General features: G+C 46.1%; 5 protein-coding genes and 2 long non-coding RNA genes across 7 annotated transcripts in view; 4 read left to right on the plus strand and 3 right to left on the minus strand.

The window, feature by feature from the left end:
- Positions 1–2,259, minus strand: part of NCAPH (non-SMC condensin I complex subunit H) — a 22,864-nt gene extending 20,605 nt beyond the window's left edge. The window contains exon 1 of the mRNA XM_033159020.1: positions 2,188–2,259. The gene's annotated coding sequence lies outside the window, so the exon portion shown is untranslated. The remainder of the gene's footprint in view (positions 1–2,187) is intronic.
- A 4,329-nt stretch (positions 2,260–6,588) lies between these two features.
- On the minus strand, positions 6,589–10,855 carry ITPRIPL1 (ITPRIP like 1). The gene is made up of 2 exons (XM_033159021.1): positions 10,674–10,855; positions 6,589–8,524 (listed from the first exon to the last, which is right to left on the minus strand). Exon 2 carries the CDS (start codon positions 8,505–8,507, stop codon positions 6,939–6,941), a length of 1,569 nt encoding a protein of 522 aa, XP_033014912.1. The 5' UTR covers positions 8,508–8,524; positions 10,674–10,855; the 3' UTR covers positions 6,589–6,938.
- Positions 10,856–29,738: 18,883 nt separating this feature from the next.
- On the plus strand, positions 29,739–45,234 carry LOC117052236 (pituitary homeobox 2-like). The gene is made up of 3 exons (XM_033159023.1): positions 29,739–30,229; positions 39,793–40,007; positions 44,250–45,234. Exons 1-3 carry the CDS (start codon positions 30,142–30,144, stop codon positions 44,751–44,753), a joined length of 807 nt encoding a protein of 268 aa, XP_033014914.1. The 5' UTR covers positions 29,739–30,141; the 3' UTR covers positions 44,754–45,234.
- On the plus strand, positions 36,679–37,394 carry LOC117052242 (vacuolar ATPase assembly integral membrane protein VMA21-like). Its single transcript, XM_033159034.1, has 2 exons — positions 36,679–36,684; positions 37,029–37,394. Exon 2 carries the CDS (start codon positions 37,049–37,051, stop codon positions 37,352–37,354), a length of 306 nt encoding a protein of 101 aa, XP_033014925.1. The 5' UTR covers positions 36,679–36,684; positions 37,029–37,048; the 3' UTR covers positions 37,355–37,394.
- A 447-nt stretch (positions 45,235–45,681) lies between the features above and the next one.
- Positions 45,682–45,991, minus strand: LOC117052244 (mitochondrial import inner membrane translocase subunit Tim9-like). Its single transcript, XM_033159035.1, has one exon. The coding sequence runs from the start codon at positions 45,964–45,966 to the stop codon at positions 45,697–45,699; it is 270 nt and encodes an 89-aa protein (XP_033014926.1). The 5' UTR covers positions 45,967–45,991; the 3' UTR covers positions 45,682–45,696.
- Positions 45,992–55,419: 9,428 nt separating this feature from the next.
- LOC117052173 lies at positions 55,420–55,873 on the plus strand. The gene is made up of 3 exons (XR_004427221.1): positions 55,420–55,482; positions 55,608–55,681; positions 55,788–55,873. It is a non-coding gene; the product is annotated as an uncharacterized LOC117052173 (long non-coding RNA).
- Positions 55,874–55,997: 124 nt separating this feature from the next.
- On the plus strand, positions 55,998–56,706 carry LOC117051260. Its single transcript, XR_004427166.1, has 4 exons — positions 55,998–56,073; positions 56,188–56,264; positions 56,431–56,486; positions 56,675–56,706. It is a non-coding gene; the product is annotated as an uncharacterized LOC117051260 (long non-coding RNA).
- The last annotated feature ends 6,117 nt before the right edge of the window (positions 56,707–62,823 follow it).

Raw genomic sequence — 62,823 nt, forward strand, 5'->3', positions numbered from 1 at the left:
TTCCCAGTAGTGATGTATGGAAGTGAGAGCTGGACCATAAAGAAGGCTGATCGCCAAAGAATTGATGCTTTTGAATTATGGTGCTGGAAGAGACTCATGAGAGTCCCATGGACTGCAAGAAGATCAAACCTATCCATTCTGAAGGAAATCAGCCCTGAGTGCTCACTGGAAGGACTGATCCTGAAGCAATACTTTGGCCACCTCATGAGAAGAGAAGACTCCCTGGAAAAGACCCTGATGCTGGGTAAGATTGACAGCACAAGGAGAAGGGGATGACAGAAGACGAGATGGTTGGACGGTGTTCTCGAGGCTACCAACGTGAGTCTGACCAAACTGCGGGAGGCAGTGAAAGACAGGTGTGCTCTGGTCCATGGGGTCACGAAGAGTCGGACATGAATGAACGACTGAACAACATTTCCCCCCATTTTCTTAAATTGGAGTCCCTAAAAATAGGGGGCTGGTAGGAATTCAGGGGTGGGGGGTGCTTCCCTGGCTGCACCCAGGCTTAGAATTCCTCGCCTGGCACAGCCAATTTAGCCTCTCCCCCTTGACTTTCCACCAGGTGGCTTAAAAAAAGGGACAATCTTCTGTTTTTGCCTGCCAGGCAGTTGCAATGGTTTTAATGTATCTATGTGGGAATTATTGTACAGTCGTACAATAACGCTGCATGTTGCGCTCGTCATGGGTTACGGACGCGCCGAACCCGGAAGTACAGGAATGGGTTACTTCTGGGTTCGGCGGTTGGCGCGGCGGCGCAAAATGATGTCACACGCATGCGCAGAAGCACTGAATCGCATTGCGCACATGCGCAGACCTGGCACTTCAGGATGCGGACCTTTCTGGTTACAAACGGGGCTCCAGAACGGATCCTGTTCGTAACCAGAGGTACCACTGTATCTTTGTTTGGTTACTTTGGGTTTCTCTAGGCATGATAAAGTGAATGACAAATTTAATAAATATGTAAATAATGGATTTTGCTTTTTTCACTGCTGCTACACAATGGCCAATGTCTTGGGGTCATGGTGGATAGCTCAATGGAAGGTCTCAGTTCTGGTATATCACCTCCATTTCAGACCGCATGAGCATGTACATGAAATTAATTTTATTGCTTCAACATGCAGCCGCTTGCATAATGAACTGCATTTTCCATTTTACTGCCCTCAGCTTAGAGGTCCTTTCAGGAACTCTTTACAATCTCTTTTTGATTTAACCTCTCTGAACAATTTAGTGTCATCAAGAAACTTGGCTTCCTCACTGATCACTCCAAACTCTACATCATTTATCAAGTAAAAAAGCACAGGTCCCAGCACCAGTCCTTGGGGGCCTCCACTTTCGACATCCCTCTATTTGGAGAGCAGCCCATATATTCCGACTATCTGCTTCCTGCTACTTAACCATTTCCTGATCCACAATAGGACCTCTCTTATTCTGTGACTGCTAAGATTTCTCAGCAGCCTTTGGTAAGGTACTTTGCCAAAAGCTTTTTCAAAAGCCCAAGAACACTCTTTCCACCGCTCACCTCTATCTATAAGCTCCACCCATCAGCAGCAGGAGTAACTGGGAGCTCCCAGTCGCTCCCCCAATTTTCCGTAGACAAACTTGGGTCCAGAGCTGTTGGTGGACTACAACTCCCACCATCCCCAGCTACCAGGTCAGGGGTGATGGGAGTTGTAGCCCAGCAACATTTGGGGACCCAAGTTTGAGAGAGGCTGCTTGAAAGCTGCAGAAGCCATAATATTAAATCATGAGGATGTGCAGCAGGCAGCTTCCCTCCGAGGCTACTTCTTGCGGCACAATGTGCATAGTTTCTGCCTGCCACAACCCAAGCTCCCCCTTCAGAGAGCCCAGCAGCCACGATTCCGCCGGCGCGAGGGCTCTGCGCGTCCCCCGCCAAGCGAAGGAGAAGCTCCGCGCCTTCATGAATCTCTTTACCCGCCTCCGGCTCTCGCGCCAGTGCCCGCCAATCAACGTCGCTCCTTTCAAAAGTTCTCCACTTCACCGCTCCTATTGGCCAAGCCTTTCCAATGTCGGCCAATCAGCGATCAGCTTCTTGCAGAGTCGCTCTTTCCCGCCCGCCGCCCCACCCCCACCCCGTGAAGGCGCCTCTGAATGTGGATAAAGGCTTGAGGCAGCCGCGGCGTGCTTTGCCTTACGCAGACCCTTAATTACTCGCTTAGCTGCCCTTACCTTCCCCCCGCCGAGTGGAGTTAGCCACCGACTCACGCTTCCCAGCCGGCAACCATTTTCCCCGTCGCAAGCACCGCTTCTCCGCTTTTAATTTACCCGCGCCGACACAGCGCGCAGGCGCAGCGCAGGCGTGACGTCAGCGCGCAGTTAACGGGTGCCGCGAGGCTAGGCGTGTACCACGTGGGAGGAGCTAGAGAGAACAGAGTTATGAAAAGTGTAGAGAGTCTATTCCGGGAATTTCCGAGTTTAATACTTCTCTCAATTGTGATTTTAAAAATGGGACTGTTCTTAAATGCAGATTGCATTAGGTATTCCTTTTTTATAAATGAAATACATTGTAGATAATTAAATATTGCAAAAGTGTAACAAACAGGTAGGCTGCATACGCATCAAATATTTAAACATTTGACTTTCCCCAAACAATCATGGGAATTGTAGTTTACCCCTCACAGAGCACCAAAAAGCTACAATTTCCAGGATTCTTAGGAGAATTCACCAGCTAAAAGTTAATATTAAAATGCATCGCACCAGAAATATGATAAAAGTTGTAAAATATGTTGGGGTGGGGAAGAGAGAGTGTGTACCAGCTGGCATATCCTAACAAATATTTGTTAATGCATAGTTTTAAAGAGATAACTGAATAAGCAACCTATATTTGTTGTATATACATGTTTTCATGAACGTAATATATAAGAGCTGATTTCCCCCCCCCAAAAAAATCATACTTTTAATTTCTGAACTTGTTTTTTGAATGGTTCTTTTTAATTCTGATGTGATATTTATATATTGTTTATGAGTAAATGCTTTATACAATGTTATAAGAAAAAACTGCTCCCTTTCCCTTGTGGGGTATCCAAGAGCCCGTTTAGAGTCCTTAGGTGGGTTCCCTATCGGTTGGAGAAAATAACAGAGGCCAGCCAGAGAATATTGAGAAGCAAAGCGGCTAGTAAGCCTGATCTTTATTAAACTGTTGCAGCAGGGTGCTCACGCAGGAGGGAGGAGAACCATGAACAATGGTGCAAAAGCCCTTATATAGACTTTTTGTAATTGCCCACCCAAGACCACCCGCCTAAAACATCTTACATACTTCCCAGGAGGAGGCGGTCTAGAGCAGAAATCTTGCCTGCCAGGATACCAGACAATGGTCACTGATTGCATTACCTGGGCAGTTCCTGAATCCAGGTCACAGGCTCACCTTATTCATACACAAATACGCTCTTAAGGCAGGTAAGCAAAAGACAATAGGGAGCCTTTCCCACTTCCTTCCTCCTTGCAGAGAAATATTAGAGGTCAATTTGGGAGAGTCAAAATGGTTTCAGGATTGCTCTCCTGTACTATTTCAGACACGTGGTTTATATACTTATGTATGTGTTTGCCTTGTACATTTAAGAACATTAAATTTATATTTGAGACCTTAGAATTCTTATAACAACAATATATTCCATTTTGTAATTATAAATGTTTTTATATTGTAGATTTCCCTGATAAAGGCCAGGAGTAGTCCAAAAAACAATGGATCAAAAATTATTTCCTTTTTCTTACCCTGTGCTTTTTGCTCCTTGCACTTCTAGGGCTGGTTCCTCAATTAAATATGAGTCATAGCCAATTAAGAATTTAATGAATCAGTTAAGACAGAGTGGCACAAATGATTAAAATTTTGGCCTAGGTCCTGGGGGACCCAGGTTCAAATTCCTGCTCTGCCATGGAACTTACTGGTAATTGTGAGCCAGTCACATCTCAGCCTAACCTCCCTCACAGGTTTGTTGGGAGAACTGGGTGCATCACCAGCTCCTTGGAGGAAAAATGGGACAGAAATGCATAAATACCTAATTTAGCATATGTGAAGCTCTGAAGTAGAAAGGTGATGGATGTGTAGCATAGCAGCAGGCTCTATTTTAAAAAAGGCATTCCTTCTTGTGTGCATTCGTAACAAGGAAAGAATTAACAGTAGTTTGTTTTGGGTTGGGTTGTTTTTAATCTGTTGCAATTCTAATTTGAAATGGAGTTGCTGCTTTTAACATATTTTTATCTATTTCATAAAATGTCTTGGTTGCAAATAATATTACTGTAGTAGTAGTAGTAGTAGTAGTAGTAATAAATCTCAAAGCAGTTTACAAAAATACAGGGCTCCACAAATTTAACAGGGCTCTACAATTCTTGGCTGGATTTGGTAGCCCACCCTCAAACTGCTTGCTAGGCCTCTGCACTTACTGAGATTGTTATAACTTGGGAGGAGGGGAGTAGGATGTGTGCAAATAAAAGCATACATTTTGATGCTTTACTATGCTATTCTATACTGAAATGTTTAAATGTTTCTTTGATTGTCCTTGAATCTTCCCACCACACTTGGCATCCTCTCCTGCCACACCTTTTGAAACACTATCCTAGGTCATGGGCCATTAAAGGAACAAAGGAAGTGGATCGGACAGAAAATGGGTTTGGCCTCCCTCAAACTCGCTGGTACTTAGAAGGAGAAAGGCAAGAGTGGAGTGTTGTGAGGTAGAAGCTGGAAGGGGAAGAGGCAGGCTGGGAAGCCAGAGAGACAGAGTGATGCTTGATTTCTGTTTGAAGATTGCAACTATGGGAGAAGCAAGGTCTCTTGGAGTGTTAATGCTGTGAACTCCTCCATTGTAGGCTTAGGTGGTATATATGTGTACAGGGGCGTTTCTAGCCCCTTGGCTGCCCGGGCGGGAAGCCAAGAGGCACCCCTGGGGGCGGGGCATCGCGGCGTGTGTGTGTGTCATGACCTCCGCAGGGGGGGGGGGAAAGGGAAGCATAGCGGGCGTTTGAGCGCCACCGCTTTGCTTCCCCCCTTTTCCCTTTCGGCGCTTCTTTCGCCAGCCAGCGCCGAAAGAAGTGGCCGAAAGAGGAGAAAAAAGGAAGCAAAGCGGGCGCGTTCTCCCCTTTCGGCCACTTCTTTCAGCGTGAGGGGCGGGCCAGCGAGAAGGGGGCGTCACGCTTGTCACTGGCATGACGCCCCCTCCTCGCTGGCCCGCCCCTTGCACCGAAAAAAGCCGCTGGGAGGGGGGAAAGAGAAGCAGAGCAGGTGCGTACAAGCGCCTGCTTTGCCTCCCCCTTCCAGCGGCTTTTTTAATACGAGAGGGGTGGGCCAGCGAGGAGGGGGTGTCATGCCAGCAACAAGCGTGACGTCCCCTCGTCGCTGGCCTGCCCCTCGCGCCAAAAAAAAGCCGCTGGAAGGGGGAAAAGGCGGCATGCCCCCATTCGGGGCCCGTCTGGTGGGACGGGGTAGAATAGGCGGCCAAAGTGTCACCCCCCTCCCCTGGAAAACGGGGTGGACCATCCCACCGCCCCTTGCTCCGCCCCTGTATAAACCATAAATCCTAAAGACACCTCAGCCTTCGCTGTGCCCAGTGCTTTTTTTCTAAGAATTTTTTTGGGGGGTACTCTCATTTTCCTACTCATATTGAAATACTGCCCCTCAATGAGGCCAAACTTAGATTCACAAAATGTTCAGATTCACACACCCCTGCGTGTGTGTGCCCCCCCAAAAGGACGGTCTGTGCCTGATTCTGAAGGAAACACGAACCCTGGACAAGTGCCAGGATGCTCCTGCACAGCAGTTCATTTAGGACTCCCTGCTCTCCATACACGCAAGCTCTTCACTGCATCTACACATCCAAATGCCACCTCGTATCCACCCCACCCCCCCAATTTAATCCATATCTACCATTTCCACAGCTCTTCGTTTTTTTTTTACTTGCTAGATTTTCCACAGAAACTAAAAGGGGAAAAAATATAGGATGGCATTCTGAAGAGGGCATTGTGTGGCCGCTGCTCATAAATTGCATGCCTAACCAGCCTTGAATCCATGGTAGACTGCTGTACTTAGAAACCTCTGCAGGGATACATTGTCCAGTTCTTATTCTTATAAGAGAATGAAAAATGTTCTGGTGGTTCCCATTCATTTGAATGAGGCATGTGCAGGGCAGCTTTCTAACTTAGTGATAGGAAGCCTGTGGCCTCCCAGGTGTTGCTGGACTACAATTCCCATCAGCCCCTGGCCATGCTGGTTGGGGCTGATGGGAGCCCAACAGTATATGGATGGTCAGAAGCTACCCACCCCTGTTCAAACGGCTTGCTGTGCACCATGTTAATTAATTTATTTGGATTTTCTGCCACAGGCACCACGTGTGTTAAGTACGGCCCCTGCACACAGTGTGACAGTGCTGCCATAGTTAGGGATTGACACACTTGTTTTGTTTTCAGACCAAGACAGATTAGTGACCCCTCCTTCCATCTCATGTTCCATTGAAAAAACAGCTGGGGAAGTTGCAAATGCAGCCCTGTGGCCATTAGATGCCTGTGGTTAGTTTGTGGGTTTTCTAAAGGTAGACCTAGAGAAGCAGTGAAACAGTGGCTTCATTGGAGGCCTGGCAGGCATTTAAGAACACAGTTTGCTGGAACCTTTATTTCAAGTCTAATATAGCAAATTCGTTTGGAACTGGAGCATATAAAAATACAGAAGAGTAGTTGGCACTAAGAATGTAAACCAGCATGGTTCGATGGGCCCTTTTGCAGCCTCACCTGCCTTTTACCAGATCAATCTGGAGCATGGGGACCTTGTGAAGATACCCAAATGGCACCATCCCAGGATCAGTGATGTTCCTACACATCTAAGCCAGCTTTGTTTCATTGCTGGCCACAGCCCTATGCCTTTCCAACCCCGTTAGGGTATGTGGGTCTATGAAGAGCCAAAAAAAGGCTGGTCTTTCTAAGAGAGCTGACTTTTGCTACTGTCGGTACCCTGTCAGCAGAGCCCTCACTGCTTGTACAACCTCTGCAAACTCCTTCATTGCCTTGGCATGAAGGTTTGGGTCCTCTGCCAAGTGCCTGAAAAGATTTACGGGTGTCGCACTCCGGAGGGCCTTAGGCATAGGGATCTGGATAGGCAAGGAGATGTTACCAATAAGGAAATGCTGAAGATATATCTCTTGCAGGGCGGTGTGCATGTACAAGAGGATGTCCTGAAGTCTTCGTGCAAAGCTCTCAGGGCCCCAGTCCAACGGGGGCTGAAAGAGCAAGAGGTGCATCAGGCAAGTCTTGTAGTGATAGTTGGTGAGCACCATGTTCTTCCCCTCTGATGGGCTGGACTCTTTGAAATAGATTATGATCTGGAGACATTTCAGGTGGCAGCTCTCCTCTGGGACTCGCTGGCTCACCCACTTAAAAAAGAGCAACTCCTGGACAGCAAAGGACTTCTGCCAGACAGTGCCAGTCAAACGATCCATCTCAGTAGATTGGGTGGCCAGGAAGACCAAGGAGTCTCCTTGCTGCACCCCGAGTATGACGTCAACAGAGATCGACCTGCCCGACCGGAATGCCAATTTCAGTCGACACGTTGAATTAGAAGGCTGAGGCACAAGGTCAAGGTTGTACTTGGACTGGATACTGGGCCAGGCCTTGCCCACCAGGCCTTGGAACCAGTGGATGGTTTTCTCCACATCCAAGTGGGAGCTGGTGCACAAAACATGGACAAGGAAGGCTCCTTGCTTGTCACTGCTCAGTTCTTGCTCTGGATGGTGAAGGAAACACACCACGTCCCCCAGGAGCCTCTCTCTCTTGCACACACATTCTGTCTCCACCAAGATGTGTCCATGTGTGCTTGGGGCACCCTCAGATTCACTAGTTTCAATGTGGAAAGAATGCCCCTTGGGTGGCAGTACGGGCACGAGAACGCGGAAAGCTTTGGAAGGCTTCTGTGTGTGCCACCCTTCAAAGGCACTGTCTACCCCGATGCAATTCTCCAGCACAGGGAGGGTGTTCTGGTAGGGAAGGGCTCCCCGACAAGCCTCCAGCAAGTCATTCACAAAGTTCTCCACAAAATCACACATGCTGGTCAGATCACTGGTTTCCAGGTCAACGTGCTGGTCATAGAAGGCCTCCAGCATTTTTTGCTTGGGTTCATCATATTCGGGTTCCATGTCAGTGTCGTCATAGTCTTCTTCATTGGTGGTGGTGCTGGAGCTGTCTGTGCTGGAGTCATAACTGGGTTCCTTCTCTATGGTGTGTCTGCAGCACCCAAACAGGATGAGAATGACCAGCCCTACATAGTGCCACCCATCCCAGGTTCCATCCTCTGCTGCCACGTCGGTTGTCTCCCAATCCTCCCTGGTCTGTCTTGGGTCCCAGCTCCAGCCCTTCTGGTCAAATTCTGTCTGCAGGCGTCCCATTTCTGTTTTCATCAGCTTCTCATGCTCCTGGAGCCGGTCCAGCGTGGCCGAGTCTGTGTGGTCACTGACCATCAGGGGGTGATGAACTAGAGCTAGCACAGCCAGGAAGATGAGGGGGCCCAAGGCCATCTCTAAAGCAGATGTCCCTGGAGAAAAACATGAGAGAGAAAAGGATCCAAACTGATGACAAGGAAGATTTCTCAGCAAGGCTGCATGAATTCTGCCCTGGAGAAAAGACTGAATCCTGCAATCAGTGTAAGTCATATCAATTAAATTGTAAACATAGCCTATTTGCTAAGTGATTACCATTTTGTACATTCCCCCCCCCCCCCGGTATTGGTAACCGTGGGGAGTGGGAAGGAACTGGGGTTGGCGGGGTGGAGCTGGATAGGAAATATCTGGGATGTTTCTGCTCCTCCCACCCTTCAGGTACTTGTTACCTGACACCTGCTTGCACAGAGGTGTGCCCCAAGGGGGGCTCAGCCAACAGACCACCACTGAGCCAAGTAGTCCCCCCCCCCAACAAACAATACTAGAACACATGTCAACCAGCTCAGAATGTGGCAATAGGTAGCTTTAACATTATCCGTTTTGCCCGTGACAGCCAGTGCTTTTTTTCCTTAATTTTTTTTTAGGGATACTCTCATTTTCCTACTCATATTGAAATACTGCCCCTCAATGAGGCCAAACTTAGATTCACAAAATGTTTAGGGGTATGCATGCCCCGGCTTTTCCCCAGAAAAAAAAGCACTAAAAAGAGCAGGTTAAGGACACGAGAAGAGCCTGATCCAGCAGGCCCATTCAGCCCAGCATTCCGCTCTCATAGCGGCCAGCCAGTTGCCTGTGAGAAACCTTTACAGCCGGACCTGCGCACAAGAGCACTTTCCCTTCCTGTTCCCAGCAACTGGCAGTCAGAAGCATCGCTGCTTCTAACCATGGAGGAAGAGCGGAGGCATCCTGGCTAGTGGCCATTGCGGCCTTCTCCTCCGTGAATTTGTCCAGTCCTGTTTTAAAGCCACCCAACTCACTGGTGCATCCAAGTTCTCACGGTAACTGCTATCTAATAAGGTGCTAGCCTGGCCAAATGGTATGCAGATCATTCCCAGGGCCGTCTTACAGGGATCGGCCGCTGCGGCGCGGCAATCCCTCGGCGCCCCCGGCGTGCCGCCTCTCCGCCCGCCTCCCTCCCGCGCTGGCCGCCCCTCGGGAGGGGGGGTGGGTGAGCGGGGGATGAGGGGCATGGCGCTGGAGCGGCGTGGGGCTTTGCACGCCCTTCCAGCGCTCCAGCTGGGGCTCTGGGAGGCGAGGGCAGTCAGCTTGCAACCCGCCCGCCGGTGCACGAGCGCCCGCCCGCCCATGGGGGCGGGTTGGGGAAGGGGCGCCCGGTATGCCAGCAGGCTTGCGGGGGCGCCCCTGGGGGGTCCGGCGCCCTGGCGCGCCGCGCCACCAGCCCCTATGGACGAGACAGCCCTGATCATTCCAATCCCTGCTAAGATTTGCCCTTTTCAGTTTATTGTTCTTCCGCCATTATTGTTCTGTGAGGGTCAAGACTCAAGGGTGTTGGTGGCTGGGCCTCAAACCCCCCCCCCCCCAGGGTGAGGGTCTCTTGGTGGGGAAGGGTTTAATCTCCCTTGGTAACAGATGGGCAGAGGGTGTTTGTGTTATCCCAAGTGAGAGATGTTCGTTTTTTGTCTTTTCACCTGCTGCATTTGGACATGATGATGGACTGTTGAATGTTTTGAGTGTTTTGGCAAAGTGAGAATTGAGTGGATGGTACTATGGGATGGAAGCTAGGGGAGTGTAATTGTCGGAGGAGTGAAGGTGGCACTTAATTCCTGATTTGTAATATTACATGTGGGGGTGCTTTTTTGTAATAGTCACGTGGTCCCCGTATATGTACAGTATGTGTTGCTGCTGTATTCCAATATATTTTCATTTTGCAAATGATTCACTTTTGTTTTTATTTTAGTTTTTAGAGATTTGCTGCTTAATTTTGTTACTACAAATGTGGGATTTTATCATTAACAGCTGTGTTGAATGTGGGGTTTGTATTTTTTTATATAATGTATCTTGATTCTTGTAGTCAACAGTCCAGGGGCTGCATGCCAGTTGGTAGGTTGGGCAGGAGAGACCAAAAGTGGAAGGAGCAATGGTTGTGGCTCTTTATCCCATTTGCACAGCAGACTGCCTTGCAGCTACACAAACACCAGAGGTTCCTACACATTCGCCCACCCTTGTAGCTTGCCTCCAGCTGACCTTCAAGATAGGCCAATCCCACCCCTCTTCCATTCCTACCTCTGGAGGCACACAGTTCTTAAAGGGGCAGAGCATCTTAAGCCAGGGCTGCTCCATGCCTCTTCTCCTCTCTGCTGGCACAGCACAACATACTCAAGTCACTCTTGTTCTTTAAAGCCTGGGCCTTCCCCTGCTCTCCCGCTGCCTTTGTGCAGCCCTGTTGGCTGCTACCTGCTGCACTGGGAGCTCATCCCCATTATTACTTGGCTGACTGTGAAGTCACATCTGCCCCAGCAGTCACAGCTGCCCTTAAAAGGAGAGGGAAGCAGGTCCAGCTCCCCTTGCACTGCTCTGCATGGGTCGCTTGGACACCAGGGCTGCCCCTGCTCACCTCAGGAAAGAAGACAAGGCACCAGCAAGAGTTTAGGCCAGCCTGGTGTCCTTCACCTGTTTTGGACTACAACTGCTATCTGCCCCAGCTGGTATGCAGTGGTGTTGCAATGGGGGAGGGGCAGGGGGTCGGTGCACCCTGGGCGCCATGTCTGGGGGGTGACAAGAAGGCACCCCGTGGGGGCTCGCAGCGGCGCGAGCAGCCATCATGCCGCCACAGCCGCATGTGGAGGATCCTCTGTCCGTGGCTGCAGCTGTGAGCAGAGGATCTTGGCACCGGCGGCAAACCACTATGTACCACGCATGTGCAGCGTCGCACGCATGCGCTGTATGTAACGACGCTACATGTGGGCTGTACATAGCGGTTTGCCGCCAGCGCCGCTCGAGCGCCATACGGACGGCAGTGGGATCCCTCCGCCGCTACTACAGCTGCGAACAGAGGATCCTCCGTTCACAGCTGCAGCCACGAGCAGAGGATCCCGGCACCGTCCGTACGGCACTGGAGCACCGCCACAAACCGCTATGTACAGCGCATGTGCAGCGTCGCTACAGCAGCATATATACTGTGTTGCTACGACGCCTTCGTTCGCCCCTGCTGGTATGGCCATCTCTGTGCCATCTCTGTCTCTGGTGGATAGGCCCAAAGGCATGTACCATTACCAAGCTGCAGCGGAGGGACAATAGCTGAAGGGTTGAGAGCTCAGCAGCAGAGCCCAGGCAAGCCTTCCAGGGTCAATCTCTGGCATCTCTTGCTTAAAAAGGGATCAGGAAAGAGATGGCACAAAGGCCATCAGCAGAAGGCCCTGGACTGCTGCTGCCAGTTAGAATAGGGCTGCCATACGTCTGGATCTTCCCAGACATTACTGGGATTTCAAGGGTGGAATTGACTTCTGGGGGGGTGGGATTTCCGAAAAGCGGAGCTTTGTCCTGGATCTTAGGCAAATCAACAAAAACAACATTGGGTTCAACAATTTTGGTGGTTTCCTTAAAAAAAGCTCAATAATTTTGGGATTTGCTTACCTGTTTGTGTCCATGACCAGAGATGAGCATGTGAACTGCAGCAATTTCTGTCGGATTTTTTGTTTTAGTCAGAATTTTCCGACATCCCTCGTTGTAAGCCAAAACACTTGGAGTGCAATAAGTTGGGGAAGGCCAGAATAGATAATATGGACCTATTATCACCTGGTATATGATTTTTCAGTACTTTTTAGGGGGAAGCTGGGGTGAAACATCCTCACTTCCGTGCCCCCCCCCCCCAGAATAGTTTAATTTTGGGGCAGGGGAAACTGCACTTTCAGGTGAGGATGGTCTTTTATTTAAAGATGAAGTGGTCACCCACTTCTGGAGAAACGAAGGACAAATTCCAGGCAACATGGTTCAGTTTCATTACATACATAGCACGAAAGGAACATAAGTGGCAATGTTCATCTACCCATGGACTTCTATAGAAAGACTCCAGTGAATATAATGTAAAGAAAGGGAAATTGCTAATAGTGAAATACAGCACAGAAAAACATGGATCACTTAATAATGTAACATGAGTGATGCTCTTAATTTTAATGTATTATAAAGAAAGTTATGTATTTTGAAAAACAGAATGATTTTTTTTAAAAGAAAACTCTTCTGCTTTTACATCATGACATAGCCTTGTAGAATGCCCCAGGAGACACCATGTCATGTTGGAGTGTCAAAAGAATGAGTCGTTCTGCCCCAAATTTCCAGTTACAGGTAGGTAGCTGTGTTGGCCTGCCATAGTCAAAACAAAATAAAAAAATAAAATTAATCCTTCCAATAGCACCTTAGAGACCAACTAAGTTTGTTCTTGGTATGAGCTTTCGTGAAGTGTGCATGCACACAAAAGCTCATACCAAGAACAAACTTAGTTGGTCTCTAAGGTGCTACTGGAAGGATTTTTTTATTTTTTGTTTTGCCCCAAATTTGAAATGGAATTCAGCCAAGCTGTTGAGGGCAGATAAAAAGCTGCCTGAAGTAGTAGCAAAACTCTCCAGAGAAAAAAATCTCAGTCATCTCATCTTTAAAGGTAAACTCATCCCCATCCAAAAGCCTTTTCAAGTAATCAATACCCCGCCCCCCCCAACCTGTCACATGGAATGAATTGTCCCATGAGAGTGGGGAGAAATATTTAGCCCACTTTGAGTAGAAGGCATTTTCCTATATTAAATTCTAGAAAATGATGACAATGGATAAGGTCAATTTTACTACCTCTTCCCATTTTTTCTCTAGTCCCCAGGCTGAAAAAATGACCCCCACCCCATTTTCTGGCTTAATACTGCTCTTATCTGTGGCAGAAGGATCTGTGCAGCTCCCTGTGGATATTACACCCCACCTTTTCTGGTAGGTTCCACCAGTGCTTTATCAGGTAGAATTATTCTAAGAGATATCCAGAAGACTCGGTTCTGTTGCAGCAAGTGCCATCTTCTAATTCAGTTTTCAGTATGATGGATATGCAAAGGTTAAGCTCAGGCAGCTACTGGTGTAAAAGCCCTATATAGCATGGGACCAGGATACCTAAAAGACAGTCTCTTCCCTTATACACCTAACCTAGCGCTGCTCTCTGCAGGAGACCGGATCCTGCAGACACTGTTTTATAGGGAGGTCTGCTCTGCTCAGTGTTGGAATATGGCAGCAACTACACTTTGGAAGCCCCTTCTGTTACATATCAAAGAGACACCACCTCTAGTGTCTTCTCAGCATCTGTTGACGACTATTTGAAAAACATTATAGCCAAATGAAATCATATGGATTCAACATATGAGCAGTGGAAGAGAAATGATAAAATAATTGTATTAAAAGGGTTTTTTGGTAATAGATAAGAGTTTGCCATATAACACAGTAGAAAAGGGTTTGAAGAAAAACACTGTGGACATGTGGGTAGGAATGTATGAAACAAAGTTGTTATGTAATTATCTAATTTGAGAAATTTTGGAAACTTAATAAAAAATTGTATTTGAAATGAACCAGCCTGGCTTCTCCCACCCTGTCAGTATTTCTGGACAATGTGTGAAGCTTGAGCTGTGACTCCTAGGCACCCTGTTTGGGCAGCAGGCAATAGAAATCCCTGGGGTCCTAAAGAGCTGCTGTTTTCCTTTCCCCTTCGCTGCCCTTTTTCTGCATTCTGCCTTATTTTCTTGTCCTTGGATCCACCTGTTGTTCTATGTCTGCCAGCCATATGGAGGTAGCTGAGGACTTAGGCGCGCTCACTGTTTGCCCCACACTTTCCAGGCAAAGGTCTGCGCTTTCCCATTCCATGTCCAAGTGCTTTCTCTCCCTTTTTTGCCCCACTGCTTTCCCCAGAAAAACTCAATCTTTACCACTAATGACAAATGGGGTTTTCCACGGATTGCCATTTGCTCTGATTTAGCAGTAAAGGGCAGGTTTTCACGGGGAAAGCAACGGGGCAAAATAAAAATGCTTAGACATGACATGGGAAGCCTGGAGCTGTGCCTAGAAATGTAGAGCAAAGGGAACTGTGGATGAGCCTTGAGAGAAGTTTTGAAGTGTACGTGATACAGTGGGACAAGAAGTGTGAGAGTTGCCCATTACTCGTTTTGCTGCCAGCTACCCACATGGCACAGGGGACATGGGTGGTGCTGTGGGTTAAACCACAGAGCCTAGGGCTTACTGATTGGAAGGTCGGCGGTTCGCATCCCCGTGACGGGGACGGGGTGAGCTCCCGTTGCTCGGTCCCAGCTGCTGCCAACCTAGCAGTTTGAAAGCACGTCAGAGTGCAAGTAGATAAATAGGTACCGCTCCGGCGGGAAGGTAAACGGCATTTCCGTGCGCTGCTCTGGTTCGCCAGAAGTGACTTAGTCATGCTGGCCACATGACCTGGAAGCTGCATGCCGGCTCCCTCAGCCAGTAAAGCGAGATGAGCGCTGCAACCCCAGAGTCATCTGCGACTGGTCAGGGGTACCTTCACCTTTACCCACATGGCACAGTCAGCAGCCTATTGCTTGAGAAACGTTTTGAAAATGTGGGTGTGGAATCCTCCAATTAATGCTATGTTTGCTTTGCTGCCTGTTGGCAGATGGAGCCAGCAGCTGCTTGAGAGGGGCCTCAGAGGAGTATTGGGGTGGGTGGGAGATGGCAAGCCGTTCTTGTTTCTGCTGTATGCCTAACAGCAAGGTTTATTCCTAGTTGTTTGAGTTGTGGGGAGCCCAGTGCAGAGGCATCAAAATGAGGATGGCAATCATAATGATCACTCATTTCCTGGGTGTTCCAAAGTTGTTGTTGGGGACATTGCAGAGGCATTTTCATTGTCATTATGACCTTTCCCAATTGTTGCAAATGTGTTGGTGTGTGCTGATTTCAACCTTTCCTCCCAGCTGTGGAGCGTGAGTTCTCGGCACCCAGGGCAGGCATGAGCACAGGGAGTGTGTACATGTCAGGGGAAGGTGGGCGCACCCGGGGGCAGGGTGCGGAGAGTGAAACAGCCCACCACAGCATCCCTGCCCTTGCCGCCCACATCGCTGGAGTGACCCCCTGCACTTCCTGGTTTGCATCATGCAGTGACACGGCAAGGGGCCCCTTTGATAACAACCACGATGTGATAGTATCTGGAAAAGAACACTTTTTAGAGCATTTTTGTTACAAAATAACTCTAATCATTGAATAGCTTTTTCCTCATGGGAAGCATGTTACATTCCTTCTCTTTCCTATTTCTACTCTTTTGGGGATTGCAGCCATTTTGTCACCTTCTCAAAGTTCCATAAGCGCCCCTGGACCCAAAAAGAACATAGCCACAGGCTTAAAGTGCCTGGTGTATATTTCCTCATATTACTAGAGTGAAACTTGTTGAAAATCACTGAAGAAAAAGAGTTGCTGATCTAGAAAGAGAGATCTCCTTGATGGCATCACAATTGTTGCATAGAATGATTGTGACATCAAGATTCTCTGAGCCACTGAAAACTTAGCTTAGCAAGAACAGTGTGAGCTGACTTCAAATGTTGCAGCTTTTCCCCAGCAGGATGCTAAGAAAGACCCGCAAGGAGTTCTGTCAGGTGGCAGGATTTAAGTTGAACAAAGATAAAACAACATTGCTGGTAAAGAATATGAGAGACCAAGAAAAACAAGAATTACAAAAAAATATCTGGTCTGACAATAACTAAAAAAGCTAAAGACCTGGGAATTTGGATTACAGCAAAAAACATCAATTTATTTAATGATGATATAGTAGGACCTAGAAAGAGATCAAAAAAGATTTGGAAATATGGAATAGGCTGAACCTCTCGTTTTGGAGGAGAATTTCAACAATTAAAATGAATATCCTTCCAAAGATGATGTTTCTGTTCCAGATGATTCCAATTGTAGGTGGGACTGGATGCTTCAGGGATTGGCAGAGGGAGTTAGCGAAATTCATTTGGCAAGGGAAAGTAACCCCGAATTAAACACAAAGTACTAACTGATATTAAAGATAGAGGGGGTTTTGCATTACCATACCTGAGGCTCTAATGAAGCATCGTGCTTCTGCTGGCTAAAAGAGTGGATGATCTTGCAGAACACTGATTTATTGGATGTGGAAGGATGGGACAACAGATTTGGGTGGCACACCTATTTGGGTTATGGAAAAGTAAAAGTACACAGGGGTTTTCTAAATCATATACAGTGGTCCCGGGTTGCGTACATAATTGGTTCCGGATTACAGTTCATAACCTGAAAAGTACACAACCCGAACAAGCACGTGAAAAACCCGGAAGTAGCAGTTTGCGCATGTGAGAATGCGTCTGCGCATGCGCAACCTGCGCAGAACGCTTCTGCATATCTGCGCGCCGCGCGCGTGCACTCCAAGTTGTGCTTCTGTGTTACCGGAGTTCGTAACCTGAAAAGTACGTAACCCGAGGTACGACTGTAATGCAAAAATCATTATACACGGTGTGGGATAGGTACAAAAATTTACTGGAACCAAAAACACTCTGGTGTTTATCCCCCTAGAGGCCATCTCAGTAAAGTGGAAAAACATGGGGGGGAATTGGGCAGCCTACAAAGAAATTTTAGAAGAAGACCAAAACCAACTCAAATTGAGAAAATTTGAAGAAATAAAAAATCATCTTACGGATTGGCTACAATATCATCAACTAAACAATGTTTTCAAATTAGATCGAAAAAATGGATTTGCAACAGAGATATTGAGGTTGGAAAAACACATATTACAGAACAAAAAGAAAACACTATCTAAATTGTACAGATTACTACTGGATTGGGAGGTTAAGAAGGAAGAAGTGAAGGTTGTAATGATTAAACGGGCAAAGGATTTTGGATACTCCATTCAGATGGACGATTGGGAAAAATTATGGAAAAGAGATTTAAAATTTATGGCTTGCTACACACTAAAGGAAAAGTTTATGAAAATGACCCCCAGCAAATTGGAGAAAATATATAGAACAAACTCAAATGTATGCTGGATGTGTAAGCAAATGGAAGGAACAATGTACACATGTGATGGGGTTGTTAAAAAAATAATTTTGGGGGGGATATTGTCTATGACGAATTTAAAAAATGTTTAAAAAAACACGTGAAAAAGCCAGAAGCCTTTCTTCTAGGCATTCTGACATCTGATGTACCAAATGATAAGAGGAGGGTTTTCTTATATGCTGCAACAGCAGTGAGAAAGGAGAGAAAGCCCCCACAAAGGAAGAATGGCAAATTAAATTATGTGAATACCTAGAACTAGCAAAAATGACAGACAATAAGGAACCAACCAAACCAAAAATTCAAAAATGAGTGGGATTGTTACAGAGTGTATTTGGAAAAACATTGTTCCCAGACAAAACCCTTTACTGTATGCCTTGACTAATTTTCACAAAGTAAACAATAGATAGATATTGTATATTATGAAAGACCAACGAATTAAAAGGAAAAAAGGACACAGTAAAAAAGATGAGGAAGAAGGAGCCACAATGAGGTGGAGTGAAGTTGTCACTAAACAATTTAAGACTTAATGTAGCAGTATTATCTGATGTTTAATTATTTTGGTTTCATGGTGTGTAGCTTATTATGTATTGAAAAATGTATGGGTTAACTGTATAAATAATGAAACTCAATAAAGAATATATTATTAAAGAAAGACCTGCAAGCTCTGTCCACATGAGCCTTCTTACATTAACGTCTCGCTCATCTGTGGGCCCCAAGACGTGACAGCCGACACATTGCATTTCTAGAATTTATCCCTTTTTGCTCCATTCCACCACCTTCACCCCGTCTGCAATGTGTACAAGTGACACTCTTGTTACACTTGAACATGGGAGTGGTTTTCACCCCCCAGAACTGGCTTGGCAACCTTTTCACCTTGACTTTGGTGAAGAGGAATGGATGTATAAACAGGCAGTAGGCAACGCTTGGCATTTACCTAGCCAATGAAAGTTGTGGTTTGAGTGCTAAGAAAAGGCTCATTTCCGAAGATGGATGTGTTGAGAACCTAAGAAGTGCCCTGCTAGTGGCCATCTAGCCCAGCATCTTTTCCTCACAGTCGCCAATCACTTGCCTATTAACTTATTAACTATTAACCCAGTTTGACCCCTGTGCCTGTTATGGCTGTTCTTCAAGGGCTGACAGATGCCTGCTTTTCACATTCACAAGGATAGCACGTCTGTCAATTTGACACCAGACACATTCAGGAAAACAATATGCTGGTCACATCCATAAAGAAACAAGTTACATATTAAAATTATGCCTCACCTCATAACAGGGCTGCCTAACTGGCCGGGGATAAGTCATATGTGCATGTTTGAAATACAAAAAGACAATGCCACATTTCCTCCTCTGTTTTGCTCTGGCCTGGACTGAATTGGAGCTCCAACTTCATCTCCCTCCCCCCCCCCCAAAACCCCACTGCAAGCAACGCTTTGCTTCCCCAGGCTACCATTCCTCACCCCCCCCCACCCTGAGAAGGCTGCTGCCTGCGTTGGAGGCCAAGTGGAGTCTGACCCAGGTACCCCTTCATCCCAGCTGGCCGCCTTCTTTGGGAGGACATCCCAGTCGGGAGCGTGTGGGGGGACGCGGTGCCCACGGTATGCAAGGAAGCTGTAACACAACAGCAGCTGATATATTTACTGCCTGCAGCGGGGCAATATCAAGAGGCGCTTGAATAACCTTTTACAGGTTTATTTATGCTGAGGCCAAGGCTCTGGCCCCCCGCCGGGCCAAGCAGCACAGAGGATTCAGCAATTCCAGCTCCCCTCATAAATCAAGCCGGCGGCTGGCTTGAGTTACGAGGGTCTCCCAGCAATGACAGCCAGCTAATCCCAGCCTCCTTAGCTAGGATTACTGTCCATCATAGTTCATTACCTTTGGGCCCAATCAGTGCCCCACATCCTCTGGGGCGGGACGAAGAGCACATGTCCACTGGTCAAGAGACACTTGCTGCCCTGAAGACCTGTCATCACAGCTATAAATAAAGTGACTTGTTTGCAGAAGAGCAAATTTAGCCTGTCCAGAAGGTCAGGGTGGCAGGGAGCCCAGTCTGGCTCCAAATAGCCCTCCATTAAAATGGTTGTCATGCTTGAGTTTCAGGACCAAAGGAGGAGAGAGGCGAGGGCCTTGAAAGGTGGGAAGAGGGCAGAGGGGCAGGAAGGCGCAAAAGCCCCACGGGGCTCTTTGCCTTCCCTCACCCCTTGAGCGCACTCAGCGCAAAGTTCTCCCTGAGGGGGACCCTAAAGAGACTTCTGGGCTGTTCCGTTTCAATTCACTCCCAAGCCAAGTTTTAAAGTGCTGGTTTTGACCTTAAGAAGCCCCAAACAGCTTGAGACAAGGTTATCTCCAAGATATAAGAAAAAGCCCTGCTGGATCTAATCCAGTAACCTGTTCCGACAGTGGCCTGTGAGAAGCTCACAAGCATGACCTGAGCACCAGAGCAATTGCCTCTCCGTTGGTTTCTAGCTCCTGGCATTCAGAAGCATTATTGCCTCCAACCCCAGCCATCGTGGCTCGTAACCTTTCCCCCTTTAGTCTGATTTTCTGTGGTGGCTCCCATTTTGGAGAATGAGTTCCCTTCAGAGATCAGGTGAGCACCACCGATGGCCAGAATGGAGTGGGACTTTCACAGACAGAAACTGAGCACATCAGTCCCTCCCTGACATACTAACTTCTGACGCAGGTGGATATTTTATTTTGTTTTGTTTTGTTTATATTGAGGAGCATTCCCTCGTGTGAGCTCTCTCCCTGCAGTCTGAATCAGTGGAGCCCAGAAACAAGTTGGCCTAATAGGAAGGATGGCTCTGTCATCAACAAGCCTTTACCATTTCTTTTGCCAGGGAACTTGGTCAGTTAAAGTGGTGTTATATGAAGAAGGACCTTCTTTTTATTATTAGCCGTTTTGTATTGTTGACCCAAATCTCCTGACACTCAGAGGCTGCTGCTGCTGCTCCAGTAGAAGGGAAAGAAATGCAAACCTACCTCAACTGCACTTTCTAGAAAAATATGTGATCCAGAAAATTCACAATTCTCAGAATTTTGTCATGCAATTCTCCAGCCAAATAATGTGAACAAGAATGTATATATTAGGAGAATGTGGCTAAAATGCATATACAGGGAGCTCCTCATTTACACGTGTTCATTATGTGCACAACCACACGTACGCACATCAGCCCAAACCCAGAAGTGGAAAAAAGGACGAAAATGGCCCTAAAATTGCATAGACACACTCCCATGACCTTGGCCTTCTCCAGAATAATGTGCATAGGTGGTGTATTGGATCGAGCACGTAGTGGACTTTGACCAGGGAGAGACAAGTTCAAATTCCTGATCTGCCATGAAAGGAGTTGAGTGATCTTGGACCCTGTCACTTTCAGCCTAACCAACCTCACAGGGCTGTTGTGAGAATAAAGTAAGGGGAAGCAGATAAATCACTCCTGAATACCTCTGAATACCACTTGCTGGAGAGAGCGTGCTCATGTCCTGCTTGTGAGCTTCTCATAGGCATCTAGACAGTGTTCGAAATTCCCCAGGTGCTAGGTGTGTTTTGCTACTGGTGCAGGTCCAGTTGCGACTACATGGATATTTCCAGGTGCCAGATTGGCAACTGATAGCCATGTTCAAATATATAAAAGGATGTCATATAGAGGAGGGTGAAAGGTTGTTTTCTGCTGCTCCAGAGAAGCGGACACGGGGCAATGGATTCAAACTACAAGAAAGAAGATTCCACCTAAACATTAGGAAGAACTTCCTGACAGTGAGAGCTGTTCGGCAGTGGAATTTGCTACCAAGGAGTGTGGTGGAGTCTCCTTCTTTGGAGGTCTTTAAGCAGAGGCTTGACAGCCATCTGTCAGGAATGCTTTGATGGTGTTTCCTGCTTGGCAGGGGGTTGGACTGGATGGCCCTTGGGGTCTCTTCCAACTCAATGATTCTATGACTTGGGCGCAGTCCATCATCACATCAAGGAAAGTAAGTGCAGGGCTGAATCTATTTGACTGTGCTGCAGCCTCTCCACAGGCCACCCAAAGGGAACTCACAAACCAGAGTTTAAAAACTTCTGCCTTAGTCCATAGTTAATACCATTTCCAGTTCTCCTTCTTGCATACTGTTTCTCCTTCTTGCATACTGGGACAAGTGAATTGTTGTAACAACAGGCTATAGTCAAGCAATGTAGTCATAGAATCGTATAATCGTAGTGATGGAAGGAATCTCGAGGGTCATCTAGTCCAAACCCCTAGATTTAAGGTGCCATTTGGTTATATATCCGAGTTTCCAACACTGCATCTAGATGGCCACCGAGAGGAAAGGTTGCTGGACTAGATGGGCCATTGGACTGATCCAGTTGGCTCTTCCTGTGTTCTTAGATACCACCCCGAGATTCTTGAAGTCAGTATGGGGCACTGATAGATGGGTCACCAGTCTTGCATGCAGAGGATTCCTTGTTCATCTTGTCTTCATACAGAACATGGGTGGAAAGAACCCCTCCCTTAAACTTCAGAGCTGGAGCCATTTTTGCCAAGGGGTGAAACGTTTCCTAGCAGGCTGGCCTTTCAGCTGTCTCAGCTGCCGATGGATTCCAGTCTGTCAAATTCTGCCTTGGCACAGCTGTTGGGAGGGAAAAGAAGGAAGGATGCGTGATGAGAAGCTGCTGAGGCTGTTCAGAGCCAGTGGGGCAGCATGTTTTTAATGCACTGGGAATTTGGAGAAAATGGAAGGACACAGTGACAGATGCTGCAGTGTACAGTTCTGCAGTTTACTGCATGGGGCATCTGCACAGAAACTTCAAGATTCCCAGGCTGAGCTTTGTCTTTATAAAGAAACCAGGTTAAATTGCTGGCATCTCCAGCCAAAAGGATCTCAGGTGGCATCCGTGGCTAGAGAAAGCCTATGCCTGGACTCTTTGATCACTGCCAATCAAGAATACTCAGCTGTAGACCAATAGTTTACTACTGCATGAGAATATGTGTGCTGGCCCCAAGGGTTTGTCCGTGAAGCAAGGTCCAAGTCCAGTCCTGGGTCTAGGGGTCCAAAGGAGGTCAGTCCGGCGGGGAGCGAGGCAGGGAGCAGGTCGAGGTCCAAGGCAGGTTCAGGCACAAGGTTGCAGGTTGAGCATACGCTTACAACTAAGTTGCTCACGCAACTTGGGCTGGGGCTGGCTGGCTTTCATCTGGCCCTATGCTTAGGGCGGCCCCGATCCTCCGGAGACTCACCTCTCCTCCGGGCCTGGAGGCGAGCACTCCTCCTGTAGGCACTTAGTTTTCTTCGCCTCTCTGTCCTGAGCCTCTGCAGCTCAGGAGAGGCTGGTGGGTTACTGGACCCAGGGGCTGCCTCAGCTTCCTCTGAAGAGGCTGGGAGTGGAGCACCTGCAGGCAATGGGTCCTCCCTCCCATTAGGAGCCAGAGCAGACTCTGCTGATGCCTGCACCTGGGGATCCAGCATAGGTGGGGATCCTTCAGCCTCAAGCCCTAGCCCTGGCTCAGCTGGTTCTGGAGGCGGGGAATCCTGTGCAGGCTGGGATCCCTCAGGTTCAGCATCAGAGTCTGACTCCCAGGCCATCACAATATGGCAGGATCATATGTAGTATGGTCAAAGCATCCTTTCCCACGTCGTTGTACCCATTTCTTCTTTCTCTCCCTATCATCTCTGGTCAAACAAGCTTTTGCTGAGTTTTAAAGCTCTACAAAACCCTACAAAGTCTGTTAACAGATAAATGGTGGTAGGAGCATATGACCCCTCTTCTCTTGTGCCACCTTCAACACTCTCCAAAAACTGCTTCCCCGATAAGATAGTGCCAATTATCTCCTGCAGACCCTTGCTAGAGCCCCAGGAAGTCTGGAAAGGAGATGCTTAGAAAGGACGAAGATACACCGCAACTCTTTTATGGAAGGGTAATGATAAAGACTACAGAGATGGTGTCAATGCCATGGATTAAGAGGATTTCAGAAAACCTGAGCTGCCTAGAGGAAAGAGATTCCCAAGTGGCTTGCAGAGGCCAGTCTGTCTGAATATCTTGGGGGGGGGGGGAGGAGGAGAAGTGAAGAGCATACCGTTGCCTTCAATCTTTCAACTGAAAGGAAATGTGGAAACCCGACCTTATCCTTAGGATGGCAAAGAAGCAACTATCCCATCTTTCAAGGCCTAATTAGTTGCTGCTGTAGGGGCAGCATCTTATATGTATCCTGTGTCAGCCTTCCAGAGGATGCCCAGCCTGGACAAAAGAGACAGTCTTTCCAGGCTTCCTGCTTGCCCACCTCCATGTTAGCTGGTGGCCTGGGGAGATCTGCCTGATGGTTTGGAAGGGGACTGGATCTGCATCCAATAACCACTTGGCTTCTACTCTCGCCAGCATCTTTGGCCTGCATGGTGCCCATTCTTGGCTCCACTGCAGTGCACAATGCAGTGTAAGGTGTTGTTGTATCGCAGAACCCATCCTTGAGGCCACGGACAGAGAACCTGAAGCCCTCCCCATGTTGTTGGATTACAGCTCCCATCAGCCTCAGTCAACATAGCCAATGGTTGGGGATGCTGAGTGTTGCAGTCCTTGCAAACCAACATCAAACCTAAAATACATTCACAAACACACACAAAACGTAACCAGCTGCACGTAAATAATACTCTTTAATATATTTCTCACAGTATCAAAAGTTTCTCTCAGACATAATCAGCACGTAGAGAATGACAAAGTGTAAAGATCAACAAAGTAAATTTGTTGTTGTTCAGTCGTTCAGTCGTGTCCGACTCTTCGTGACCCCATGGACCAGAGCACGCCAGGCACGCCTATCCTTCACTGCCTCTCGCAGTTTGGCCAAACTCATGCCAGTTGCTTTGAGAACACTGTCCAACCATCTCATCCTCTGTCGTCCCCTTCTCCTTGTGCCCTCCATCTTTCCCAACATCAGGGTCTTTTCTAGGGATTCTTCTCTTCTCATGAGGTGGCCAAAGTACTGGAGCCTCAACTTCAGGATCTGTCCTTCTAGTGAGTACTCAGGGCTGATTTCTTTGAGAATGGATAGGTTTGATCTTCTTGCAGTCCACGGGACTCTCAAGAGTCTCCTCCAGCACCATAATTCAAAAGCATCAATTCTACGGCGACCAGCCTTCTTTATGGTCCAGCTCTCACTTCCGTACATTACTACTGGGAAAACCATAGCTTTAACTATACCAGGCATAGGCAACCTTCGGCTCTCCAGATGTTTTGGCCTACAACTCCCATGATCCCTAGCTAACAGGACCAGTGGTCAGGGATGATGGGAATTGTAGTCCAAAACATCTGGAGAGCCGAAGGTTGCCTATGCCTGAACTATACGGACCTTTGTCGGCAAGGTGATGTCTTTGCTTTTTAAGATGCTGTCTAGGTTTGTCATTGCTTTTCTCCCAAGAAGCAGGCGTCTTCTAATTTCGTGACTGCTGTCACCATCTGCAGGGATCATGGAACCCAAGAAAGTGAAATCTCTCACTGCCTCCATTTCTTCCCCTTCTATTTGCCAGGAGGTGATGGGACCAGTGGCCATGATCTTAGTTTTTTTGATGTTGAGCTTCAGACCATATTTTGCGCTCTCCTCTTTCACCCTCATTAAAAGGTTCTTTAATTCTTCCTCACTTTCTGCCATCAAGGTAGTATCATCAGCATATCTGAGGTTGTTGATATTTTTTCCGGCAATCTTAATTCCGGTTGGGGATTCATCCAGTCCAGCCTTTCGCATGATGAATTCTGCATATAAGTTAAATAAGCAGGGAGACAATATACAGCCTTGTCGTACTCCTTTCCCAATTTTGAACCAATCAGTTGTTCCATATCCAGTTCTAACTGTAGCTTCTTGTCCCACATAGAGATTTCTCAGGAGACAAATGAGGTGATCCGGCACTCCCATTTCTTTAAGAACTTGCCATAGTTTGCTGTGGTCGACACAGTCAAATGCTTTTGCATAATCAATGAAGCAGAAGTAGATGTTTTTCTGGAACTCTCTGGCTTTCTCCATAATCCAGCACATGTTTGCAATTTGGTCTCTGGTTCCTCTGCCCCTTCGAAATCCAGCTTGCACTTCTGGGAGTTCTCGGTCCACATACTGCTTAAGCCTGCCTTGTAGAATTTTAAGCATAACCTTGCTAGCGTGTGAAATGAGTGCAATTGTGCGGTAGTTGGAGCATTCTTTGGCACTGCCCTTCTTTGGGATTGGGATGTAGACTGATCTTCTCCAATCCTCTGGCCACTGCTGAGTTTTCCAAACTTGCTGGCATATTGAGTGCAGTACCTTAACAGCATCCTCTTTTAAAATTTTAAATAGTTCAGCTGGAATATCATCACTTCCACTGGCCTTGTTGTTAGCAAGGCTTTCTAAGGCCCATTTGACTTCACTCTCCAGGATGTCTGGCTCAAGGTCAGCAACCACATTACCTGGGGTGTATGAGACCTCCATATCTTTCTGGTATAATTCCTCTGTGTATTCTTGCCACCTCTTCTTGATGTCTTCTGCTTCTGTTAGGTCCTTTCCACTTTTGTCCTTAATTGTGGTAATCTTTGTACGAAATGTTCCTTTCATATCTCCAATTTTCTTGAATAAATCTCTGGTTTTTCCCATTCTGTTATTTTCCTCTATTTCTTTGCATTGCTCGTTTAGAAAGGCCCTCTTGTCTCTCCTTGCTATTCTTTGGAAATCTGCATTCAATTTCCTGTATCTTTCACGATCTCCTTCGCATTTTGCTTGTCTTCTCTTCCCCGCTATTTGTAAGGCCTCATTGGACAGCCACTTTGCTTTCTTGCATTTCTTTTTCATTGGGATGGTTTTCGTTGCTGTCTCCTGTATAATGTTACGAGCCTCCATCCACAGTTCTTCAGGTACTCTATCCACCAAATCTAAATCCTTGAACCTGTTCTTCACTTCAACTGTGTATTCATAAGGAATTTGATTTAGATTGAATCTTACTGGCCCAGTGGTTTTTCCTACTTTCTTCAGTTTAAGCTGGAATTTTGCTATAAGAAGCTGATGATCTGAGCCACAGTCAGCTCCAGGTCTTGTTTTTGCTGAGTGTATAGAGCTTCTCCATCTTTGGCTGCAGAGAATATAATCAATCTGATTTCGATGTTGCCCATCTGGTGATGTCCATGTGTAGAGTCGTCTCTTGTGTTGTTGGAAAAGAGTGTTTGTGATGACCAGCTTGTTCTCTTGACAGAACTCTATTAGCCTTTGCCCTGCTTCATTTTGATCTCCAAGGCCAAACTTGCCAGTTGTTCCTTTTATCTCTTGACTCCCTACTTTAGCATTCCAATCCCCTATAATGAGAAGAACATCCTTCTTTGGTGTCATTTCTATAAGGTGTTGTAAGTCTTCATAGAATTGGTCAATTTCGGTTTCTTCAGCACTGGTAGTTGGTGCATAAACTTGGATTACTGTGATGTTAAAAGGACTGCCTTGGATTCGTATCGAGATCATTCTATCATTTTTGAAATTGCATCCCAGTACAGCTTTCGCCACTCTTTTGTTGACTATGAGGGCCACTCCATTTCTTTTACGGGATTCCTGCCCACAGTAGTAGATATGATAGTCATCCGAACTGAATTCGCCCATTCCTGTCCATTTTAGTTCACTGATGCCTAGGATGTCAATGTTTATTCTTGCCATCTCATTTTTTACCACATCCAGCTTACCAAGGTTCATGGTTCTTACATTCCAGATTCCTATGCAATACTTTTCTTTACAGCATTGGACTTTCCTTTCGCTTCCAGGCATATCCGCAACTGAGCGTCCTTTCGGCTTTGGCCCAGCCGCTTCATCAGCTCTGGATCTACTTGTACTTGTCCTCCGCTCTTCCCCAGTAGCAAGTTGGACGCCTTCCGACCTGAGGGGCTCATCTTCCAGCGTCATATCTTTTATATGCCTGTTGTCTTTGTCCATGGAGTTTTCTTGGCAGGGGTACTGGAGCGGCTTGCCAGTTCCTTCTCCAGGTGGATCACGTTTGGTCCAAACTCTCCGCTATGACCTGTCCATCTTGACCTGTCCATAGCTTCCCTGAGTAATTCAAGCCCCTTCGCCACGACAAGGCAGTGATCCATGAAGGGGAACAAAGTAAATAGAAGTCCCAATAAACCAGTTCGTTCATAAAGTCCCAAATATGAGCTGATTTCTAATCCACATATGCCTCTTGTGTATTCATAAGGTCCAAGGAATCCAAACGGGAGCTTGCACAGTTCCACGACAAGGATTACTGGAATAGCCTTGTTTCGCCCTCCTGGGCTTCGTCGGTGGTACATGCTTTCATATGATGTATATCAAGATTATGGATCTCATGACATAGTGGTTGCCTTGCCTGCACTGTGCAAGCTCCCATTTGGATTCCTTGGACCTTATGAATACACAGAGGCATATGTGGATAAAAAAACTAGCTCATATTTGGGACTTTATGAACGAACTGGTTTATTTGGACTTCTATTTACTTTTTGATCTTTACACTTTGTCGTTCTCTACATGCTGATTATGTCTGAGAGCAACTTTTGATACTGTGAGAAATATATTGAAGAGTATTATTTATGTGCAGCCGGTTACATTTTGTGTGTGTTTGTGAGTGTTGCAGTCCAGCAATTGAATGGAATGGATGGAAAGAGCTGGGGGGGGGGGTTGGGGTAGGAGACACATAGCTATATTTAAAAGTAGAAAGAACAGTGTCATTGTCTGGCTAGGTAACTTCCCAATTCACAGAAGCTATTTTAAAGGGCCTTTTGCAACAGAAGTGGGAGCTACCTATAAGCATCAATGACTAAATCAAAGATTTTATGTAGCTTCAGTTGGGTACAAGTGGGCCCACTCACCCTCCAAATGCCCCCCCAAAAGAATAAAAAGAAATGCAAGAGGGGCAATTCCAAAATAGGCCAATGAAGACTGAGCATACTCAGTGAGCACTGAATGCTAACTAACTATTCAGGAGGTGGGAAGGAGGGAAATAGGGATGGGGAATGGAATGTAGTGAACAGAAACCTTCCACACTGCACCATTGTGTTGTGGCAATAGTTAAATGGAATTCCTGTGTCCAGAGACACTATATCTTTGTGTGTCAAAGTCTGAGGACAAATGAGAGGGACTGACCATCCTCCCCAGACCATGGAAATTCATTTCAAAATATTCTTTTTAGGTCCTCTTGAAAATTTGATAGCATGTTACTGCACATTTATCCAAATTCATACCTTTCTTGCAATGTTGCTTATTATACACATTTTTGCAATCTATTTCTCGTACTATAAAGGTAAAAAAGGTAAAGGTAAAGGACCCCTGGACGGTTAAGTCCAATCAAAGGTGACTATGGGGTGCAGTGCTCATCTTGCTTTTCAGGCCAAGGGAGCCGGTGTTTGTCCACAGACAGCTTTCTGGGTCATGTGGCCAGCATGACTAAACCACTTCTGGTGGAAGCCGTGATGGAAGCCAGAGTGCCCCGAAACACTGTTTACCTTCCCACCACAGTGGTACCTATTTATCTACTTGCACTGGTGTGCTTTCAAACTGCTAGGTTGGCAGAAGCTGGGACAGAGCAACAGGAGCGCACCCCGTTGCACAGATTTGAACCGCTGGCCTTCTGGTCGGCAAGCCCAAGAGGCTCAGTGGTTTAGACCACAGTGCCACCCACATATCATAATATAATGCAGTTTTATATGTTATTTTCACTGATACATGCTTTCTTATGCACACTTTCCCCTAATTTTTATACACATTTTTCCCTTGGAGAATTTCTTCATTGCAGAAATTAGACAAGTGAGAATTTTGAAGGATAACTGCATTTCAATTTGCATATCATTTTGAAAAAGTACCTTTCAACATGAACTGAATGGAATTTCTCTCCCATCCTTAAACTAGGTCAGTTTGCATTAAAAATGTGAACCAAACTGAATGTCTTTCCCCCATCCCTATATTCTGAGCCAGCTGACTGCTCACTGTTGGAAACACAATCCTGGGCTCGATGGACCTTTGATCTCCTCTCACAGGACAGTTCTTCTGTTCTCCCATTAAGTGGTGTCAGAGGCAAGCCACAAGGATGAATGAAACTCCAAATGGGAAATGTAAACAGAGAGAGACAACTGGTGCCGAAATGGTGCACATTCAGCGTCTCCTCCTCCAATGAGCACAAGCTGAACAAAACACTGGCCTCCCCAGCTGCCATCTTCTCATCCATCCCCACATCCAGCTTCCCCAGCCCGCTGTGGAGACCATGCCTGATTGGCACCTGGTTAGATTGCACTCAGCTGTCCCTGATATTTGACACACACACACACACACACCCTCTTCCTGCAGAGCTAAAGAACACGCCAGCCCTGGGAAAGAGAAATAAACATGTGAGAGAGGGGAGGTGGGTTGAAAAACAGCAGCGCCCTGGGAGCGAAATAGCCCCTAAGAAGTTGCAAACCTCTTTGGTGGAGGGAAGAATCAGACCTTAAGGTGGTCCTGGTGGAGGCAAGCTAAGCCTTTAGAATATGGCTAACAGGGCTCCATGAAGGAGATCCCTGGACAGAGGTTCACAACCAGTAAGGATTTTGATTTCAAAGAGCCAGTGGGAAGGGATTCCTTCGCCTGGACGGCCTGTTCCATGCTCATCTCCCATCAGCACAGCAAAACAGACGCACCAGGCTCTGCCGGCCAGAGAGATTTTGTGGAGTAGGAGGCATCGTGATTCTGCTTCCAAGCGGTGGGGCTTGAACACAGGGACCTGTCTTTGCACCTTTGGGAGTATGTCAACATTGCTGCAAGCTGCAGATGGGGCCACCGATGGGATACCACCGAGAGCTCTGGCAGGGACACCCAGCACAGAGAGTGGAGGTAAGGCATGGAGTCAAAGAGACCTGCTTTCTTGGGGGCTCCCAAACCATTGGTCCTGGGAGTGGTGGTGCCTCTGAAAGCAATCCTTTAGTTAGCACAGGTGAGCAACATCATAAATTTGCAGCAGGTTGGAGGCAAGTAAAGGGAACTGAAAAAAGAATGAGAAAGAGGTAGCCAGTGTGCGCACCTACTTATTTTGTTCCACTGTCACTTCTGGTTGCACAACCTATCCGGCAGGTTCTGGAACCCTGCAAAGCCTGGGTGCCAGTGGTGAAACCTGGGTGAGTGTGTACATGTATATAGCAATGGTGATCCCTCTTTCAGTTCTCTTGAGAAAAGTAGCATTTGTTTCTAGCCTCATCCAAACTCCTGCCCACATAATCAGAGCAGCAAAGGGAGAAATTCGTTTCCACTTTCTCAATGCGTGGTTAGAGTCTAGAACAGAGATTCCAGACTGTGTTAGCAACTGCAATTAAAGAACCAGGGAGCTGGAGCTTTTATGGATTAAGTAATCTGGGATTCAAAGAAACAGAGTTAAGTGAGGGAAGAACAGCAAATTGGGACAATATTTTGAAATGGGCAGCGGGAACACCACAGATCCTTAAGATCTGATCTATATTTGGTCCCAATTGCTGGTGTGACCATCTTCCTTCAGATCTGCATGGTTTCTGGAGTAGTGTTAATAGGTAACTGTTTTTCTGTTTATACTATCTTGATCTGAGATATTTTCTAATCCTTCCTTTGCTTCAACTTCAAGCCATGCAAGAGTAATTGGAAGTAGAAAGGGCAAGTATGCCCTGCAGAGATTTGACCTAATTCAGATAGTTTATACTCTTCTGTACTCTAGTACTGCATGTGGTGGGAGGCAAAGTAATATTAGCAAGAAAGTCAAGCCCTTGCCCCAAAGAGCTTACAATTTAAATGTTGGCAGCATCCAAAACACAGGTGCTCTTGGCTCACAGAGGCCATGCGCATGTCGCAACAAGGCACATGTCCCCCCCCCATTTGTGCCAATGGAAGAGGCTTTTAAAAATGATGCCTCCTGTGAAAAGGCAGAGTGGAATTAAATGTTTGTCCCTTTCTCCTTCCAGAACATGGGGTCACCCACTGATGTTGACAGGCAGGCAACAGATTCAGGATATACTTTTTCACAAGAAAGCTATTAAACATGATAGCTAAACGGAACAGAAGCAGTGTATCTCTGAGTACCAAGTGTTGAGACAAGTAACAGGGGATAGTTGTTGTCTGCATGCCCCCCCCCCCCTTGCAAGCTTCTCAGAAATTACCCAGATTGACATACAAGATAGGTCTTTGTTTTACTCAGTCAGAGCAGGTATTTTAGAGAGCTGTGTTAGTCAGGGATATAGAAAGGGATATACTGTCCTTTCAATTACAATAATTATTAAGGAATTTATAGAGGCTGACCAATAACATTATTATTTGGGTGGCTCACAAAGATAAAACTATAAATATTCAATATGAATGAAATTATAATAACAATTGCAGCACTTTTTTTATATACAATCAGTGTGATAGAAATTCAGATTTTAAAATCTTGGGAGAACAAAGAGGGCTTCAACTGGCACTGAAGGAGGTGCCAGGTGAGCCTCTCCAGTGTACCTGGAGTGTCACTGATGAGAAAGGCCTCTCCCTAATAAGGACTGGGAGCAATTCGATTCAGCGCCTAATTCACACTTTCTGAAACAATCCCTGAACTGAAACATAACCATTCCTTAAAATTCATGATTCTCTTAATTTTGAAATGCAATTCTCTAGCCGAGTAATATGTGCAAAAATGTATATACTCAGGCGAACTGTGCATAAAAATGCTTACATTAGTGAAAATTACTGAAAAGTGCAGTATAACTGGGAGAATTCCTTTGCAAAAATGTGTCTAATAGGCAAGATTGTGTACAAAAATCTGTGCAGTAGAAATTAAAAAAATGCTGATTAATTTTCATGAGTGTTTTTTAAAAGACAACCCAGAAAACCAATGTGGTAATGTGAAGAACTCAATTTGAGAGAAACTGAAATTGTCAGATTTGCTGATCTCTTCTCCCAAGTAGCCACTCACTTCACAGAGGCAGGAAGTGGACAGGAGCCAATGAAAAGCTTAGTATATTAGCCTGTCCTTTAGACTGAAACTGCCAGTTAACTCTAGCTGAGAACATCAGCGTCCCAGAGGTGGATGACAAACAAATTGTCTCAGGACAGCCTGTCCTGGGGTAATCGCTCCTGCTTTGCAGTGTAACACCTGACCCTGAAATTCAGTCTATGCAAGTACCCAGGATTAGCTTAGGTTAAAGGAGAAAGTTATTAAACTCCTGTTTATCATTATTTCCTCTTATGCTAATAAACACTTCCAGCGGCTTGGACAGAGTAAGCAAGTGTAGGTGCAGCTGGCACACAGGGGCAGATCTGAAATGTCCTGAAAGGGTAGGAAATGGTGTCAACCTTTTTTTAAAAAAAGTGCAATAATATTTGCACCAATGGGCAAGGTGGTGGAGGTGATGGGAATGGAGACACTTGGCTTTTCTGCCTCAGGACCAATCTCCCCAGCCACACTGAAGAGAGGGATCAAATTCGGACTGGAGCAGAGGCACGAGGAGAGACAAGGATTTTAATAGGGCTGGTCCAATACATTTTGCTGCCTGAGGTAGCACAGGCCTCTCCTGCTTCCATATAGAGAAGGTGATTGGACTGGCAACAGCTGAACCTTGTTTTAAGATCGTGTCCTTCACAAAACCTGAGGACATTTGGCGAGCTTAGGGGGCACAGGGCAGCCTGGGTGGCACACAAAAAATCTGCCACCCAGCACTTTGTTGCCACTCTTCCCACCCCTCACATCCGCCACATGAAGCGGCTGCCTCACTCTGCCTAATGTGAGGGTCAGCCCAGAGTTTTAACCACATCATTTCCCCAAATAATTCCTTCCTAAAGCTGTCGGTAGCCTGCAGCATACGTACAAATGGACAGATACCTGTATCATATCTGTATCCTCCCCACATCTGCTCCACTTTACAAGGCTGAAAGCTATTGAGAGAGTGATTAGTTTAGATGTGGAAGGGGGGGGGCATTAAACACCCTCTCTCCCCTGTACTGCTGCTGCTTCACTTATAAAAAAAACCAAGCAGCTGTATACGGTGCTTTAACGTAAAAAGAAAGCATCTTTGCTACATCTTTGGGCCGTCCCTGACAATGTATTTTATAAAGAGGTAAATATGGGACGTGGGTGGCACTGTGGGTTAAACCACTGTGCCACTTGGGCTTACTGATCAGAAAGTCAGCAGTTCGAATCCCAGCGACGGGGTGAACTCCCGTTGCTCGGTCCCAACTCCTGCCCACCTAGCAATTCAAAAGCCCGTGTGCTGTTCTAGTTCGCCAGAAGCGGCTTAGTCATGCTGGCCACATGACCCAGCCGGAAGCTGTCTGCGGACAAACGCCAGCGCCCTCGGGCTATAGAGCGAGATGAGCGCACAACCCCAGACTAGACCTAACGGTCAGGGGTACCTTTACCTTTTAAATATTGTTTGAGGAGGAGCTGGTGGCTACTGCTCCCCATCACAGCCCCCCCCCTGCAATTGTGTAAGAGCCTGTGTGAGGAGGGCACACCTAGCAGAGGCCCAGGGATAAGACCAATGCCTTGTACGGAAAACCCCTCCGTTTCAGTCTGCACCATTTTCTCCAGGCAGGGTCTCCTCAAAATCCAGTAGACCTATCAGCTATTATAGACGATGCTCTGCTAGATGGACTCAGTGGTTTGCCTTTGGGTAAGGCAGCTGCCTCTGTCATCACTGGGAAGGGCTGAAGCTCATAGGAAACAAAAAACCAGGACCACCAAGGAGGTGAAAGAGAACCCTGGAGGGTCACTCCCAGTCCCCACAGGCCAGGTGCAGGCAGACTTCAGGCCTACAGAATCTCCCTTGTGTCCACCAACAGGGCCAGCTCTTCTGTTAGGTCCCTGTTAGGCTGCGGAGCAGGGCATGGAGCAGGGCATTGGCAGACAGAGCGGCATGTGCCAGGCAGACTGGTCTGCTGTGGTGGAGAATGCTGTCCTGTCACCAGGGTTGAAGCAATATTCAGCTGCTAGGCCACTTGACTTTGATACATGGAGTAGGAGGTTCAGGCTGACACCTTCATTATACACCTTTAGGCACCAGGTGAAAACGTCCCTCTTCAACCTAGTCTTGGGCTAGGGGTTATTGTTTGTGCAAGGGGGGGGGTTATTGGTTTTGTTCTGTTCTTGCTTTTATTAGGCATTTTGTGTTTTTTATCTTGTATTTTTATGTTGTGAATTGCTCTGAGGTCTATGGATGAAGGGCAGTATACAAATTTAATAAACAAATAAAAACAAAATGGGGAGTACAAATCTAGATCTGAGTTTCTACAGATTTGAACACAAAACTGCACAAAGATTTGGTCTAAGGCAACCCATTAATATTCTTCTTTTACAGGAAATAAATGGCAGAGAAACTTTTTTTAAAACTTGCTATTTTACTTGTTATTGTTAAATTTGGGTTATCAAATTACCTAGATCTACCTTCTGCTCACTCCAGTTATAGGAGCTATATGAGCCAGCCAAGTGGTGAAAGATAGCTTCCTATGCAGGCAGGTAAAGTAAGATCTTGAAAAGAGCATGAGGTAGATCAGGCCAATGGCCCACCTAGTACAGCATCCTGTGTGCTCTAGGGGCACCTGCCACTCCCAGCAAGTGGCATTCAGAGAACATTGTGGCTGGTAGCCAATGATAGCCTCCTCCTCCTCCTCCATGTACTTGTCTATGCCTCTTTTAAAGCCATCCATGTTTGGTGGTCATCACTGCCTCCTGTGCTCCACGAAATGTGAAACCCTCCTGAAATAATAACTTTTAATTTTATTTAAGGGATTTTTTAAAAGAATGGCTCAATAGGCCTTGGAAATTCTTTAATGAAAGGAACATCTCCCCCCCCCCCAATATAGTGGTACCTCGGGTTACATACGCTTCAGGTTACACACTCCGCTAACCCAGAAATAACGCTTCAGGTTAAGAACTTTGCTTCAGGAAGAGAACAGAAATCGTGCTCTGGCGGTGCAGCGGCAGAGGGAGGTCCCATTAGCTAAAGTGGTGCTTTAGGTTAAGAACAGTTTCAGGTTAAGAACGGACCTCCGGAATGAATTAAGTACGTAACCAGAGGTACCACTGTATAAGCCTACTTACTAAATGGATACAGTACTTGATTCAAAATTTGTATCTTACTTTTTTTTTTTTTTTTGCTTTTGCAAGCCTTGACATTTTAAAACATGAATTTCATGGAAGAGGTATAAGGGAAGGACAACCTACTTACACTATTACACAAATGCACATTGATCAAATACTTTAATCAACTTCAAAGTTGTGGAAAAAGTTCATTCCATATATTTTCCACAAACATCCATAGAAGATGTGAACAATGAGGCATTTTAATTAGTAATCTAAAAATAAATCAAACCTAGTTAAGGATTTCAGATTGTTGTAAGCACTGTGTTCGTATCCCATTGTAAAAATCTGCACTTTCAGACAGTTTTGGACAAAACTGGAGCCTCTGGTCACCTATGGCCCACGAGTTACTGGGTATTCACCTCAGTGACACATTCTTGAAGCTGGCCATAAGAAGAAATGTGTCAATTGGCCCAAAGAGTGAGAATGAGATTATTAAGGTTGCTTCTGCTCTGGCCCTTTTCTCTGGAATGACAAGTGTATTTTATGGCTACATCAGGCAGGCTGTTGCTAGTTTTAAGGGTCTCTGAGCTTCTTGTTTGCAGGTTCAGCCCACTGCATAACTTCCCTTTCAGTGTGGCTGGTGGATTAGTGAATACTGTATTTGTTGTTCGGTTGTTCAGTCGTGTCCGACTCTTCGTGACCCCATGGACCAGAGCACGCCAGGCACTCCTCTCTTCCACTGCCTCCCGCAGTTTGGTCAGACTGATGTTGGTAGCTTCGAGGACACAGTCCAACCATCTTGTCCTCTGTTGTCCCCTTCTCCTTGTGCCCTCCATCTTTCCCAACATCAGGATCTTTTCCAGGGAGTCTTCTCTTCTCATGAGGTGGCCAAAGTATTGGAGCCTCAGCTTCAGGATCTGTCCTTCTAGTGAGCACTCAGGGCTGATTTCTTTAAGGATGGATATGTTTGATCTTCTTGCAGTCCATGGGACTCTCAAGAGTCTCCTCCAGCACCATAATTCAAAAGCATCAATTCTTCGGTGATCAGCCTTCTTTATATACCGTATTTACTCGAGTCTAATGCGCCATCGAATCTAATGTGCACCTCAAGTTTTCAGAACCTTGAAACCAAAAAAAGTATTTGGAGAATGTAAAAGTGCCATTGAATCTAATGCACACCTTAATTTTCACCATGTAATTTGGCCAAAAAAGGTGAGCATTAGATTCAAGTAAATATGGTAATTGTCCTTAATATTTGCTGCCCACTCAGGGGAAAGTTAAAACTCTCTCTTTCTCCTTTACTATATATGTGAAATAGCTTATTTCCCTACAAAATAAATAAAAAGGGGAAATCCATCAAGGTAATGACAAAACCCCTCCCAGGGAACAGTAACTGATTCACTAAAGGGCAATTCATTACTGATTTCCCCTATCCTCCGCAGCACTGGAGCTGGAAGCAACGAAACAGCGATAAACTCGGAAGCAACCTTTTCACGGAGAGATTGCTAAAAGGGATTTCCTTGGTCACGTGACCGGCGGCCGCGGTGGAGGGTGGGAAGGGAAGGCGTCAGCTGACCGGGACGCTCTCTGCGCGCGCAGCTTCTCCCGTTCCCTTCGGAGAGGCTGATCCCTCCCCTGCCATGGAGCGCGACGACAAGGCCGCCCTGAAGGCGCTCTCGCCTGCCGAGCCCAGAAACACGAGCTCGTTAGCCTCGACCCTCAGGACGCTCCTGTTCTTCACCACTTTAATGATTCTGCTGCCCATTGGGCTGTATTTCTCCTCGAAGGCCTACGTGTTCGAAGGGGCCTTGGGGATGTCGAGCAGAGACGGCTACTTCTATGGCGCCGTCGTGGCCGTGGTCGCCGTTCACGCCGTGCTGGCCCTCTTCGTCTACGTGGCCTGGAACGAAGGCTCTCGCCAATGGCGGGAAGGGAAGCAGGAATGAGAGGCGCCAGGAGGGGAGCGAAGCCCCCAAGGCCCAAGGGCAAAGTCTGTGCTTGAAATGGGACGAGCTCATTCCCCCCGTCCCAGTAGCGTTTTCAGTTTTTGAATTCCAGCTCCGACTTCATGAGCCTCAAGACCTGGCAGTGTTGGGAAGCCTAGAAGGGAGCCTCAAGAGGAGTACGTACCCCGGAATCAGTTCTCACCATCTGTCTGCAGAGAGCTCCTAGGAAACATTTGCTTGCTTAGTAACCTGCCTGGAACTGTTTTGAAATGAACATCTAGGTAATTCGTCAAGTTGAACATGAAGAATTTAAGAGCTTCGCCAGCAGAGTCTGGATCAAAAGTGGTTCAACTTCGTGTGAAATAGACTTTATTCCTGTGTCTTTTCGATGGGGAGGGTCAACTTCAGTAGCCTTGACCGACAGTATGCTGCCTACACTTCTTGGTTAAACAGTCAAGTGATAATTACAATTTTTCTGCCTTGCCACTAATGTCCATTTAACATTATTTGTTGTGGAATTATGGGGGAAATCGCCACTTTTATGGTGGCAGCACTACGGTACTCCAAAATAACTTATTTATTTCACTGGAACCTGCTACACAGGATTCATCACACAAACCCACCTGAAATGCACCAATTTGAAGCTAACTTAGGAATTGTACCTGTTTCAGTAGCTAATATGAAGTGCTGCTGAAGGACAAATTTTTCCTTAAGGTGAAATTAACTTCCCTGAATCTTGAATATTTATCATTAACTTTCCAAGGCTATATATACTCTGTTTTTAAATCCTAACCCAAAGGATAAATCCTGGGATTGAAAATGTTTACAAATGAGAACCTCCTACTTGTGTTACTATAAAGCACTAGGAATATAGGAATATTTTAAAATACAATGATGTAGAATAGTGACTGTCTCAAGGAGGTCTGAAAATAAGTTTTACGCTTTTTAAAGGAGGAGGAATCTAATGTTGGGCAACTTGCTGCTGGTTTATCTGAATTGCAAATTTATTTTGTACTGTATTGTGTTGAAATTTCTCTTTCCCTCCCTTATCTATGGAATTGATGTATTGTGAACCTTTTTAATAAAACGTAAGCATATAGCATAAAAATAGAAAAAATAAAGGGATTTCCTTCTCAATAAGCTTTATAGGAGGGTTTTGTCCAGTGCTATTTTTCTGGGGGTACTCAAGGATGCACAGCATGCACTGTCATCCCTCCCCCCCAAATGTTAAAAGTGTGGCATTGTAGCAACTTTATGGTGAGTACCAGCAACTTTTTTTCTTTAAAAAAGCACTGGTTTTGCCAGTGGGTGTGTTCAATGTACAATTCCGGGTTGGGGGTGGGGCAGTACAGCATTATAAAGTATTGTGTTGAACTATAATTTTTATAGTGCAGAAAGTCAATGCCACAACTGTGCTAAAAGGTTCCTGGGTGGAAAGTTACTCCACGTTATCCAGTTGAGCAATAAAAAAATTGTAATGTTTGAAATAAGCAAAATTAGCCTCATTGTAGGTACCTCTACAGATCTTTCCCCTAGAGAACATAGGTATTATTTATTTAGAAAAATACTTTAGATTGCCTCTTATACAAAATAGATGTATTCAACAGTGCTTAGTTTGTTTTTGGTTTTTATTGGGGGGAGTTTCTTGAATTTTTGTTGTTGAAGTTTTCATAATACAATAAAAGAAACAAATTAATCTACAGGAAATAAGGAGAAGAAAGAAACTGAAGAAAAAACAAGATCCTCCCTCATCACTATAACTTAGCTTTTATCCCCTACAGAGGAAAGTGTGCCTTCCCAACTCTCACCTGGGCTCATCCTTCTCTTCCCACAGCCTCCCACTCTGGGAGATCTCCCCTGACCTGCCTCTCACACAGGGTCCAAACTGTCCTTCCCCTTCATCTGTATGCAGTTCTTGCCAAAGTACGACGAGAGAGAGAGAAATATGGGAATAATAATAAACTACCAAGTGAGAGAAAAGTAAGGAGAGAAAAAAGAGAAAGAAATAGATAAAAGGACACCCAGCTGTCAATTGTGTATACATTATTTCTTAAAAATAGTCAAATGCTCAATCTAGGTTATTCCTCCCTTTACTGGTCATTGTTTTCCCAGCTGTCCATCCAGTGCTCTCCAGTTTGTTTACTTTTTTCAATGCAAAAAGTTGTGCTGTTTAACATTTTTTTTAGTTGCTTTGTTAAGAGTGTTTTAGAGATCATTGTTTTACTGGTGATTTGTCAATTCTTTTTGATTTGTGTTGTAATTATGCTGTTCTGTTCTGTTATTGTCATGTGACTCGCGAGTGAAAAGAGACAAAGAAATATAAAAAATTAAATTAGGGTGGTGTGCAATAAAATCTATGAATGCAAAAAGCATGAAATACCATAAAATCAATACAGAAGACAGGTGGTGACATCTCCCATGTTCCTGGTTCTTTACAGGAGAGAATGGTGAGGTTTCTCAGTGCAAATCTTCAGATTCCAGTGGCGAGGAGGAGGCCAACGTGGGGAAGAAGAAGCCACGTAGGCAGAGGACTCATTTCACCAGCCAGCAGCTCCAGGAGCTGGAGGCCACTTTTCAGCGGAATCGCTACCCAGACATGACCACCAGGGAGGAGATTGCAGGCTGGACCAATCTGACGGAGCCCAGGATTAGGGTGAGCGGGGAGCTGTGTTGAGACAGGCAGCAAGTGTACCTAGAGATGCAAAAGCTGGGGTGGGGGTCAGAAAAAAGCAACACCCCATTTCCCCCCAAGCCTTGCCTCCCATTTTTCCAATTGGAAAACTGAAATTTTTGGGGAACATGAGGTGGGGACATGAAATATTGTCTCTTGCAATAAGTGAAATGTTAATGCAGTATTATTGAATCAACGACATGCTGCGGAATACATCTGCAACAAACAAGCAAACAAACAAACCAAACACCAGACCAGAGGGGCCTCTAGAAACGGCTGCGGCAGGGCAGGAGTGAGGTCAGGGGAATGCAGTTGCACTAATGGGAGCACCAAGTTGGCAGCTGTGGCGCTTCTGCTGGTATAGTCAGCTTTTAGTCACTCAGAATGTAGTGTGAATATTGTCTCCCATAAAAAGCTACAGCATTAGAGAATAATAATTCATGCTATCCTGTAGGCATCATATTTAAATGGTGGTCCAACCTCAGGCATGCTTGGAGGAAACCGATTACTTGGATCCATTCCAGTGGCTTCAGCACTTGCCACGTCACTGAAACTGCCTTGGCTACTTTGGTTGATGGCATTTGTCGAGAAAGATACAAAGGCAGTGTGACCCTGCTCATTCTCCTTGGCCCACCAGCGGCTTTTGATACTGCCGACCGTGGTATCCTGGAGCACCTCTGGGAGGTGGGGATTGGAGGCACTGTGCTTCAGTGGTTCCACTTCTACCCCCAGGGCCATTTCCAGAAAATAGCTATGGGAAGCTGCTGTTCAGTGCCAAGGGAACCGACCTGTAGTGTCCCGTAGGGTTCCATATTTCCCTACCTGCTATTCAACATCTATATGGAGCTGCTGGGAAGTACCAACAGGAGATTTGGAGTGAGATGTCAAATAAATGGATGGCATCCAGCTCTATCTCTCTGTCCCATCTGAATCAGGAGAGGCAGTGATGGAATGAATGTGGGCCCATAAACTGAAGCTGAATTCTGAAAAGAGAAAGGTGTTGTGTGTCCCAAGTTCTCACACCTGGGAGATGGAGTTGTGCACTCTTGCAAGGAGGAGGTCTACACTGTGCTTCTGTATTCAACTCTGTCCCTGGAGGTTCAGATAGCTTCAGTGGCCAGGAGTGACTTATTCCAGCTCTGCCTGATCAACCGACTGATGCCTATTGGATAGAAATATCTCAGCCACAGTATTCCATGCTCTGGTAACTTCCAGAGCCAGTTCATTTTCAGGCCCAGTTTATGGTGTTCACATTAATGTTTAAATCCCTAAATGACTAAGCCCAAAATATGTGAAGGACCATCTCTTTCTATAGAAGCCACCTTGAGGGTTAAGATCTGCATTGGGAGCCCTCTTGGTAGTTCTGTCACCTACAGAAGCTCAGGGTTGGTGGTTTGGGTGTACGACTGGGCAATATATTGTCCAAAATTGGTTTGAAGTCCATATCATGATAATGGTTTCATGATTTTCTGACCTGGCAATATATTGCAAATCATTATATTTGTGTTTGTGTGCTATGCAAAAATCACAATGTGGGGAAAACCATGAAGGCCTCTACATAATCTTCATATGTCAGACACCGTGATATATCAGTATATCACAATGTTTAGCTGGAGATATATCACAATGTTGAAAACCAGATATCGCCTAGCCATACTGTTCACCTCCACATAGTTCCATCTTTATTTCAGACATTGTGATGTATTGGTATATCATGATGTTTAGCTGGTGATATATTGTGATATTCAAAACCAGATATCACCCAGCCCTAGTTGAGAGAGAGGTAATTTCCTCCCCACAAAAGTGCACTTGACACCTTCATTGTACAGTTTCCATCATATGCTAAAGATGCATCTCTTTACCCTGTGACACCTGAAATGTACGTTTTAGAACCCTACTCAATTTTTGTTTTAAATTGTTTATAGTGTTGTAGTTTAAATTGTTGTAATCCCCACTGCAGCTTTAGGGTCAAACAAGCAAAAAACAAGATGCAGTTCTGCACCTAGATGGTGCTGCCATCTGTATGTAAGGAGTAGACAGGGCCTTAGTTGCTTGTGAATCACTGTCTGCTGCTGTTTGGTGTCATTCTGATCTAGTGTGGAGACAGCAAGAGCAAGAGTCCTTTTGACCTGGCCCATCTCTTCCAGTCAACCTTTTTGTCTTTCCCCTCAAATTCTGCTACAAAGCTAATAGTGTAATCTTATGCATTGGGACTTATTCCCATTGGGACTTATTCCCAGGAAAGCATGTACAGGACTGCAGCTGAAAGCATTCTTCTTTTCACATTGCAAACCTGTGTGCACCTGCTTAGAAGCTGCTGTAAGCAGAGCGGGTGTTATTTCTGTGTAGGGAAGGATGGATTGATCTATATCTGGTTCATGTCATTTTCACATGTATTTATTCACAAGTATTTACAGTGGTGCCCTGCTAGACGAAAGGCATTCACTAGTGGGAGGCTGCCTCGCAAGACGAAAATGTCAATGGGCTTGCCTCGCAAGACTAATTTTTTTTCTTCTTTTTTCTTTTTTTCGTCAAAACCGCTATTCTCCGTTGGTGCTTCGCAAGACGAAAAATTCGCTATACGAAGACACTCGCAGAACAAATTATTTTTGTCTTGCGAGGCACCACTGTATTCACAAGTACATTCCATCCTGTTTCCACATTAATCTGCAATTTAAAAAAACATCCATACAAACATTCATAAATAGATAAAGGTAAAGGGACTGGACCATTAGGTCCAGTCGTGGACGACTCTGGGGTTGCGGCGCTCATCTCGCATTACTGACCAAGGGAGCCGGCGTACAGCTTCCGAGTCATGTGGCCAGCATGACTAAGCCACTTCTGGCGAAACCAGAGAAGCGCACGGAAACGCGGTTTACCATCCTGCCAGAGTGGTACCTATTTATCTACTTGCACTTTGACGTGCTTTCGAACTGCCAGGAGCAGGGACCGAGCAACGGGAGCTCACCCCATTGCTCGGTCCTTGAACTGCCGACCTTCTGATCGGCAAGCCCTAGGCTCTGTGGTTTAACCCACAGCGCCACTCATGTCTCTTACATATTTTATTACAAAATATGTATATATAATATACGCATACAATCAGCCTATGAGTTTAATTGTTGTTTCTGTGTGTGTGTGTGTGTATTTAAGGTTCTTGTATGTGATCCTTTCTCTCGCGGTTTTACTTGTAAAATGCCTAATAAAGGTTTGATAAGTAAGTAGTATTACAAAATACATTTTTAAAATTCTATTTATCCATAAATGTTTTTACCCGTAAGCTGCCTTGAGTCCTATCAGGAAAAAAGGTGGGGTAAAGATGAATAAATAAAAAAATATATAAATACTTGTACAGTGGTACCTTGGTTCTCAAACTTAATGCGTTCCGGAAGTCCATTCCAAAAAGTTCTAAAACCCAGGTGAGCTTCCCCATAGAAAGTAATGCAAAATGGATTAATCCATTCCAGACTTTTAAAAACAACCCCTAAAACAGCAATTTAACATGAATTTTACTATCTAACAAGGCCATTGATCCATAAAATGAAAGCAATAAACAATGTACTTCAGTCACACAATCAGTCAACCAGTCAGTAGCTGAACTGGGTTCCACACAGTTAAAAAAACAAAACAAAAAAGCCGCAAAAACAAAACCACAAAATAAATAGCAAAAACAGACAGACCTCAGCGTAACACTCAAAACGGAAGTGTGGCACTCAAATCGGAAGCGTAACACTCAAAATGGAGCATGTTTGGCTTCCAAAAAAAGTTCGCAAACCAGAACACTTACTTCCGGGTTTGCAGTGTTTGGGTTGCAAGTTGTTTGAGTACCAAGGTGTTTGAGAACCAAGGTACCACTGTATACTACAGTTTCATAAAACATATCAAAGTGGTTTTCAACAGTTCCATATGCACAATAAAAAACTATCTCAATGTAAACTTGTAAATGTATTTTATCCTAAAATGCACATCCATAAGGCATTTTTGTATGTTTTTGAGCCATGAATAATACCACAAAATCTAGAGAAATACTAAATCTGAACAATAATTCTGTATCAGACTGTTTATTCAAATAAACTGTGAGGAACAAATTAAGTCTGTTTGATTAGAAATGTGGACAAAAGGAAATTCTTAATCAGTTCACTCAGCCACTGAATTCTTACAGACCACTGCATTAGAAAGCACAGTTTTCCTTTCTGCTTCTTTCTTTCTTTCTTTGTCTCCCTCAAGGTTTGGTTTAAGAATCGCAGAGCCAAGTGGCGGAAAAAGGAGCGTCATCAGCAGACAGAGCTCTGTAAAGGGGCGTTCAGCTCCCAGCTCAACGTCTTGACAAGGAACCCGTATGAGGACCTTTACCCGACCTACGCCTACAGTACCTGGGCTCCCAAGGGGCTGCATGCCAACCCCATCCATAGCAAAGGGTTCCAGCTCTTCAACTCCGTGAACATCAATTCCTTTCCACCCCAAGGTGTGTTCCCAGCAGCTTCAGCAGCCTCCACATCTGGTGTCCCATCTCTGGAAACCTTCAACAGCCTGGCAAGCCCTCCTGGGCCTCCCAGTTCACCGTATGGACCGAGTGCCTCACAATACTTGTACAGAGACCCCTGCAACTCAAGCCTGGCTGGTTTGAAACTCAGAGCAAAGCAGCCACAGGCCCCCCTCAACTATGGATCTCCTCAAAATCCAGCCTTGGGCCCCAGCTCCAGCCACTACAATTTGGACAGGCCAGTGTGATGTTGGGGCCCAAAAGAAGGACTTGTGTTTCCTTAAAGCTCTTACTGGTAGTGGTTTCCGGGAAGGGTTTGCCTCCATAGTTTCTCTGCAAGGGGTGAATATAATTCACCAGCCCTAGAAAGATGAGCACGTCTGGCCTCTTCAATCTGGATATTGCCAGATAACCTTTTTTCATAAGACTTTTCACACCTTTCATGGAGACAGTGCCTTCTCTGAAACTCCTGATCCTGAAGGCTACAAACTGCCAATGTCATTCTGATTTAATCTGAACCAAGTTGTGTCAGATGCCCAATGTGTTTTTATTTCTTTAGTAGGGGGCCAGAGAAGGTGAATGGCAGGACTTTGGTCAGGCATATAGTACTGTTAAAGGGGGGGGGAGTTCATCTGTTTTGACCAAAAGTAGAACCCCAAATGAGGAATGGTGAGGGAACAGAGGAAAAGCAAATCTGAGAAAGCCAGTAGGATACTTGGGGTTGTGTTGGTTTACTGTTCTTTTTTTTAATTTCGATTTGTTTTATTTTACTTTAATTAAATAAAAAATAAACCTTGCTTTAGACACTTTGGGATCTAATTTTTGGATGACACGCTTGTGTTTTAAAAATTAAGTCATTGAATAAGAAACAACAAAAACTAAAATGTGGTTGTTCCCTCCCCATCTTTAACCTAGTGACGGTCAGAAGCAAATCTGTAAGCCTCCAGAAAAAAAGGTGGTATCAACATTATTTCAATGCACAATAGAAGACAATCTCGGAACAGGCTTCATCAGCTCTGCAGCCACTGCCAACCCCAACTGCAGCTCCTGGTGGTTTCCACAGTTCAATTGTTTCCTGAGCTCTTCTGTTCCGAGCTGGTTGATGTTGCCACAGCAGTGCTGCAGACCAATGCACCTTCGTGTGTAATGCAATCAACGTTGGCACTCCTTCACAAGGGCAGCCCCTGCCTTTTAGTGAGGCTGGCCAAGAAGTCCTGCTTTGGCAGCCAGCGTTTCATTCTGCTGAATGTGGTACTCCTGAAACCTCATAGATATCCTCTGGGTCATTTTTAAATACTTCAGTAAGCAGTGCTCTGAGCAAGTCATCTCTTCTGGCTTGACTTCTCGGCTGGTGAAATCTTTCACACAATCCAGGAAGCAGGTTTCTGTCAATTTATTATATGTCCCAAGAAATTCATTGAACTGCTTAATCTGATCAGATTCTGATATTTGTCCAGCCATATTTTAGCTCTCAGATAACTGCCACTCCTCGGTCCACCGACACCCTTAAGAAGAACCCTGCCCTGGGTTGCTTTGGAAATCCATGCAACCAGAGCTTTCCTGCGGGATTTCATCTCCCTCGTTGGTTTACTGTTCTGATCCAGTCATGCCAATTTCACCCAATCCATTAACTCACTGAAGCCTCAGATAGTCATTCCCAAACCGGACTGCCTCTCAGTCATTGGAGCAGGAAACATTTGATCTCCAGGTTGTGGGTTCAAGGCCAATGTTGGCCAAAAGATTCCTGAGTTGCTAGATGGCCCTGGTGGTCCCTTCCAACTACAATTCTAGGATTCTAAGGTTGAGGGGACTCTGGGCAAAATGATGGTGCTCCCTTTCACCACATATGCCTACCTTGGGGGCCCTTTTACAATTAGAAATATGTACTGGGGGCAGTTTTCCTGAAACATCTTGGTTCATCTCCTTCCAATCCCCTTGCAAGTTGAGTTGTTCCAGGGCTATAGAGGAGTAAAATGACCACAAAATATGGTAACGCTGCAGTGGTCTTTTGGGGGGGGGGGGAAGGAGATGCTTTCCTCACACTCAGCCTCTTCCATTGATCAGTTTGGTGGGTCCCTCAGCAGCTTCAGGACCTCAGCACTTGCTGAAACCTGTGCAACCTCTCCCCACTGAGATTATTTATATCCAACATGCACATAGTAAAGCATGCAGAAAAATGTATGCATTGGTGAAAATAACACAAAAAGCATCATGTTAGGGGATATTTTTTAAAATAGTGTATATTTTAACATAGAATTGCATGTGAATATTAGGATAAATTTGCACTAAAATGCTGGTGAATTTTCATGTGGGCTTATTTTTTAAGAATCTCAAACTGATGTGGAAATGTGGAGAAGTGAATTTAAGACTGGAAAAACGAGAAAATAAGGGAACCTGAAGGTGACAGTTTTGCCCTCACCTAATAGTGTCCCGCCTGCGCTCACTATATTAGTTTGCATGGGAGATTGAAAACTCATTCAGCATAAACCTTCCCAGGCTAGTTTTGCCCAAGCCTTTCCAGCCTCTCCCCTGTCCATTGTCATCAGGGGGGTGGACTCCTTCAGACTGCTCACACTTTCCTTATAGTTCGCTGACCCATTTTGACAGTGGCACTGCTGTAATGGATAAATAGATTTCCTTCTTCCTCCTCCTCCTCCTGTTCCTTTCCTTTGTGAATTTTTTAAAATTAAGTTTTCCAAAATTTCACACATACATTTCAATACATAACCCCCCCAACTCCCCCCACTTTCCATTGTGTTTCTGTTTCTCTCCCTGTGCTGTACCCTGTCATCTTCTCCTCCTGTTGTTTTTTTAGAACATGTGTTGATGGGGTCTAATGGTGACCAGGTGGCCTTCCACACTCCGGATGCAACTTTGAGAAATGGCCTGAATAAAGACTCCTGAAAAACTTTGTATCCATACAAATATGCATGAGATTTGCCCATTTTATCATACTGTGATGAAGAATGCCATGTGATTCCCTGTCAATAAACCTTTTTTATTTATTTCACAAACCTATCTATGGTAATTCTTACTTTTTGAACCACTGCCCTATTTAGACTGAGCTCTTGCAGAGCCGCTGCCAGTGAGTATAGGCCAACCTCCCCATATCTGCTGCCCCCCAGATATTGTGAACTAATCCCACCATCCCTGACTTTTGGTCATGCTAGCTGGGTCTGACAATAGATGTAGTCTGAAACATCAGAGGCAGGCACCAGGTTGCCAAAGGCTGATGTAGACAATATAGAGAATACAGGGAGAGATAGTGTGCCTTGGCCTAAGACAGCTTCCTTGGGTACCTAAGGGTCTCTGGCATATGACAAGTCAGGAGAGAACTCCCTAAAATTAAATTAAGCTTTCCCCCATTCAGATGCTTGCCAAAAAAGCTTGTAAATACCAAGCCATTTCTGAAGTCGCCCATGGCTAGTTTCAGCAAAAGGGACTTTCTCTAGTTCCCACAATCCTTCAGGAGAGCTTTAAAAAATACTCCGAACTGTTGGCAAATATCCCGCCCGGGGTCAGTTGTGAGACTGCCCCGAGACTGGAACAAAGCCTTGTGCACATTCCTGGCTACGTGAGACCGGTGGCACATTCAATATGTGATTGTTCCCCAGTGTGAAGAACAACACACACAAGCCATTGATAAGACTTAAACTATTTATTATAGGTAAATGCAGCATATGTGTCTGCTAGCCAGCTCAGATACTCAGAGCTGTGCATAATACGCGTCTAGCATCTCTCGAGCCAGAACTGAAAGTAAAGTACAGTAGCTTTTGGTACAGTAGCTTTTTATGGATCTTCTCAGTAGGTACACATATAAAGTTGTTGTTGTTATGATGTGCCCCTTCGGCTCAGTATCCTGTGCTGACTGAGTCTTCTTGTTCAAGTCTTGCAATTCTAAGAGCTGGAACTGTAGTCAAACTATGGTTTTTCCTGGCCACCATCTTGTGCCTCCCATTTTCAGAAGCTCTTTTATTTGTAATGGTGAATTAGCACCCTTCTGTCCAGAAAACATTGTGCATAGTACCTGCTAATTTCTTTACACTAGCCTTTGCCAGCCAGATGTTTTAGACTATAAAACATAGTACAGCGTGCCGATGGGTGTTAAAGTTCTAAACATCTGGAGGGCACCGGTTTGCAAAGTCAATTTTACAGCATTGTCATGCTCTACAGACCATTGGTATTATCTGCTGTGCCTGCTGGTGGCTTTTAATCCGCCCTGGTATGTCAGAAGCAATATGCTACCAAGCTCAGTTCAAGGTTTTGCTTTCTGCATTTGAACTTGGGAGCTTGGGACCAGTTCGGATACCTAATCTCAGGGATCACCTGGCCCCATATACCCCTGCCAGCCTACTGCCTTTCTTTGATGGGGCTCAGTTAAGAGTTTCTCCTAAATCTCCCCTACTGCATACAATAACCAGAAAAAAATGTATTTGCGAGGGTCGCATTTTCTTCCACCCTTATAGTGCAAGACATTGAAATACAGTCAAATTCGGAAAGAAGCCTACAGATTGAGCTGGTGAAGAGAAAATGAGAAAATCTTTTTTTTTTCATTTGCATAGTGCTGAGTGCCAGATTTGGGTTTTCAGAATGCTGAATTTTGATTATTTTGCATGTGGAAGACTTCTAGGCTAGAAGACTTGTAGGCCAACTCTTCTTAGCCCCGTGTGGGCTTTGGTGAAGAAAGAGGCATACGGATTTGACATCTCGGGCACCTTGGCCACTTTCAAATCCTCCTAACACTTCGGTTGATGCCTCTAAAAATAACCCGTCCACATACAAGTCCTCTGCTTTCTGCAACAAAATGCCAAGTGTTTATTTTTGTCCCACTACAGAGGAAAAGGAGGTTTAAAAACACACATACCTTAATCCCATTGCCTCATCAGCCCAACTGAATTGTGTCAATGTCGCATGTCCTCAAAGAACCGCCTGGTTTTCTTAGTTCATTATAGCTGCATTATTTTTTTTTTGCACTTACTTTTATGCAGTGGGGCTAACTTCTGAGGTCAAATCTAGGTGGCCAGTTTGTTGAAAATTCATTCTGATTTGTTTGATGGAGGTTAGATGATGATGGCTATTTGTTAAGCATTCATTATCATTTGTTTGTGGGAAGGCCTGCACACCAGGCCTGCATGGTGGAAAGACCCCCCCTTCAGTGCCAGGCACTCAGCTCCCAGGCAGGCATTGCACACTTCTTTTGGCTTTGGCGATCACTGGTAGCCGAGTAAGATTGTCTTCCATTAACACGGTTTTAACAATGAGTCCGTAAGTGACTGTGGAGGCCAATTGGTTTCCGAGTGGGAGTTGATCACGGTATGGATTTGCCAAGCGTGCCTTCTTCTTAGCACATTTCTCCCTTACATCCTGAATTCAAGTGTCTTCAAAGCCCATGACACCTTTGGTCAAGGCTGTTCTCTGGTCAGAGCGCTCACAGGCAAGGGTTTCCCAATTGTTGGTGTTTATACTACATTTTTTTTTTAGATTTGCCTTGAGGCAGTCTTTAAACCTCTTTTGTTGACCACCAGCATTTACTTTCCATTTTTAAGTTTGGAATAGAGTAGTTGCTTTGGAAGACGATAATCAGGCATCCGCACAACATGACCAGTCCAACGAAGTTGATGTTGAAGAATCATTGCTTCAACACTGGTGATCTTTGCTTCTTTCAGTACGCTGATATTAGTTCGCCTGTCTTCCCAAGTGATGTGTAAAAATTTTCGGAAACTCCATTGATGGAATCTTTTGAGGACTTGGAGATGGCCTTTATAAGTGGTCTATGTTTCACAAGCATACAGTAAGGTTGGTAGTACAATAGCTTTGTAAACAAGCCTTTTGGTTTACCTGCGAATGTCCTGCTCCTCACTCTGCACTTCAGTTGAGAGAAAACTGCACTCGCAGAGCTCAGGCAATGCTGGATTTCGGCATCAATGTCAGCCCTTGTGGAAAGATAACTGCCCAGGTAGGAGAAGTGATCAACATTTTCCAACGTTACACCAGTGTGTTGGATTTGTGGCGCTGCACAAGAAAGGCCATTGCAGTGCCTCCCTGCCTGTCTGCCTGCTTGCCTGCCTGGCCTCCCACTTGCCTGTCCATTCCCAACAGCAAGAGCTGGAGGACTGGCTGGCTGGGCTCCCTCGCCCACTTGCTTGCTTACTCCAAGGCCACCTCAGCTCCTGGCAACCAGCACCCCCTGGCCAGCCCCAGGAGCACCATTCGCCTGGGGAGCTGGTAGCCAGGGCTTCTGCAACCAACAGTCACACAAGCCTTTGGGAAGCAGAAACACGAGATGGCATCCAAGGAAGGAGGGAACGAAAGGGGGGCAGAGGCTGGTGTTGCCCACGGCACCCCTGACTATCATTGAAGGCACCCCAGGGTGCCACAGCACAATGGTTGAAAACCACTGGTCTACAGAAAGGCCGATAAGCCAAAAGCATTAAGAAGAATTGCCTTAACGAGGGTCAATAGCACAGAGGGAAATAAAAATCTTAATACACATTCTCCAACATTTCTCTGATGAAAATAGGGATGTCCTGAGGAAAAGCGGGACGTTCCGGGATTAAATGAAAAACTGACAGCTTCTGTAAATCCAGGACTGTCCCTGGAAAACAGGGACACTTGGAGGGTCTGTAAGGATATGTTTGAGGAGGATATATAATCCCTCCCAGCCCTGGACATTCTGAGCATCTGAATGGTGTTATTTGGTTGGCAAATTCATTGAGGCGAAATGGAATTGAGCAGCAGGTCACTTGCAGGAGTCAACTGGCGAGAGGGAGGTGCAGGGATGTTTAAAGCTGCCCTTTCCTAACCTGGTGCCTTCCAGATGTTTTGGACTCCAGCTCCTATCAGCCCCAGCCAGCAAAGCCCATGCATCACCACCAGTTCTTATAATTATTATTTACATTGCACATCTGTAGCAAGTAAAGTGCATGTGGACAGCCTTCTGCTACATCTAGTGGGCATTTGGAGAGTTTGCAGCTTGGTCTGTTCCGGGATTCCTGCTGATGGGTCTCCTAGTCCCTGCACAGAGTCCCTATTGCATGGACAGGCAGAGTCCCGCAAACCCCAGGCGACCCCTGAGCGGAATAATGACACCAGACAACGGGCTATGGGATTAAAATTGGCCATAACTTTATTAAGATTCAGATGTAGGGAGACCTTGGCTCAGGCATTGGGCATTTATCCTTCCTAGTCCTCAGCCAGGGATCTGGGAGACTTCAGGGTTATCCAGAATGTGTGGGGATTGGGCTGGCGCTGGAGAACATATGTTCAAGCAGAGAGCCCGCCCCCCGTTCGCCGCCGCTGGAGGGGGAGAGCAATGACAACCTCTCGGTGTATGGCCAATACCTCCCCCCAAGACCCCTTTAACGGGGAACCCTGGTATCGTCGCTGCAAAGGGGGCGTGGGTCACCGCCTCACGCCCCCCCCCCTTTAGGAAGATAAAGGATTTTGCCCAAGGCCTGAAACTGCCAAATTTGTGACGAATTTCTATGGGAAAGGCGAAACCTGCCAATGCAGGAAAATTCCTATCCGGCCCTTCAACAGTGGCCTTGACATAGCAGCACCCACGTACCTGTGGAGAAGAGGTTAACCTGCAAAATAAGACTTACAGGGAGTGGAAAGTGGGAGAAGCTCTGGAACCTGACTGCCACTTCCCCTGTAAGCCATACCTTCTATTGTGTGTGCAGCTAGGGGATTGGCCTTACCTGGCCAATCCCCTAGCAACGCCTCCCCAGGTGAGATTGGGCGATTGGCTGAGGTAGGTGGAGACCTCCAGGTATCCAACCTGGGGAGGATGAAGCCAGTCAGCTGCACTGGGATCCAGGGGGCTGCGTGTGACCACACAAAAGCCGCCCCCCCTTTTGATGTGGGGAGCAGTCATTACACATACCCCTCTGCAAGAAACTACATGTAGAAAGGTATTCAAGTTACAGTCAGAGCTGAATAACCCACTGCACATAACTGCAATGAAATGTACATACTGAAATAATAACCATCATGTTTTCCTTCAATGACCTTTTTGCTTCTGCCTCTCAGTCTCCAGGATTACAAAATAACAGAGGCAAAGTAATAGGATTATATAAGCATTTAACAGGATCAAACTGTAACTAAGAAAAATTGACAACAAATTGTGCAGGTGTGACTTTCCCCAAAATTTGAGGGGAAATTGTGACATGAAAAATGCAATATGGCCACCACTAAATAGTTGTTTTAATACATTTATTTGTTTTTAACAATTATATGCCATCTTTCAATAAAATATTACAGAATATCTTACAAATAAAACAGTAAAATGCAAAGTGAAATAGATAGGAAAATACCAAATGAAATCAAAAGAGGCCATTCAATATGATGAAGCCCTAAGCAACTGAAGGCAACGGGGCCCTTTATATGTCCAGCTGTCCTTTGTCAACAACAAATTGTCGCTGTTTTTGTGTTGCTGTATGGTAATTGACGGACCTAATAGGTATCTCAAGCCATTTGCTCATAGCAAACAGGAGCCTACACAACACAAAACACTCTTGCTTCATGTAGGTTTTATTTTGTTTTTCATCTGATATTTTGGAAATGTACATCCAGGGGAGGGACCCAACTTTTGGAGCAATGTTTTGTCCACCCTGCTCTGTGAAGCCACCCTGTTAGCAGCACTTGAGCTTCCCGTTCCTGGTTCCTAGGAAATTGGGGCAAGAGAGTTGCAGGTTCTCCTCCCTGTTCTAAAAAGCAGGTGTCTTCGCCCTATAGGATCCTGGGAATTGTAGTTTGTTGGGGGTTCTGGGATCTGTGAGACCCCCTGGCCTGACCCATGGTGGCCTCATCCCAGCACACTTTGACCCCCCCCTGATTTTATTTTTCTTGATTCAGCTGCCTGACAACCCAGCAGCCTGGCCCCTGTTTGCCAGCTGATGTCACAAAGTGCTGCTTTTCAGGCAAGCCTTATAATGCCCTGCAAGGGGGGTGCCTGTCAGATGACAGAGAGAAAGGAGAGAAAGAGACGAGGGGGAGAGAGAGAGAGATACAAGAGAGAGAGAGAGAATCAAAAATGGATCCTGCAGGTAAGAGGCCTAGAGGAGATGAGTGGCATCATCATCATCATAATTATTTTTATTATTTTTATTTTTATTAATTATGATGATGATGATGCATGTGGCTTGGCTCCCTGGCTTGACTTGTTGAAAGCTGTAGATAGCTTGCCAGGTCCCTGCCTCTCAGCAATGCAGCTCTGCAGACTTAGCCCCTTTTCATGCTGCAGGAGCCCCCAAGGGGTGGTGTGTACACAGCCTTTGGTTTTAAGGGAAAGGCTTCTAGCTCAGGGCTCAGCAAACTTTTCCAGCAGGGGGCTGCTCCACTGGCCCTCAAACCTTGTAGGGGACTGGAGTATATTTTGGAAAAAAATATGAACGAATTCCTATGCCCCACAAATAACCCAGAGATGCATTTTAAATAAAAGGACACTTTCTACTCATGCAAAAACACGCTGATTCCCGGGCCGTCCGTGGGCCGCATTGAGAAGGCGATTGGGCCGCATCCGGCCCCCGGCCCCTAGTTTTGGGACCCCTGTTCTAGCGGGCTTCAGCTTGCACGGGGCAGGAGCCTAGTGAGATTTCTTTTGTGCTATTTCTTTGCACCATCGCTGCACGTGATCCTTGATCAAAAGGTTCCTGCCCCGAGGAGCTTACAATCTTTAGTATGACACTGGGAGGGAAAAGAGAAAGGTTGAGGTCCAGGGTGGATCCCGAATCCTCCCACTTCTAACCTCTTCCTCTGTTTTCCCACTTCTAACCTCTTCCTCTGTTTTTTTTTCTCCTTTCTGTCTCCTAGAGCACAAGAGATTATTCCAACGGCCCCAGGAGGCGCCCCTCACTGTGGTGGTAGGTGAATTCCATGGGGAATCCGTCCCCCACATGTGCAGGGAGGTCATGGTGCTGACCTGAGTGGTTGGGGGGGGTTGTAGGTCCATCTCGCCCCAGCCCCTCGCCCCCCTCCTTCCAAGGCAGGGGTCAGGCCAGGCAGGAGCAGCAACCATTGGCAGCCAGTGGTGACGTGGGCATGGGCAACCTGGCAGGGGGGTGCTTGTTCTGTCCCCCTCCTTCCCTGGGTCAACTGGCCAGGCACCCTTGCCAGCGCTCAGGCTGTCCCTGCAGACGTTTGGGGGCTTCTCCCCCCGGGGGCCCTATGTCAGCAGAGGGAGGAAGCTTGGAAGGCAGACAGGAGGGGGGGGGAGATAATATTGAAGCCCCAGAAGGAAACAATTGAGGATGCCCCACGGGACCCCTGTCCCCTAGAGAGTAAAATATCCTTCTTCCTTCGCAGGGCCGTAGTTTAAACAAAAACAAGATCCCCCAGCAGCAGCCCAGCGGTGCAGCCAACAAGCGGAGGTAAGCTGTGATCATTTGTGGCAGGGGAAGTGTTTCCGAGGGATCTTGCTAGCTGGAGGAGGGAGGCCTGATTTAGATATCCCTATCCTTTTATGGAGGGACGCGGGTGGCACTGTGGGTTAAACCACAGAGCCTGGGGCTTGCTGATCAGAAGGTCGGCGGTTCAAATCCCTGTGACGGGGTGAGCTCCCGTTGCTCGGTCCCTGCTCCTGCCAAACTAGCAGTTGGAAAGCACATCAAAGTGCAAGTAGATAAATAGGTACCGCTCCGTCGGGAAGGTAAACGACGTTTCCATGCGCTTCTCTGGTTTCGCCAGAAGCGTCTTAGTCATGCTGGGCACATGACCCGGAAGCTGTACGCCGGTTCCCTCGGCCAGTAAAGCAAGATGAGTGCCGCAACCCCAGAGTTGTCCGCGACTGGACCTAATGGTCAGGGGTCCCTTTACAGGCAGAACCATAGCTTGGGAATGGCAATGTGGGCCCCCGCCGGGGCGCAAGCGAGTGGTGGGGCGAAAAATCGGCTCCTCCAGCCAATCAGACTAACAGAGCCTGTTTCTTCCTTAGGCGAGAGGCCGGCCAGAACGAAGGGGGAAAGGCTCCCACTTCAAGTAAGTGGCAATGTCCTATATTTTAGGAATGCTTCCTTCCCATGTCCCCCCTCCCTCGTGCGCCAGACTGGTGCTAGCATGGCTGGGAGCCAGGCGCTTGCTGATTCCTCCGTTTTTCTTTCCAGAGAGGGAGCCTTTCCCCACCGTTCACCGGTACTTCGTTCTGGCCAAATCCCTGGAGCGACGTGGCGAACATCAGGTACTGGGACTGAAGGAAGGGAGGGGTCCTTGTGGAATCAAAAATGGGGCGGTCATTTTGGGTCCGTCCCAGCCCCTTCTCCTAAGATGTCCTGCTTCCTCCACAGGGCCACGCCTCCAGGGATGAGGCTCCATCTCCGGCTCCCGGGGTGAAGAACGAAAGACCATCCCGGCGGTTCCCAGCCCCTGACCCACTCCCCCATCTCCATACGGGCATGGCCCCTTCCCAGCCCTACTTGGTGCAGAAGCAGCAGCCAAGGCTTCCCCTGATTAGAGGTACATCGAGAGTCGTTTCGGAGACCTTGGCTGCTGCTTCTGCGCCAAGCCGGCCGGGACACAGGCGAGATGCCCGTATGGAGGTGGAGGAGAAGCTGTGCCAACTAATAACATCAGGTAGGAGGAAATGCCCCCTTGCCAGGTCCCCCACCCTCCTGGCCCAGACTGGGGCTATTATAGCGTGGCTGGGAGCCAGGCGCCTGCTGATGTCTCCGTTTGTTTGTTTTGCAGCAAGGCAAAGGATCAGGCTGGGAGCCGCCGCATCCCGGGAGGGAATGGGGCCCAGACGAAGGCCTCTCGCCACAGAGGTAAGGAAACACACAAGGAGGGCCTGCAGGATCAGGCCAAGGGCTCGTCTGGTCCAGCCTCCTCTTCTCCCAGAGCCCTTTGCCCACCTCGGACTTCCTGCAAGAGCTTTTCTGAAGCTCTGTCCCTGGCGTTTGGTCTGTGACAAAGATTCCTTCTTTCTTGCAGGAACATCTCGCTGCACCGCTGCGGCTGCTGCCAAGACCCCCACCCAGAGAGTAGAGGTAAGAGGAAGGGGAAAGTTGCATGCAGCAGGGAGAACACCCTCTAAGTTGAGAGTCCATGTTCATTCTGCGTTCTTAATTGGGGTGGACAAAGGAGGGGAAGGTTGCGGGTGACTTGTTGAAATTGAGATAGGGATCCCCTTTCCAGAGGATCTTGACTAACACTTCTGTTTTTCTTTCATTTTCAGGAATTGACGTGGATTATCAATATGCTGTTGTGTACTTCATTTATCAAATTATAATAAAGTATATAATTAAATCTACTTTATGTGCATTTTGCGTTTATTCAATTCATTGTAGACTAAGAAGGTGGTGCTGTTGAGGTAGAAAGTAATGCAAAATGCTTTAACAATAATAACATCATCAACAACACATCACAACAACAATTTATTATTTGTACCCCGCCCATCTGGCTGGGCCTCCCCCGCCACTCTGGGCGGCTTCCAAGAGAGATGAAAAGTACATTAAAACATAAGTCATTAAAAACTTCTCTAAACAGGGCTGCCTTCAGATGTCTTCTAAACATTGGGTAGTTGTTTCTCTTTGATATCTGCTGGGAGGGCGTTCCACAGGGCGGGGGCCACTATCAAGAAGACCCTCTGCCTGGTTCCCTGTAACTTGGCTTCTCGCAGCGAGGGAACCGCCGCCAGAAGGCCCTCGGCACTGGACCTCAGTGTCTGGGGCAGAACAATGGGGGTGGAGACGCTTTTTCAGGTATACAGGACCGAGGCCATTTAGGGCCTTCTAGGTCAGCAACAACACTTTGAATTGTTCTCAGAAACGTACTGGGAGCCACTGTAGGTCTCTCAGGACCGGTGTTATATGGTCTCAGTGGCCGTCCCCAGTCTGGCTACCGCCGAAGCAGCGCCCGTGCCCAGAGTCCTCCGTCTGCTGCGGCCACCGCGGCACGAAGTGGCCAGCTGAGCTGGGAGGCACCGCGTCCAGCCTCTGCCTCTTCCCCACCGGAGAGCCACCCTCCTCCAGCCCTGCCGGCAGTGATGCCCTCTCTTTAAAAAACTCTGGGAAACGGGGGGGGGGGCACCGGAGGGAGCTTTGCACCACGGCACCAGATATGCTTAAGACAACCTTGCTGGCAGGGACATGGAAGATCCTGATGGCAGTTTGCAGCTGAGATAAACAGTTCCCTCTGACCCCAGGGAGTGCCTAGCCTTCCTGTGGCTCCCAGTAGGTGTCAACCACCCATTACCTGTGAACGATGACATACGGTCTGATTGGTCAATAACAAGGGGACTGTAAGATCAGACCTTTTCTTGGTTGATAATAAGTAGCCACCCTGGAGTGAAGAGATAATTTAATGGGTAGGGCAGAGTTGTGGTATAGGTGAGGCAGGGTCCTAAATCTGTCAGGCATCTTTGTAAATCTAATCCCATGTGTCTAAATATTATTAATATGATTATTTAATATTAAAAATGTGAGTATAAGGCCTGTACTGATAACCTTGGTACAGTTATTATACATAAATGCTCTCAAAATGTACTGCTTGGCATTTTTTCTTGAATTAATCAAAGAGAGCCTTTATACCTTACCGGGATCTCACCCACCCAAATGGCTCCCCCAACATGCCAATTATTCTTCTCTTTTCTCACCTCTGCTCCAGCAACACCACACCCAGCAAGCATATACAAATGCAAATTGCACCTGCTTTCAAAATTTGCATGTCCTACATCTCAGAACCAAGGAGGCTGAGTTGTCAGAAACCCCCATAAACCGAGGATTTGGACCTATGGAGGTGGGGATGAGGGACAGAGAAAAGAAAAAATTCTGCATCCCAGTTCCATCCAAAAGCTGATTTAGTATTAAATGTTTATTGCTAAGCAAAATCGGGCTTTCAAGCTCATTAATGTTTTAAAGGCGATTTCCAAGTCTATCATTTTATAGACTGGGAAGCCTTTTATTTTTGCGTTTCAACTTATTCATTAAAATTTAACTACCCGCGTTCTCTCACACTTCGTCAAGAGAGAATCTGGAGCACCGTCAGTCAGAAGTCAGGACTGATATGCACTCTGGTGTAAGCTAGATGCCCTGAATTGTATTGTGATTACAAGTCACTATCAATTATGGAGAAGCATCACTTATATGCAAGGAAATATTTATTGTAAATTTGAAGCTGACTCCTTTATGACTTGTTTCACCCATTTTTGGGCAAGCAGTTGCATGTACAGTCTAAGTACATGTACACACACTGGAGCCATGACAAAGACATACATTTTAATAGTGGTTTTTTTTTTTTTTACAGGAATGGATGAATCTGTCAAATTTGGATTTTCTCAGTTTCTCATGTTTTTCCAATCTAAAGTTCAGCTTTCCACATCAGTTTGTGATTTTTTTTTAAAGTCCTCATGTAAATTCACCTGCATCTTTAGTGCAAATTACTCCTAATATGCAAATTTTGACATTATTCCAGATTTTATTGCAGTTCTTTAATGAGTTTTAAAATGTTTTGTTTTGTCTTGTTATTGTTAGATTACAGGTACAGTGCCCTTTTTTGAGAGGAAGGGCAGGGTAAAAATGTAGCCAATTAAATAAATAGATTTCTTAAAAATGAAAATGGAATGACAATACATCTCATTATATTACATATGTATACAACAAATAGTACTCTGACTTGTGTTTCTCGCTTAGTCCTAGAATATTTATATTCCACTTTTCAGTTCCGAAAGGAACACACAAATAGGAGACTGGAACAATCTATGAAAACAGAACAATAACAGAAAAATCCAGTAAGTAATGAAATAGTAAGGTTGTCTCCACACTGGCACTGTCTTATGGATGGAAGAGAAGCCAGTTTAGGTTTCCACAATTAAAGAGGATTAAAGTGCTCTGTCTCCCTAGTGCAACAAATCCACTTTAAAAACAAAACACATCAGACTTTCTTTGACTAGGAAAGCGAGGAGAAATGCATTAAAAAATGAAGGATGAGCCAATGATCAACAGGAAGATGCACAAACATCGTGCTAGCAAGTCATGATGTGTACGCATTGTCAGATGACCTCCCTGCAAACAAATCAGAACACAAGCTCAATAAATTCCAGCCATATGCTACATACACACCATACGTGAAAAGCACATGACTTCCCGAAAGAATCCTGGGAGTTAGAGTTTGTTAAAGGTTCTGTGAATTGCAGTTCCTTTAGGGGTGAACTACTGCAGATGGTGACAGTAGTCACGAAATTAAAAGACGCCTGCTTCTTGGGAGAAAAGTAATGGCAAACCTAGACAGCATCTTAAAATGCAGAGACATCACCTTGCCGACAAAGGTCCGCATAGTTAAAGCTATGGTTTTCCCAGTAGTGATGAATGGAAGTGAGAGCTGGACCATAAAGAAGGCGGATCGCCGAAGAATTGATGCTTTTGAATTATGGTGCTGGAGGAGACTCTTGAGAGTCCCATGGACTGCAAGAAGATCAAAGCGATCCATTCTTAAAGAAATCAGCCCTGAGTGCTCACTGGAAGGACAGATCCTGAAGCTGAGGCTCCAATACTTTGGCCACCTCATGAGAAGAGAAGACTCCCTAGAAAAGACCCTGATGTTGGGAAAGATGGAGGGCACAAGGAGAAGGGGACGACAGTCACAGGGCCGGCGCGTCCATTAAGGCGAACTAGGCAGTTGCCTAGGGCGCCAAAATGAAGGGGGCGCTGGCCAGCCTGCCCCCCCACCCCGCCACCACAGAGGCATCACCGGGGGTGAAGGGAGCAGAGCGCCCCCATTGCCACCTCCTGTCATGCAGGAGATGGGGTGACAAGCTGGCTGCGCCGCAGGAATAACTCTAACTCTAACCTTGCCTGAGTGCGGCGGCGGCAGCCGGGCTGGCTTGCCCACTCGCATGTGTGGCGGCGCAGGCCATCCCCTCCCATTCTGGAGGTGGGGTGACACTCTTGGCGCCCCCCTCCCCTGGCCGGCCGAGCCCTGCGCCGCCTGTTGCAAACAGCCTCACTCGGCTGGCTAGCCAAGGTGAAGCTTTTGCCCTCCCCTCTCAAGTTCCCCTGCTCCTCCTATCTGCCTTGAGTTCTCCAACCAAGTAGGGAGGCTGGGAAAGCATGCGTGTCCCTTTAAGAACCTTCTTTCTTCCTCGGACAGTGACACTACAGGGGGAAACTCTCCCTGTTCCTGAAACATCAAGCTCTGCAGCGGGTTGCACGGGCGCCTGGTTGGACTGGGCTCGTGTTTTGCTTTTCAGTCGTCTCCTGGGTCTGGCTTAAAAAGCAGCGCTGCTACCATTGCTGAGTGCTTGTTCGCTGAGACTGAGCAAAGAGGGAAGTGTGCTGCTGGGTGGAAACGTCTGGAGAGGACTGGAGACTGAGATCTCCCTGATCTCCCCCCCCCCCAAGCTTCCTTATCAGTCTCCAGACGTTTTCACCCACCTTAGACTGTGACCTATTAACGCCTAATCCCAGTTGATGGCCCTGGTCACTAAAATTGACTCCTGCCCCTCCCCCCCCACCCTCCATGGTTGTAGGATCTCTGGAAGGGAAGACGGAGCTTTCTCTGTGCTGCTGTTTTGATCCACAGCAATCTTTTTGTGAGTGACTTTACCCCCTTGTCCATTGCCTTTAACCCCCCCCCCCCAGCCTTTTTTTAACCACTAAAAAAACATGTTTGTTTGGATGATTTTTCAAATCTGAATTAAAACTAAACAAGGTCTACCTAGCTGGTAGTAAACAAACACACATGGTTTGGTGCTTGTGTGTTGATGTACTTTCTATTGCTGGATTGATGACTGGAGTGTAAATAAGGAGTGATGTTTTCCTGTGCTTTTCAAACAACTCACTTCTTTGCATTTCAGAATACATCTTGCCACTTAATGGTTAACACTTGCTTGCAAGTAATTAAAGTAAATTATAAGCTATTTAATCATAAAGTTAGTGTTCTGATATGCTGCTGCATGGAAGAGGTGTGAGTTGCTATGTCTCCTTGCTTTCAGATTCTTATAAAGTAGTTGAGAAGTAAAGGAATATATGAAGAGATGCCAACTTATGTGACCAACATCTGTGCAGACTGCACCTGTGAAACTTATATATTATGGTTCCTAGCAATTTCACTGCTTGAGTTCTCAAATTGTCAAAACCTCATAGGAAAAGCCTGTGTGAATAAATTGGCCCATAAAATCTATGTGTAAGATTGGTTTAATTCTCCTAACAGGAGTTATAATTTTTTTACTGTTACAGGTGGGTAGCCGTGTTGGTCTGCCATAGTCAAAACAAAATCGAAAATTCTTTCTAGTAGCACCTTAGAGACCAACTGAGTTTGTTCCTGGTATGAGCTTTCGTGTGCATGCACACTTCTTCAGATACCACTGTTTTTTTACTGTTTAATATTTTGTTTTGAGGTGGAATGTGCTGCTGTTTGTGATACCAAAAGTATTTTTGGGGGTGGGTAGGGGCCTGTTTTAAATAAGAGTTACCTTAAAAGGCTAACAAATTTAGTATGGTGTAAGCCAGTGGTGTCCAAACTTTTTTCAAAGAGGGCCAGATTTGATGAAGTGAAGGGCCGTGAGGGCTGGCCAAAGGGCCGACCAAAGTTGTTAACCTTTTCTAGGGTTGAAGTTGTTGAGGTTTTTAAAGGAATTTACCCCAGGATTAAACCAACTGGTGGGCCGAATTAGGTCCCCGAAATGGACTTTGGACATGCCTGGCTGAAATTTCAATTCAGTGGAGCTGAATAAATAAATAAATAAATAAATAAAACCTCCCCTCCAGTAGTTTCAAGCACTACTACAGGCTCCACATAATATCTGCACTGCATTGTTTACTGTGACAGCACCTGCACTTTGGAACTCCCCGCCTATTGCAGCAAAGCACGTGCCTTTGCTAGACTCTTTTCGGGCACCTGCTAAAAGCATTCTTCCTTAGGCAAGCATACCTAGATGCTTAGGAAGTTGAAGTAATCTTAATCTTAATATTTTATCTTTTGCATGTTTTTAAGTAGGATTGTTATTTTTTCTTGATTTTACTGTTGTGGTGTTTTTTGTTTTGGTAAACCACTTTGAAGCTTTTTAAAAATAAATTTTATTAAATAAATAAACAATAAATAAATATAAAATAACACAGGCCAAAACACAATCCATCCTGTAGATTTAAGTATCTGTCCATAGTCAGCTACTTGTTATCAGAGTTTGTGTGGGGGGGTGACGATAAATTTTCCGCACCGGGTGCCACCTGACCTTTCTACGCCTCTGGGGGCGCCAGAAGGTGATCTCGCCTAGGGCGCAAAAAACCCTAGCACCGGCCCTTGGACAGTGTTCTCGAAGCCACTAACATGAGTCTGACCAAACTGCAGGAGGCAGTGGAAAATAGGAGTGCCTGGCGTGCTGTGGTC

Source organism: Lacerta agilis, chromosome 8 (assembly GCF_009819535.1).
Source record: "Lacerta agilis isolate rLacAgi1 chromosome 8, rLacAgi1.pri, whole genome shotgun sequence".
Classification (NCBI taxonomy): domain Eukaryota; kingdom Metazoa; phylum Chordata; class Lepidosauria; order Squamata; family Lacertidae; genus Lacerta; species Lacerta agilis.

Bases quoted from the DNA above. Each gene is read 5' to 3' on its own strand.
- ITPRIPL1 (XM_033159021.1), bottom strand. From the start codon at position 8,507: ATGGCCTTGGGCCCCCTCATCTTCCTGGCTGTGCTAGCTCTAGTTCAT.
- LOC117052236 (XM_033159023.1), top strand. From the start codon at position 30,142: ATGTCAACATTGCTGCAAGCTGCAGATGGGGCCACCGATGGGATACCA. The intron at 30,230-39,792 runs GTAAGGCATGGA...GGTTCTTTACAG, and splicing joins ACCCAGCACAGAGAGTGGAG to GAGAGAATGGTGAGGTTTCT. The intron at 40,008-44,249 runs GTGAGCGGGGAG...GTCTCCCTCAAG, and splicing joins TGACGGAGCCCAGGATTAGG to GTTTGGTTTAAGAATCGCAG.
- LOC117052242 (XM_033159034.1), top strand. From the start codon at position 37,049: ATGGAGCGCGACGACAAGGCCGCCCTGAAGGCGCTCTCGCCTGCCGAG.
- LOC117052244 (XM_033159035.1), bottom strand. From the start codon at position 45,966: ATGGCTGGACAAATATCAGAATCTGATCAGATTAAGCAGTTCAATGAA.